This window comes from Triticum dicoccoides, chromosome 3A, assembly GCF_002162155.2.
Source record: "Triticum dicoccoides isolate Atlit2015 ecotype Zavitan chromosome 3A, WEW_v2.0, whole genome shotgun sequence".
Lineage (NCBI taxonomy): Eukaryota > Viridiplantae > Streptophyta > Magnoliopsida > Poales > Poaceae > Triticum > Triticum dicoccoides.
The window spans coordinates 68,558,322-68,610,497 of record NC_041384.1 but is presented as its reverse complement, the minus strand read 5'-3'; the positions used below and the strand labels follow the sequence as shown (position 1 = coordinate 68,610,497).

Genomic DNA, 52,176 nt, shown 5'->3' with positions numbered 1-52,176 from the left:
CTCCACGGGCACCCCTCCACCGTCTACTGTTCATCCTGCCCTCCACACCACGGGGTCCTGTTCATCCACCCCTCCGCGGGCACCCCTCCACCGTCTACTGTTCATCCAGCCCTCCACCACACCACGGGGTCCTGTTCATCCATAGGCAACGCCACCGCTCACTGTTCATCCAAACCCCCCCGCAACGCTCACTATTCATCCCATCGATCGGCTTCAGTTAGCAGCAGTAGCCAAGGAATCGCTTGATCGGGTTCAGTTAACAGCCATCGATCGATCCCTCGGGTTCAGTAACGCGTAGCCTGCAGTGCAATCGCTCGGGTTCAGTTAGAGCCCAACGCCTCACTCAGGTTCAGTTAGAGCCAACGCCTCACACACACGCGCGTACGTGTACGAGAGAAACGCGCATCGCTCGGCCCCCGACCTCCCACTGTAACCGGGAACTCCCCGAAATTTTCCTCCCCCTCGCTTCTACCATGGTTTTTTCCGTCATGGACGGCCCAAAGAATGTCATGCAGCTGCGTCTCCGGCCCGCCCAGGACGAAAAGCCCATTTTCTGTCATGATTTTTTGTCATAAAAGTAGGAGCCCACCACATCTATGATGATACCGGGTTTTGTCACAATTATCGTCATAGAAGTGCCATACGTATGACAGAATTTTTTTTCGTTCGGCCCAAAATGTCACGGATGTGTCTTTTTTTGTAGTGACAGTAGCATTCAGATTCCACAATAAATTTCAATTTTGACAATTAAGTTCAGAGTCAGCAGTTTTTACCTCATCTGTTGTAGTCAGGTGGTTTTTGGTGATGTTAATTTTACATCCATTTTACATCATCTATTGGAGATGCTATTAGAATCCCAGTTGAGATTGACGATGTCTGTCTTGTGCTGCTTCAGCCTTGACGTCTTACGGCTCACCGGAGCTGCTCCAATGACAGAACGATCCATCACAACAGAGCAGTGCCCTGGACGCCGTCTACAGATTCCTCAGATCTTCCTCCACACCTCCGACAGCCACCTCTGCCTCAACTGCTTCAGCGACCAACCCAATGATGCTGAGGTCAACACGGCTACGGCAAAGAGGTTGTACACTTGTTGCATCACTTATTACTATACATTCACGTCGATCCATTAGGGCTATTTTGGTTCAACGGAAAAACGTCGATCCACTGGTTGTTACCATCACTCTAAATTTTTGCATGCTCTCCTTACATAATCTCACCATATGTTTTCGTATGCATGTCAGATATTGTACACAGTCATGCTGAACATGTAGAGAAAAAGAGAAGAGTTTTGCGCGGCAATACAATGTCATGCAGACATCGCTCCATAGTGGGTTCAATGGCAAACCCTCCCCCACCCCTCTCCAGATTGTAATCCAGAGGAAGATATCTGTTCTGAGGCGGATTCAGATGCCGCTGACCACTCCTATTTACCCCCCAAGGTGTTTGCTCTACCTTGGCATGATAATGTTAGTCATATCATGCATATGTTGCCTTGCAGTGCCTACTTTTGACATCATATATGTCATCTTCTTAGTTTAGACATGTTCTGTAATGCCACATGTTTAGTTTATATATCATATATGGGAATTATGCAGTCTCATGTCTTTTAGCCAGCCATAATATATGTGAAATGTGCAATGTCATCCTGTTTAACCAGGCGTCATATATTTGAATGATATCTTGCCCATCCTTTTCTTCATTACATTTCCATTTGTCGACAATGTTTGTACATTAAACTACTCTTCCCGTGAATCAGCCATTTGGGTGGGAGATGGAAAAATCTGGAGTGAAAACAAGGCCTTCAGAGCAGACAGTGCTACCTATCGAAGCAGATCTCTTTGTTGGGTCCCGATAGCTCCTCAGAGATGGATTCAGAGATAGATGACCAGTCCTATTCACCCACTGAGGTGTATGCTCTAACTTGGCACGGTTATACTGCTCATTTCATGCATACGGTGTCTTGCATTGCATAGTTTAGACATCATATACACAATATTCAACACCATGTTCTTAGTTCAGACATCATATCAAATGCCCTCTGTTTAGCATATAAATCACATATGTGAATTAAATGATGCAATCCTGATTACTTAGATAACATGTAGGTGAATTATGTCATGTGATCCTGTTTAGTTATTCATCATATCTTTGAATTATGTTATGCTATGCTATCCAGTTTAGATAGACATCATATATGTGAAATTATGTCATGCTATCCGTTTTAGTTAAACAATATACATGTCAACTATTTCATGCCCTCTTTTTTCCACACTATCTATTGCATATGTCTCTCATACAATGTCTGTACATTCAACTATGTTTCCTGTTTATCAGTCATTTGAATTGGAGCGGGTGATGCCAGTATCTAGTGGACTAAAAACACGGTCTTCAAATAAAATAGTGCTACCTCTTGGTGGAGATAGCACCCCAGTTGTACATGCACAAGAACCAGCCCTACCACACATAACCCAAACTCTCGCAGATTGTACCCCTACTGTGATGGACAGAGAACCAACTTCACCCAATCTAACCCCAACCCCAGCCGATAGTAACCCAGTTCCTGTTGACACAACACCATCTCCACCATAGAGCTCCCAAACAAGAGCAGTTAGTAAGGCAGATCCAGTGCCCAAAGGGCCAGTACTATCACGGCGAACCCCAACTCCACCAGTTAGTACACCTATTCCTGTGGAGGAAGCACAACCAGCTAGTCGTAGTTTAGCATCTATCGCATTTGATGTTGTTAAATCGTATGTGCATATCTTCCCATCTTGGAAATATTATACTAAAGATGAAGGAAAATGCCAGTTGCAGGTGTTTGTCCAGGAGTTATGTGTAAGTAATGTTATTCATGGCAATTACTTTGCTTCGTCCCATACATCCTACCTCCATGATGGTTATAATACAACAAATTTTCCCATTTTTCTCTATAGAGAAGGACCAATTTGGAAACTCGGGATGAGGTAACCTGTGCTAATACCTCTGCTATCTTCAAGAATGCTTGGTGGCAGTATCGAAATTACCTGAAGAAAACATACTTCACCAGCAAAGAAACTCATCAAATTCCCATACGTTCTCCTGAGACACATTTACTGGACGATGACTGGGAATGCCTTGTTCTGTACTGGTCCCGAACCAAGAATGTGGTAAGGTCTATGAGCTCATTTTCTATTCTTAAGTATTATATTCTTGCGTCTTACTGTACTCTGTTCATGTAGAACAAGTGCCTAAACCTGAAGAACAACTGTTCTAATTTAAGATTCCATTGCTATCATAGTTCAAAAAAGCGCTAGGCGTTAATTGTGCGTTTTGCCACCGCCTTGCGCTTTACTGACCAAAGCGCGTGCTTATGCGCAGTTATGCACATATTATGCGTATAGTTATGCGCAAATCGTTTTGCCAACGCCTAGAGCCTAGGCGCGCTTAAGCGCTCGCTTAGGCGCGCCATTTTTAACTATGATTGCTTTGCTCTTGTATCACTGTATTTACTCATACAAACTTATTTTTAAATTGAAGGATCCAATCAAAACTCCAATGGCACAACATGTATGTTCACGCATGTTTCTTTAACATGTTTGCTCTTATCAATAGCTCTGTTGATTTCAATTTCAATTGTGTATACAGTTGACTTTCATATCATGCACATTACTAGCATCACAACAGAGCCAATAGTGTTGTTGTACATGTAGACCCGTGGTACCCATCTGAAATCTTGTTGTGCCGTGTAGTTTCCCATGCTTGGTATTCTTTCACTGCTGCTTTGTCTTGAACTGATATGATTTGAACCGTGTCTCTATTTTGATTTGGCAAGACAATGCAATGACCATAGGACATAGATATATGTTTGTTTGATGCTTATATCATGTACTAGTACTTGGCAATAGAAGACTTGGTAGTTTAATCCTGTCCACCTCACTAATGAACTGGTTCACTGAAATGAGTTTCATATACTAGTACATGCTAAACTTGTTACGTGTCTGCTTGTTTCTTCTTTTAGAATGCTGACAGAATATTGGTGAAGAGTGCCTTATTAAGCAATGGTAAAGGAAGTAATGCAAATAAGGTTCAGGATAGTGACACATCCTTGTTGGTCTCCAACAAAGCTGATAAAACAGCTAAGGAAGACTATCTTGAAGACAGCGAGACAACCCCAAAGTCATGTCTTCGTTTAGTGTTCGAGTTACTGGCCACTACCGCTTGCATAAGCTATTCAAACTCACTGTCTGAATCAGTTCGGTTTCTTGAGTCTCAACTACAAGCTGAAAGGCATTGATCAGTTGTGCTGCGACAAGAAGTGGAAGGACTGCGGAAGTCCCTAGAGCATTCAGATGCATACTTTCTGGTGCAACAGCAAGCGTTGGAGGATTTTAGCGCCAAACAGGACAAAGCTAATCAGCTTGCTAAGCTTATTGCCAGCATGGTGGATACCCAGGATAACGTTTCTTGAGCTCTTCTGAAGTTGTTTCAGTTATGCTCTTGTTTTGCTGCCGCGTTTATTTGCACTGGTGGCCAATTTTGATGGCCAGTGTATGTAATGTGCTGCTTTGTTCCCTATATTTGCACTGGTGGCGAACTTTGATGCCTAGTGGATGTAATATGTGTAATAGCGGTAATAGGCCAGCGTTAATTGCTTGCTTATTTATTTCCTTATTGTCTTGTTTAGTTGTTTGCTTGTAGTCACTGCAGTTCTTTTTCTGTTTTTTCTACTGGCCACAATAGCCTATTTTTGGTAACTAGGCCAAAATAATCATGGCAACACACGAACTGTTGTAACCATGGGCCTCCTGCAGACCATATGATCCATGGGCCTTCGTCCGGCCGTAGGATCCATCGGCCTTCTATACGGGCCTTAGGGTCCATGGGCCTTCTACGGGCCATAGGGTCCATGGGCCTTCTACGGGCCTTACGATCCATGGGCCTTCTACGGGCCGTACTATCCATGGGCCTCATACGGGCCGTAGGATCCATGGGCCTTCTACGGGGCGTATCATCATTTCGCCAATCATGGGTCATATTATTCGTGGACCATAACGGGCTGTTAATATGCCGTATTTGATAACTCTGTGAAAATAGCCCAACGGGTTTTTTTTTGACATGAAAACGGCCCAACGTATTAACGGTCCGCAAACGGGCCGACTGTAACGAAGGGCTGAATTTGGCCCACAAGCAGAAAATGACAGTAACGGGCCGTATGTAACCGAATGTTGCAAATGAGCCCAAGAATCAATGGGCCCTGAGAAGGCTGAAAGATAACTTGGGCTGGGGAAACGGCCCAATGGAATAACGGGCCATTAATGGGTATAAAGTGATACACTGTTCATTACGGGCCAGTTTCACCACGGGTCGTTAATGGGCCAAGAGTTACAAATGTCCTCATGTGGGCCGAAAGAAGTCATGGGCCACACATGGGTCGGAAGTTAAAACAGGCTGAATCATATTGGACGGCACAGGTGATGCTACTGGGCCTAATTCGGATAGGGCTTAATGGGCCCTGGATTAGCGGGCTATAAATGGGCTATATGCGAACATGCCGTTAACAGGCTTTCCGTGGGCCGGCCTGCCACCTATTGACCAAGTCAAACGGGCCGGCCTTTTCACAAGAATGGGCCTCTGTTGGGTCGTGCCACGTGTCGCCGTATCATAGGCGCCTTCGGTCCAATGAGCGGATGACATCTGTCCCAACGGTGAGCCGGCACGTGTTTCCTCCAGCCAATGATGATTTTACATGTGGAAAATCCCCATTGGTCGGGGCTGTTAACGGGTTATCAGATCCAAAACCCGACCCGATAGCTTAACGGCGTTCCGTTACGGTGGATGCCATGTGTCGGTCACCCTTGACGAAATCACTTCTGTGACGCGCGATTTATCGTCATGGAAGTGGACACTTCCGTGATGATAATTTTGTTAATGTCATGGAACACTTCTACGACAGCATAGGTATGACAATCTTGATTCTGTCATAAATTTGTCATGGATGTACATGCATGACAAAAAATGCGACCTACTGTGACAAACACGTATCATCACGGAAGTGTATTTTTTTGTAGTGTAAGGTACTTATATCACAATCTTCATCCATGCAGACTTGTTTTTGTGATTCTTGTACTACCACTGATCCAGATATGATTTCTAATACTCATCCTTTAATCCTTCTTAAATTATAGTACTAAGGTGGTCGTACTTTAAAAGGTGTCAAACTTGTGCAAGTAACCAGCAGAAATATATTGAAGCACATTGCTATCATCATCCACTCAGAGCCCGCCGGGCGACGCTCTGCAACAATGGTGCACGCTGCTGGCACCATATGATAGCTATGGTAATCGACAATGGGAAAGAAGCAGGCATGGTGGGATCATCACCAGTGGGGTCGTCGAGGATAAGATGGAGGCAGATAATAAAGGAACGGCTCGGCCGGGTGTGAAAAGGAGAACAAGAGAGATATAGATGATGTGGTGCCGCACCACTACTCTCCTATTGCTAGATGAATTTTGATATTGTTGCTGCTATCTGAATTTCACATATGCATGGCGAGGTGTTTGATGCTGGCCAACGTCACGACGGTTGTGAGGGGGATTTCATCGTTTAGGAATCTCCTAACAGAGGTGCTGCACTGCGAGGTAAGAGGCATCCCTCTCCATGCGCTCGACGGTCTGTGTCCGGAAAGAATTTCATTATGCAAATAATTATTATTTTTCTCCGAGAAAGTTAGAACAATCTTTGTCCAAAAAGAATTTCATTCTGCAAATAATTCACACAGTATAGCATATACATCATTAAGGAATTATCTTCCATATAAACCAACACTACATGTTTCAGGTCACTTCACACGTGAGTAAACTAGATCTTGGGCCTGCAGTAACATCTTATATTTGAGTGTGTATCCTAAATGCTGTCTAGGCCATATGATAGAAAGACAATAGTTGCATGATGCAAGGATTAAAATCCTAGAAAACTTTCATTCTGCTTTGCTAACTTTTTAGCACTTATGTGGATTTCTGAAATGTGGCATTATTTTCTTGCAGTGTAACCAACGTCTATGGACCCGTCACAGGGTCATGCTGCATGTGGTTATGGCTGCATTGCGTGGAAGGTGCGAATGGAGAGCTGAAAGCAGAAGCACACAAGATGATGTACAATATGAGGAATGATGGTAAAGGCAGGAAGTGTGATGAAGGTGATGCCCAATCTGACCATTAGTATATTCTCATCAAGGCTACCTGTAATTTCTACTCTGATATAGATTTTCTATGGTGAGGGGTGTTTGTCATGAAAAATGTGATCTATGCATGATACAATGTTGCTAGAGTAAAGATTCTATGCAAAGAATGACATTTAAGAAGGATGTAGTTAAAGGTAAACCTTGATCGAATATTTTAACTTTTCATGAGGATCTTTTCATTCAGCACATACATGTTGAGTTCTTCATGTGTTTAGAAGTAAGGGGTGCAGCATGCTGGCCGTCCTTGCAGGAGTAGTCTAGCAGAGGATCTCCCTAGCAATTTGGAGGTACCTTGTTTATGTTATACTGAGACCTATTCTTTTGTACTGACTATTGAATTTTCTCCTTTATATTTCTTCCTATGTTTATTGAGGATGTTCAACTTTCTAAACTTTTTTCTTCCTTTGTTTTTTCATTTTTTGGTGGATTTCTTGCATTGCAAGCACTTTGTGCTATGTGCAACACTGTCTACTTGTGGTCTATTTTCTGTCATATAGAAGTAATTATACTTTTGCATTTAGCATCGTCTTCATTCTCAACAGGATTCATTAATATCAGGGGTTGGAATTTGTATTGGCTTTGTGCCAAAGGAAAAGAAGTTTCCAATATCTCATACTTGCTTTCCATGTTATTATGTTGCTGGCTCAAATCGTTCACCAATTTAATGTAGCAGGCTGCCAGGTGCCAGCTACCTGATGGTTCTATAACTCAACACTCCCTGTGGATTCTAAACTAAACATTGATTGACAAAAAACAAATACTCTAGAAAGTTGCAGTTTGCTCAGGAAACATACACTTCCATTTGTAAGTAATAGTACTACTATAACAAGTTTTTCGTATTTTTTAAATTATATGCATTTGTATTGTTCACATCCTGACCGAGTAGTTGAGCTTTGTGACGTTAGATTATTAGTCTGTTATATGCTCACTTCTCAAAATAGAAAATTATTTAATCGTTAATGTAATACAGTTGTCACTGAAGTGCTTATGAATTGTACATTGTATGACCATTTTAAAAAAAATCCTCTTTTTTTGTTGAAAAATGTCATGTAACGTTATATCTAGAACAATTGCCGGTTTGGGCTATTTCTTTGCAGGGTTTTGTTATTATGTATCTGACACACTAATGAGCACTGACGCCGCCCATTATGCATTAGCATTTCTACTATGGTGGTACATTTTTTAAAAATGTGGTAGTTAAGTGATGTAGCGAATAATTTTGTAAGGAACTTAATAATCTAAGTAGTTGCCTCTTTCAGTTGCTTCCATTCAAATATTACGGGAGTTCAAGTTGTAGTACAATAACATTTTTCATAGCCTTTTCATGTGTAGATTATGTTGGGAGGGACAAAGCTCTTAGCAATTGATACATAAGTTCTCATATCTATCTCTTATCGTGGGTGAGTACTCAGTAGGAAAAGGAGGCTCTAAAGAGAACCTTGGAAGAATTGGCATTTATTGCTGCAATAGGAATAATGCTTTTCTTAGAGAACCTTGAAAAACAGGCATCGCGATGTAGAGAGACAGCTGTCGGCAGGGGCAAGGAGCCACAAACGTGGCTAAACGGGCACCATTTTACGTGGAGGTCGCCTCGGCATGAGAAATCGGCCTGGGATGGCCAGGTCAATGACGCGGCTCACCTGAGATAGAAATCGGCATGGAGGTCACCCTCAACACCAGAAATCGTCCTTGAATGGCCACAGTCGCATCCCGCTGCTCACCGGATTCTTCTGGAAAAGATAACCGTACCGGGGAGTGGAGGGGGCGGGCGACATAGCGGTGGAGGGAATGGGAGGCAGAGTTGAGCATCTAGGGGAGGTGACAAGGACATGCCATGGCGGGGAGATATTGCAGCCGCGACCCGTGCGGGGAGAATGAGATGTGTGAGTGAGAACTTGCCGTGGGGGAAGAGAGTAAGAGGGGTGAAATAGTTAAGGCTTTGTAGGAAAAGTGTAGTTTTTTATAGGTAAAAGTTTGGAGCCGACGCTGGCTCACGCGACACGGAAATAACCACCCCCGCGCAAGACGCGTGTATATGGTGGGTCCCGCGTGAATTTTCTTCCTTTTCTTCCACCTCCAGCCCATCGTGGCTCTGCTCCTCCACAGCGCCCCCCATGCTGCTCGCAACCTCCAGAAGCTCTCTCACCGGTACCGGCGTCGAGTGCTTGCGTGCGACGGCACCCAACGCCGCCTCTCCTTCATGGATGGTGAGCTCCTCTCCCACCCCTCCTCAATTGGTATCCCCGCTAGGTCCCCGCGGCCATGGTCGTCTGCAACCTCGGATCTCAGCCATGGCCTCTGCCCAACTACGGCTTCGAGTCACCGCCGGCAAAGCTACATGAACCGTCTATCAGGGTGCAACAACCAGAGCTGCAAGCCTGCAACCACGGGCACACACTTGACGGCAAGGACGGGGCTGCGCTGTCCTAGAAAAAAACTATGTCACGGTTTTTTGCTACATGCTTCAACCGGCATAACATTTTGCTACAACAGGCATATCATTTGCTACAACCGGCGTCACATTTTGCTAGAACACACAGTTGGCATCGTGGCTTTGCTACAACTAGTGTCGCTTTTCTCTACTCCTAATGTCTCAGTCCGTACGTTGTTTCGTTCGCTCGTTCCCTCCCCCTCCCATTGAACGAGAGGCCATCCCTCGATCCCATCCCACTTTCACAGATTTTTTTTATTTTTTTATTAACCGAGACAATCCCAAAATAAACCCCACATGAAGGCCAAACTCTATTAACCAATGGCATCCTTTCCAAACAATATTATCCTTCCAAATAATACTTTCCATACATAACAGGAATCAAATATTAAATGATGGCATCTTTTTCAAACACCCGAGCATGATTTTCCCATTCACGTCCTTGGAGAAGCCGCTTAGGAGCTCGCTCGACCACACCACGACGTCGCCTTCATGTGCCTGCTGCTCCACCTTCCGGACAAGCTCGACCACCTCCTCGCGCACGCCGCGGTAGGCGCGCACCCTGGCGGGGATCAGCAGGTGGGGCACGACGATCTTGCACACACCATGCCAGTAGGCGCCGTGGGGAGCGAAGGCGATGTCTGTGCAGCCGTAGAGGAGCCGCCGCGGGATGGCGAGCGCGGGCCGGTTGGCGAATGCGTGGTCCTGCAGCTGCAGCACCTCGCGCGCCACGTTTGCAGACGAGACGACCAGGGTGGGCAAGGGGCCAAGGCGGAGCAGCATGACGGGCCTGTGCGCCACAGCGAGCGCGTGCAGGGCATGGTGTGGGAGCACACTGGGCTGGTGGAGATTGCCGACGATCGGGAGACCCCGCGGAGATGGTGGGAGGCGGTGCGCGGGAGGTTTTCTGGTTCGTGTTATGCTACGCACTAGCAGCAGTAGAATGCATGCATGAGACGGCCAGGAGTACTAGCGTGGGCATGGTGAGTTCCGGTCAACCATTCATGGTATTTGTATTTTTGGCCTGGTTATACATGCATCTAAGTTTTGAGGGTTTATGCAAACCATGGATGATCTAACGTGTTGTGATTTTTTTAGGAGTGTTGTGATTTCTAAATAATGCACTTTTGGGAGTTCTACATTCTGATATGCATATTAGCTATCAGTCATGTGAGGCTGCCCAACGGAAAGATGTGTGTTGCTTCTCATGCTCCTATTTGTCTACATTTTTTGGGTCTTCTTGATAGATATATGTTTCAGAGACAATGTTACGGTCACAATAGCAAACGAGTTCATCTTGCCTGGGTTGCAGCTGATAAGTAAGAAGATAGATCTTCAGGTGAGGCATATTGTCCCTAGGATTTTTTTGGCCTTGAGGATTGTTCTAGGAAGCACTTCTGATGACAACATAATGTTGGGCCTCGGGAACATGGTAGTAAGGTACTTATATCACAATTTTCATCCATGCAGACTTGTTTTTGCGATTCTTTTATTACCACCGATCCAGATATGATTTCTTATACTCATCCTTTAATCCTTCTTAAATTATAGTACTAAGGTGATTGTACTTTAAAAGGTGTCAAACTTGTGCAGGTAACCAGTAGAAATATATTGAAGCACATTGCTATCATCATCCACTCAGAGCCCGCCAGGCGATGCTCTGTAGCAATGGTGCACACTGCTGGCACCATATGACAGCTATGGTAATCGACGATGGGAAAGAAGCAGGCGTGGCGGGATCATCACCGGTGGGCAGTGGCGATTCTACTCAACAGGCTTCATCAGGCTCTAGCCTACCCTCAAAATTTTCCACACAAAAAAACACCACCAATGATTAGCACAATAGTAGTTAGGTGCAGCACATAAAATAGCTTCTGACACCAAAAAATCAGTATCCTTGAAGTCGAGCCTGCCCTGCAATTATGTTCTAGATTCGCCACTGCCGGTGGGGTCGTCGGGGAGAAGATGGAGGCAGATAAGAAAGGAATGGCTGGGCCGGCTGTGAAAAGGAGAACGAGAGAGATAGCGATGATTTGGTGCCACACCACTGCTCTCCTACTGCTAGCTGAATTTTGATATTTTTGCTGCTATCTGAATTTCGCATATGCACGGTGAGGTGTTTGATGCTGGCCAACGTCACACCGGTTGCGAGGGGGATTTCATCGTTTGGGAATCTCCTGGGAGAGCTGCTGCCCTGCGAGGTAAGCGGCATCCCTCTCCATGCGCTCGACGGTCTATGTCTGGAAAGAATTTCATTATGCAAATTATTATTATTTTTCTCCGAGAAAGTTACAACAATCTTTGTCCACAAAGAATTTCATTCTGCAAATAATTCACACACTGTAGCATATACATCATTAAGGAATTATCTTCCATATAAACCAACACTACTTGTTTCATGTCACTTCACAAGTGAGTAAACTAGATCTTGGGCCTGCAGTAACATCTTATATCTGAGTGTGTATCCTAAATGCTGTCTAGGCCATATGATAGAAAGACAATAGTTACATGATGCAAGGATTAAAAGCCTAGGAAACTTTCATTCTTCTTTGCTAAATTTTTAGCACTTATGTGGAATTCTGAAATGTAGCATTATTTTCTTGCAGTGTAACCAACGTCTATGGACCCGTCACAGGGTCATGCTGGGTGTGTTTATGGCTGCATTGCATGGAAGGTGCGAATGGAGAGCTGAAAGCAGAAGCACACTAGATGATGTACAATATGAGGAATGAAGGTAAAGGCTGGAAGTGTCATGAAGGTGAAGCCTGATCTGACCATTAGTATATTCTCATCAAGGCTACCTGTAATTTCTACTCCGATATAGATTTTCTATTGTGAGGGGTGTCTATCATGAAAAATGTGATCTATGCATGATACAATGTTGCTAGAGTGAAGATTCTATGCAAAGAATGACATTTAAGAAGGATGTAGTTAAAGGTAAACCTTGATCGAATATTTTAACTTTTCATGAGGATCTTTTCATTCAGCACATACATGTTGAGTTCTTCATGTGTTTAGAAGTAAGGGGTGCAGCATGCTGGCCATCCTTGCAGGAGTAGTCTTGCAGATGATCTCCCTAGCAATTTGGATGTACCTTGTTTATGTTATACTCAAACCTATTCTTTTGTACTGACTATTGAATTTTCTCCTTTATAATTCTTCCTATGTTTATTGAGATGGTTCAACTTTCTAAACTTTTTTCTTCCTTTGTTTTTTCATTTTTTTGGTGGATTTCTTGCATTGCAAGCACTTTGTGCTATGTGCAACACTGTCTACTTGCGGTTTATTTTCTATCATATAAAAGTAATTATACTTTTGCATTTAGCATCTTATTCATTCTCAATAGGATTCACTAATATCAGGGGTTGGAATTGTATTGGCTTTGTGCCAAATGAAAAGAAGTTTCCGATATCTCATACTTGCTTTCCATGTTATTATGTTGCTGGCTCAAATCGTTCACCAATTTACGGTAGCAGGCTGCCAGGTGCCAGCTACCTGATGGTTCTATAATTCAACACTCCCTGTGGATTATAAACTGAACATTGATTGACAAAAAACAAATATTCTAGAAAGTTGCAGTTTGCTCAGGAAACATACACTTCCATTTGTAAGTAATAGTACTACTGTAACAAGTTTTTCATATTTTTTAAATTATATTCCTTTGTATTGTTCACAACCTGACCGAGTAGTTGAGCTTTGTGACGTTAGATTATTAGCCTGTTATATGCTCACTTCTCAAAATAGAAAATTATTTAATCATTAATGTAATAGAGTTGTCACTGAACTGCTTATGAATTGTACATTGTATGACCATTTTAAAAAATCCTCTTTTTTATTGAAAAACGTCATGTAATGTTATATCTAGAACAATTGCCGGTTTTGGCTATTTCTTGGCAGGGTTTTGTTATTATGTATCTGACACACTAATGAGCACTGACGCGCCCATTATGCATTAACATTTGTACTATCTTGGTACATTTTTTAAAAATGTGGTAGTTAAGTGATGTAGCAAATAATTTTGTAAGGAACTTAATAATCTAAGTAGTTGCCTCTTTCAGTTGCTTCCATTCAAATATTACGGGAGTTCAAGTTGTAGTACAATAACATTTTTCATAGCCTTTTTCATGTGTAGATTATGTTGGGAGGGACAAAGCTCTTAGCAATTGATACATAAGTTCTCATATCTATCTCTTATCTTGGGTGAGTACTCAGCAGGAAAAGGAGGCTCTAAAGAGAACCTCTGAAGATTTGGCATTTATTGCTGCAATAGGAATAATGCTTTTCTTAGAGAACCTTGGAAAACAGGCATCGCAATGTAGAGAGACAGCTGCCGGCAGGGGCAAGGAGCTACAAACATGCTAAACGGGGCACCATTTTATGCGAAGGTCGCCTGGGATGGCCAGGTCAACGACGCGGCTCACCTAAGATAGAAATCGGCATGGAGGTCACCCTCAACACCGGAAAACGTCCTTGAAAGGTCACAGTTGGATCCCGCTGCTCACCGAATTCTTCTGGAAAAGATAACTGTACCGGGGAGTGGAGGGGTGGGCGACATAGTGGTGGAGGGAATGGGAGGCGGAGGTGAGCATCGAGGGGAGGTGACAAGGACATGCCATGGCAGGGAGATATTGCGGCTGCGACCTGTGCGGGGAGAATGAGATGTGTGAGTGAGGACTTGCCGTGGGGTGAGAGAGTAAGAGGGGTGAAACAGTTAAGGCTTTGTAGGAAAATTGTAGTTTTTTTATAGGTAAAAGTTTGGAGCCGGTGCGCAGGCCGAACTTTCCGTTGGCTCGCGCGCCACACTGGCTCACGCAACATGGAAACAACCACCCCCGCGCGAGACACATGTATATGGTGGGTCCCGCACGGCTTTTCCTCCTTTTCTTCCACCTCCAGCCCATTGAGGCTCTGCTCCTCCACAGCCCCCCCCCATGCTGCTCGCAACCTCCAGAAGCTCTCTCACCGGCGTCGAGTGCTCGCGTGCGACGGCGCCCAACGCCGCCTCTCCTTCATGGATGGTGAGCTCCTCTCCCACCCCACTCCTCAATTGGTATCCTCGCTAGTTCCCCACGGCCATGGCCGTCTGCAACCCTCGGATCTCAGCCATGGCATCTGCCCAACTACAACTTCGAGTCACCACTGGCAAAGCTACGTAAGCCGTCTATCAGGGCGCAACAACCAGAGCTGCAAGCCTGCAACCACGGGCACACACTGGACGGCAAGGACGGGGTGGCACTGGTCCTAGAAAAAAACTATGTCACCGTTTTTTGCTACATGCTTCAACCGGCATAACATTTTGCTACAACCGGCGTCACGTTTTGCTAGAACACACAGCTGGCATCGCGGCTTTGCTACAACTAGTGTCGCCTTTTGTTATAGCCAGCATCACGTTTTGCTACATCCATCACAACCGAGCTGCGACCAGCGACGACGGCGACGAATCTTTTGCTACAGGCGTCGTAGGTTTTTGCTACATCCGGTAATGACTTTTGGTAAATCCATTCTATTCTAGATGCAATGGCTGCTGCGTGCAACCGCGAGCTGCAACCGACGATGACGGTGACTGACTTTTTTGTTGCAACCGTTGTCTCCATTCGCTACGGCCGTGCAATAGAAAGCGGCAACGGGCGGCCATGGGAGCTCCATGTCAGTAGCGATGACTGACGTCGAGCTGCAACCGGTGGCAACAAGAGTTGCATCCAATGGAGCTGCAACCGGCGACTGGTGTTGCCAGAGCCGCGACCATCACCAGCGAGGGGGGTCTGCAACCCATGGACGATGTTTTGCTGCATGCGTGGATCCGGCGAGAAACATGAGAGAAGACGGCGATGACTGGCGGCGAAGGTCTACAAACAGGAAGTATTTACAAGGTGAAAATGGAGTGGGAGGGGGAGGAACGAAGCTAAAGAACAATAAAAAAGTAAATAAGAGAGCACCAGGAGGATCTAAACTGAAGCAACCAAATTAAGAGTGAAGGGCTCAAGCTCCTTATTGGTTCTATATCTTAATAACTCGAAGTCACTCTTAAACCTCCTCCTCCAGGAGTCAATCATGGGCACAACCCCTCTTAAGTGTTTATTATTCCGCTCCTTCCACAATCCCCAAGCTGCCACCACGAACACCTCCATGAACATGGGCCCCGTCCAACTCAGTTTCGCAACATGCAGCAGATGCAGTCTGTTGTTCACAGGAGGCCACACGATGCCCAGCTTCTGCCAACAAGCAGCACTGAAACGACATGTAAAGAAAAGATGCTCAACAATTTCTTCAGGCGGGTGTGGGCATAGCAGGCACCCATAGTTGTTATTCTGGAGCTTCATCCCTCTCCTCCGAAGCATGTTATGTGTGTTGATCCGATCAGCTAGGATTAACCAAGAAAAAACTTTCCACTTGTTGTTGCATTTTGATTTCCAGATCCACCCAAATGCATCGTCTACTTGCATCTCGCGAAAGCAAAATTTATAGTACTTGCTTGAGATGAAGCCCTCACCTCCCCAAATACATCTCCAACTATCTGGCACGTTAACAGAAGGCTCGGTCATGGCTGTGATGTTCTGTAGGTCAGCCAATTCAGCACAAGCTTGGATCGAGAGTGGCAAATGGAAGTTTACGCCCAATGTCGGGGCCGTTAGCAGTTTTTGAACCGAAATGTCTTCATTTCTAGAAAACGAGAACAACCTAGGATGTGAGTCTGATAAGATTTCATTCTTCCACATATCTTTCCAAAAGAGTACCGAGGAGCCCTCACCAATACAGACAACTGTAACGCCTCGGTAAATATGAGACAGGCTCAAGACATCTCGCCACCAGAACGACCCACACGCCTCGGCAACGTGCGGCACCCTGTCAGTGTAAAGGAATTATATGTGATAAATGATTACATACCCTGTTCAAGAATTCATCCGATTAACCAGTTAACTTGCCGATTAATCCCTACTCATAGGGTCACCGAGTAGCCGATAAACTGATAAATTGTCCGATTAATTGATTAAATGGCCGATTAACTTGCCGATTAGCCTATTAATCCCCTACTCGCCAGCCAACCGAGCAGTTACCAGTTACGATTTCCTCAACAATGCTTACATATATTATATACATGCTCGAGATTATTTACGAGACAAAGCAGGTGAAAAGGTACATATTGTTAGCGTCAAATATTAAAACTCTAAGGCATTTAGTGAAATTACTGATTTGCTAAGGAATTCAACAATGCGCTCAAAACAGCGCAACCCGGTAGAATTTCGATATATCTAGATGGCAACATATATTTCCAATTGGTATTCCAATGAGCACGGACTGGTTTTCCAATATATATTTAGGAGGCAGGCAAGGAGAATGAAGATGATGTCATGTCTTTTTGTGGTAGTGACTAATGAGTAAATAGAAAGGAAAAGAGATAAGCAAGATTATCCTGTCTTCCCACAATTTTGGTATATATAGAAAAGCCAAGGGACTGCCTTTTGTTGGAGAAGATAAAAAATGACCACAACTTATGCTCTTGTGTTCATCTATGTTTCTCTCGCTTCCACGCCCGTAGCAACGCACGGGCATTCTACTAGTCATATTCAATGATCTACAAGTTTTTATGTAAGATTTTATGACTAACCATCTGAATAACCAATTCCTGTCATCTCTCTAAATAGATATAAGTGAAGCAAAAGAGTTTAATTCTTTCTACAAAAGATATGTCCACGCTCTAACAAATATAAGTGAAGCAAAAGAACATTCTACAAATGGCGGTTTTCTATGTGAAGAGAAACAGGCAATCCAAACTTCAAATGATATAAGTGAAGCACATGAAGCATTCTATAAAGCCATACTCAACAAAATATAAGTGAAGTGCGATGAGCATTCTATAAATCAACCAAGGACTATCTCATACTGATAACCCACAAGTATAGGGGATCACAATAGTTTTCGAGGGTAGAGTATTCAACCCAAATTTATTAATTCAACACAAGGGGAGCCAAAGAATATTCGCAAGTATTAGCAGCTGAGTTGTCAATTCAACCACACCTGGAAACTTAATATCTGCAGCAAATTATTTAGTAGCAAAGTAATATGATAGTAGTGGTAACGGTGGCAAAAGTAATAGTTTTGGTTTTATAGTGATTGTAACAGTAGGAACAAAAAAGTAAATAAGCGAAGAACAATATATGAAAAGCTCGTAGGCAATGGATCAGTGATGGATAATTATGTCGGATGCGATTCCTCATGCAACAGTTATAACATAGGGTGACACCGAACTAGCTCCAGTTCATCAATGTAATGTAGGCATGTATTCCGAATATAGTCATACATGCTTATGGAAAAGAACTTGCATGACATCTTTTGTCCTACCCCCCCCCCCCACCCGTGGCAGCGGGGTCCTATAGGAAACTAAGGGACATTAAGGCCTCCTTTTAATAGAGTACCAGACCAAAGCATTAAGACATAGTGAATACATGAACTCCTCAAACTACGATCATCACCGGTATGTATCCCAATTATTGTCACTTCGGGGTTAACGGGTCATAACACATAATAGGTGACTATAGACTTGCAAGATAGGATCAAGAACTCACATATATTCATGAAAACATAATAGGTTCAGATCTGAAATCATGGCACTCGGGCCCTAGTGACAAGAATTAAGCAGAGCAAAGTCATAGCAACATCAATCTCAGAACATAATGGATACTAGGGATCAAACCCTCACAAAACTAACTCGATTACATGATAAATCTCATCCAACCCATCACCGTCCAACAAGCCTATGATGGAATTACTCACGCACGGCGGTGAGCATCATAAAATTGGTGATGGAGGAAGGTTGATGATGACGACGGCGACGGATTCCCCTCTCTGGAGCCCCGAACGGACTCCAGATCAGCCCTCCCGAGAGAGATTAGGGCTTGGCGGAGGCTCCGTATCGTAAAACGCGATGAATCCTTCTCTCTGATTTTTTTCTCCCCAAACATGAATATATGGAGTTCGAGTTGAGGTTGGTGGAGCGTCAGGGGGCCCACGAGGCAGGGGCGCGCCCAGGGGGTAGGTGCGCCCCCACCCTCGTGGATAGGGTGTGGGTCCCCTGACATGGATTCTTTCGCCGGTATTTTTTATATATTCCAAAAATATTCTCCGTTGATTTTCAGGTCATTCCGAGAAATTCTATTTCTGCAGAAAAATAACACCATCGCAATTCTGCTGAAAACAACGTCAGTCTGGGTTAGTTCCATTCAAACCATTCAAGTTAGAGTCCAAAACAAGGGCAAAAGTGTTTGGAAAAGTAGATACGTTGGAGACGTATCAACTCCCCCAAGCTTAAACCTTTGCTTGTCCTCAAGCAATTTAGTTGATAAACTGAAAGTGATAAAGAAAAACTTTTACAAACTCTGTTTGCTCTTGTTGTTGTAAATATTTAATGCCAGCATTCAAGTTTTCATCAAAGATTATGAACTAACCATAGTCACAATAACATTTAGGTCTCATGTTTACTCATATCAATGGCATAATCAACTAGCGAGCAATAATAATAAATCTCGGATGAAAATACTTTCTCAAAACAATCATAATATGATATAACAAGATGGTATCTCGCTAGCCCTTTCTGAGACCGCAAAACATAAATGCAGAGCACCCCTGAAGATCAAGGGCTGACTGGAAATTGTAGTTCATGGTAAAAGAGATCCAAGTCATACTCAATGTAAACTAACAATAATACATGCAAATGACAGCGGTGCTCTCCAACTGGTGCTTTTAATAAGAGGATGATGACTCAACATAAAAGTAAATGGATAGGCCCTTCACAGAGGGAAGCAGGGATTTGTAGAGGTGCCAGAGCTCAGTTTTGAAATAGAGATGAATAATATTTTGAGCGGTATACTTTCATTGTCAACATAACAACCGAGAGATCTCGATATCTTCCATGCTACACACATTATAGGCGGTTCCCAAGCAGAATGGTAAATTTTATAACCCCCCTCCACCAACAAGCATCAATCCATGGCTTGCCCGAAACAACGGGTGCCTCCAACTAACAACAATCCTGGGGGAGTTTTGTTTGCAATTATTTTGATTTGATTTCAGCATGGGACCGGGCATCCCGGTGACCAGCCATTTTCTCATGAGTGAGGAGCGGAGTCCACTCCTCTTGAGAATAACCCCCCTAGCATGGAAGATACAGATAGCCATAGTTGATACATGAGCTATTCGAGCATACAAAACAGAATTTTTATTTGAAGGTTTAGAGTTTGGCACATACATATTTTACTTGGAACGGCAGGTAGATACCGCATATAGGAAGGTATGGTGGACTCATATGGAATAAGTTTTGGGGTTTATGGAGTTGGATGCACAAGCAGTGTTCCCGCTTAGTACAAGTGAAGGCTAGAAAGAGACTGGGAAGCGACTAGCTAGAGAGCGACAACAGTCATGAACATGCATTAAAATTAATCAACACTGAATGCAAGCATGAGTAGGATATAATTCACCATGAACATAAATATCATGGAGGCTATGTTGATTTTGTTTCAACTACATGCGTGAACATGTGCCAAGTCAAGCCACTCGAATTGTTCAAAGGAGGATACCACCCTATCATACCACATCACAACCATTTTAATAGCATGTTGGCACGCAAGGTAAACCATTATAAACTCCTAGCAAATTAAGCATGGCATGAGCAACTATAATCTCTAATTGTCATTGCAAACATGTTTCATTCATAATAGGATGAATCAGGAACGATTAACTAATCATATTTACAAAAACAAGAGAGGTCGAGTTCATACCAGCTTTTTTCATCTCAATCAGTTCATCATATGTCGTCATTATTGCCTTTCACTTGCACAACCGAATAGTGTGGATAATAATAATAGTGCGCGTGCATTGAACTAAGGTGGAATCTGCAAGCATTCGGTTCAAGGGAGAAGACAAGGTAATATGGACTCTTTGTTAGATCAACAATAATGCATATGAGAGCCACTCAACATTTTCATCGTGGTCTTCTCCTCTCGACCCCCCAAAGAAAAGAAAGGAACAAAACTATTTACACGGGAAAGCTCCCAACAAGCAAAAGAAGAACGAGAAATCTTTTTGGGTTTTCTTTTTAATTACTACTACAGGCATGGAAAGTAAACTAGCTAAAAGCCACAACTAATTTTTTTGGTTTTTCTTAAGGTTTTTCAAACACACAAGAAGAAAGCTTAAAAAGAAAATAAACTTACATGGATTATACAATGAAAAAGTATGAGCACCGACAACTGGCATGAGTGTGTGAACATGAATGTAATGTCGGTGATAAATACGTACTCCCCCAAGCTTAGGTTTTTTGCCTAAGTTGGTCTATGCCCATGGATCAAAGTTGTAGCTAGGGTCGTACTGAGATGCAGCGGCAATTGCCTCATGAGCTGCAGCTTGGAGGCGAGCTGGCTCCGTCCTCCTCTCACACTCGTTCACCTCCTCCCTGGTTATAACATATCTCCCTTTTGTCTAAAAATCAAAGAAAGCAGGAGCAGGGAGAGCAACTGGACGGTGCGCCATCTGTCAAAGATTAGTCGGTACTGGAGGAACTGATCGTTCCTCTCAACAAACTGATGACGGACCATGGCATTATAATCTAGATAAGTAGGAGGCAACTCAATATCATCCCCATGTATGGGTATACCAAGAAAGTTAGCTACACGAGTTGCATAAATTCCCCCAAACAAATCTCCAGTTAAACGATTAAGATGCAACCTACGTGCAACAATAGCCCCCAAGTTGTATTGTTTATCTCCTAATACAACACTCCTGAGAACACTAAGATCGGGAACACACATGTGACATGGCTCATCCTTACCGTTAATGCATCTACCCACGAAGAGAGAAAAATAATGTATGGCAGGAAAATGAATGCTCCCTATGGTAGCTTTTGTTATTTCTCTAGATTCCCCCACAGTGATACTAGCAAGAAATTCTTTAACTTCAGATTTGCGAGGTTCACTAGCACTACCCCACTGCGGGAGTTTACAAGCAGTATTAAAATCTTCTAAGTCCATGGTATAAGATTTATCATAAAGATCAAATAGGACATTGTGAGAATTGCGCGAGGATGTAAATTTAAACCTCCTCACAAATGAATCAGTTAAATAGAGGTATTGCCAGCACTTATCTGACTCGAAGCTCTCAAGATCAGCGTTACGCACATATGCGTCAAATTCTTCCTTGATGCCTGATAACCCACAAGTATAAGGGATCGCAACAGTTTTCGAGGGTAGAGTATTCAACCCAAATTTATTGATTCGACACAAGGGGAGCCAAAGAATATTCTCAAGTACTAGCAGCTGAGTTGTCAATTCAACCACACCTGGAAACTTAATATCTGCAGCAAGGTATTTAGTAGCAAAGTAATATGATAATAGTGGTAAGGTGGCAAAAGTAATATTTTTGGTTTTATAGTGATTGTAACAGTAGCAACGTAAAAGTAAATAAGCAAAGAAAAATATATGAAAATCTCGTAGGCAATGGATCAGTGATGGATAATTATGTCAGATCTGATCAATCATGTAACAGTTATAACACAGGGTGACGTAGAACTAGCTCCAGTTCATCAATGTAATGTAGGCATGTATTCCAAATATAGTCATACGTGCTTATGGAAAAGAACTTGCATGACATCTTTTGTCCTACCCTCCCATGGCAGCGGGGTCCTGATGGAAACTAAGGGATATTAAGGCCTCCTTTTAATAGAGTACCATACCAAAGCGTTAACACATAGTGAATACCTGAACTCCTCAAACTACGGTCATCACCGGTAAGTATCCTGATTACTGTCACTTCGGGGTTAACGGATCATAATACATAATAGGTGACTATAGACTTGCAAGATAGGATCACGAACTCACATATATTCATGAAAACATAATAGGTTCAGATCTGATATCATGGCACTTGGGCCCTAGTGACAAGCATTAAGCATAGCAAAGTCATAGCAACATCAATCTCAAAACATAGTGGATACTAGGGATCAAACCCTAACAAAACTAACTCGATTACATGATAAATCTCATCCAACCCATCACCGTCCAGCAAGCCTATGATGGAATACCTCACGCACAGCGGTGAGCATCATGAAATTGGTGATGGAGGAAGGTTGATGATGACGATGGCGACGGATTCCCCTCTCCGGAGCCCCAAACGGACTCTAGATCAGCCCTTCCGAGAGAGTTTAGGGCTTGGCGGTGGCTCCGTATCGTAAGACGTGATGAATCATTCTCTCTAATTTTGTTCTCCCCGAAAGTGAATATATGGAGTCACGATGGACGCCGGTGGAGCATTAGGGGGCCCACGAGGCAGGGGGCATGCCCAGGGGGGTAGGCGCGCCCCGACCCTCGTGGACAGGGTGTAGGCCCCCTGACGTGGATCTTTTTGCCAGTATTTTTTATATATTCCAAAAATAATCTCCATTGATTTTCAGGTCATTCTGAGAACTTTTATTTCTGCACAAAAATAACAGCATGGCAATTCTACTGAAAACAACGTCAGTCCGGGTTAGTTCCATTCAAATCATGCAAGTTAGAGTCCAAAACAAGGGCAGAAGTGTTTGGAAAAGTAGATACAACGGAGACGTATCAACTCCTCCAAGCTTAAACCTTTGCTTGTCCTCAAGCAATTCAGTTGATAAACTGAAAGTGATAAAAAAACGTTTACCAACTATGTTTGCTCTTGTTGTTGTAAATATGTAAAGCCAGCATTCAAGTTTTCAGTAAAGATTATGAACTAACCATATTCACAATAACATTTAGGTCTCATGTTTACTCATATCAATGGCACAATCAACTAGCGACTAATAATAATAAATCTCGGATGACAACACTTTCTTAAAACAATCATAATATGATATAACAAGAAGGTATCTCGCTAGCCCTTTTTGAAACCGCAAAACATAAATGCAGAGCACCTTTAAAGATCAAGGACTGACTAGACATTGTAATTCATGGTAAAAGAGATCCAGTCAAGTCATACTCAATGTAAACTAACAATAATACATGCAAATGACAGTGGTGCTCTCCAACTAGTGCTTTTTAATAAGAGGATAATGACTCAGCAAAAAAGTAAATAGATAGGACCTTCGCAGAGGGAAGCAGGGATTTGTAGAGGTGCCAGAGCTCGGTTTGAAATAGAGATGAATAATATTTTGAGAGGTATACTTTCATTGTCAACATAACAACCGATAGATCTCGATATCTTCCATGCTAGACACATTATAGGCGGTTCCCAAGAAGATTGGTAAAGTTTATACTCCCCCACCACCAACAAGCATCAATCCATGGCTTGCCCGAAACAACGGGTGCCTCCAACTAACAACAATCATGGGGGAGTTTTGTTTGCAATTATTTTGATTTGATTTGAGCATGGGACTGGGCATCCCGATGACCAGCCATTTTCTCGTGAATGAGGAGTGGAGTCCACTCCTTTTGAGAATAACCCGCCTATCATGGAGGATATAGATAGCCCTAGTTGATAAATGAGCTATTTGATCATACAAAACAGAATGTTTATTTGAAGGTTTAGAGTTTGGCACACACAAATTTACTTGGAACGGCAGGTAGATACCGCATATAGGTAGGTATGGTGGACTCATATGGAATAACTTTGGGGTTTATGGAGTTGGGTGCACAAGTAGTATTCCCGCTTAGTACAAGTGAAGGCTAGAAAGAGACTGGGAAGCGACCTGCTAGAGAGCGACAACAGTCATGAACATGCATTGAAATTAATCAACACCGAATGCAAGCATGAGTAGGATATAGTTCACCATGAACATAAATATCTTGGAGGCTATGTTGATTTTGTTTCAACTACATGCGTGAACATGTGGCAAGTCAAGCCACTCGAATCGTTCAAAGGAGGATACCACCCTATCTACCACATCACAACCATTTTAATAGCATGTTGGCATGCAAGGTAAACTATTATAAACTCCTAGCAAATTAAGCATGGCATGAGCAACTATAATCTCTAATTGTCATTGCAAACATGTTTCATTCATAATAGGCTGAATCAGGAATGATGAACTAATCATATTTACAAAAACAAGAGAGGTCGAGTTCATACCAGCTTTTCTTATCTCTATCAGTTCATCATATATCGTCTTTATTGCCTTTCACTTGCACGACCGAATAGTGTGGATAATAATAATGATGCACGTGCATTGGACTAAGCTGGAATCTACAAGCATTCAATACATGGGAGAAGACAAGGTAATATGGGCTCTTTGTTAGATCGACAATAATGCATCTGAGAGCCACTCAACATTTTCATCGTGGTCTTCTCCTCTTGACCCCCAAAGAAAAGAAAAGAAACTATTTACACAGGAAAGCTCCCAACAAGCAAAAGAAGAACGAGAAATCTTTTTGGGTTTTGTTTTTAATTACTACTAGTATAAGCATGGAAAGTAAAATAGCTAAAAGCTACAACTAATTTTTTTGGTTTTTCTTAAGGTTTTTCAAACACACAAGAAGAAAGCTTAAAAACAAAATAAACTAGCATGGATGATACAGTGAAAAAGTATGATCACCGACAACTAGAATGAGTGTGTGAACATGAATGTAATGTCAGTGAGGAATATGTACTCCCCAAGCTTAGGCTTTTGGCCTAAGTTGGTCTATGCCCATGGATGGCCTGGTGGATATCCGAAGTTGAAGCTAGGGTCGAACTGAGATGCATCAGCTACTGCCTGAAGGGCTTCAGCTTGGAGGCGGGCTGCCTCCGCCCTCCTCTCGTACTCGTTTGCCTCCTCCCTGGTTATAACATATCTCCTTTTTGCCTGAAAGTCGAAGAAAGTAGGAGCAGGGAGAGCGACGTGATAGGTGCATCGTCTGTCAAAGATTAGTCGATACTGGTGGGACTGATCTTTCCTCTCAACAAACTGATGACGAACCATAGCATTATAATCTAAATAAGCAGGAGGCAACTCAATATCATCTCCACGTATGGGTATCTCAAGAAAATCAGCTAAACGGGTTGCGTAAATTCCACCAAAGAAATTTCCATTAATGCTATTATTATGCAACCTACGTGCAATAATGGCCCCCCAAGTTATATTGTCTATCTCCTAATACATCACTCTTGAGAACACTTAGGTCGGGAACACACATCTGACATGCTTCATCCTTACCATTAAAGCGTCTACATATGAAGAGAGCAAAATAATGTATGGCTGGAAAATGAATGCTCCCTATGGTAGCTTGCGTGATTTCCCTAGATTCCCCCATAGTTATACTAGCAAGAAAGTCTTTATATTCAGATTTGCGAGGTTCACTAACACTACCCCACCGAGGGAGTTTACAAGCAGTATTAAAATCCTCTAAGTCCATGGTGTAAGATTTATCATAAAGATCAAACAGGACAATTTGAGAATTGCGTGATGATGTAAATTTAAACCTTCTCACAAATGAATCAGTTAAATAGAGGTATTGTCGGCACTTATCTGCCTCGAAGCTCTCCAGATCAGCATTACGCACATATGCGTCAAATTCTTCCTTGATTCCTGCCCGAATCATGAAGTCCTCTGACGGCCATTCACAAGGCCGCACTAGAGCATCCCTTGGTAGTTCATTGTCCGGCTCACGTATTGCAAGCCTGGGTCCTTGCTTCCTTGAGGAACCACCTTGGTACATTTTCCTAAACATATTTATTCCTCTGAAAAATTTCTGAAATTTTTAGTGACTCAAAATAAAAGTGAACCAAACTCAACAAAATTGATAGCAACCACTCCTACAAGTGCCTAGAGGCTATATCATGCATTAAAACTACTTTTAACCACATAAATTTGACATGCAAGCTCAAGAACAGGGTCACCTAAGCAGCAAAAATTTGCAATAAATAAAGCACCAGAGCAAAAACTAATTGGACCACTGGAGGAGTCACATACCAAAGAACAATCCCCCAAAGCAGTTTTGTGAATGGAGCTTTGAGCAAGGAGATCGAAAATGACAGCAAGATGAGCTAGAACTCGGGTTTGAGCTGGTGGGTGATTTTTTCTGGAGCAAGACGAAGTGTGTGGGTGTAAGGATAAGTGGAGGGGACCCACATGGGGTCCACAAGGCAGGGGGCGCGCCCACCACCCTCGTGGGCACGTGGCTGCTCCCCTACTGTGTTCTCAGAGCCTAAAATCCTTAAATATTCTGGAAAATCATATTTAATTTTGAGGGCATTTGGAGAACTTTTATTTTCGGGGTATTTTTTTATTGCAAGGATAATTCAGAAAACAGACGGAAAATTCTATTTTTTTCTTTATTTAATATGAATAACAGAAAGTAAAAAGAGGGTACAGAAGGTTGTGCTTTCTAACTTCACCCATCTCATGCTCATCAAAAAGAATCCACTAACAAGGTTGATCAAGTCTTGTTAACAAACCCTTTTCGAATAACATGAAACCGGAGAATTTTCGAATAACACTAGGTTACCTCAATGGGGATATGCATGTCCCCAACAATAAGAATACCATATTTCTTCTTGACAGTAGGAAGAGGAAATTCAAAACCTCCAATAGTGATTGTTGAAAATTTTCCGATAGAATTGATACTGTGGACTTGAGGTTGTTTCCTCGGAAAGTGTGCCGTATGATCATTACCATTAACATGAAAAGTGACATTGCCTTTGTTGCAATCAATAACAGCCCCTGCAGTATTCAAAAAGGGTCTACCAAGGATAATCGACATACTATCGTCCTTGGGAATATCAAGAATAACAAAGTTCGTTAAAATAGTAGCATTTGCAACCACAACAGGCACATCCTCACAAATACCGACAGGTATAGCAGTTGATTTATCAACCATTTGCAAAGATATTTTAGTAGGTGTCAACTTATTCAAATCAAGTATACGATATAAAGAGAGAGGCATAAAACTAACACCGGCTCCAAGATCACATAAAGCAGTTTTAACATAGTTTCTTTTAATAGAGCATGGTAGAGTTGGTACTCCGGGATCTCCAAGTTTCTTTGGTATTCCACCCTTAAAAGTATAATTTGCAAGCATGGTGGAAATTTCAGCTTCTGGTATCTTTCTTTTATTTGTAACAATATCTTTCATATACTTAGCATAAGGATTCATTTTAAGCATATCAGTCAAACGCATATGCAAAAAGATAGGTCTAATCATTTCAGCAAATCGCTCAAAATCCTCATCATCATTTTTCTTGGATGGTTTAGGAGGAAAAGGCATGGGTTTCTGAACCCATGGTTCTCTTTCCTTACCGTGCTTCCTAGCAACAAAGTCTCTCTTATCATAACGTTGATTCTTTGATTGTGGGTTATCAAGATCAACAGCAGGTTCAATCTCTACAGCATTATCATTAGTAGGTTGAGCATCAACATGAACATCATCATTAACATTATCACTACGTTCATGTTCATTACCAGATTATGTTTCAGCATCAGAAATAAAAATATCATTGGGATTCTTAGGTGTGTCAACAACAGGTTCACTAGAAGCATGCAAAGTCCCATCATTTTTCTTTTTCTTCCTCTTAGAAGAACTAGGTGCATCAACATTAGTTCTCTGAGAATCTTGCTCAATTCTCTTTGGGTGGCCCTCAGGATACAAAGGTTCCGAAGTCATTTTACCCCCTCTAGTCATGACTCTAACAACATTATCATTTTTCTTATTATTTAATTCATTGAGCAAATCATTCTGAGCCTTAAGTACTTGTTCTACTTGAGTGCTAACCATAGAAGCATGTTTACTAATGAGTTTAAGTTCTCCTTTAATTCTAGACATATAATCACTCAAGTGTTCAAGCATATCAGCATTACATTTCAATTGTCTACCAACATAAGCATTGAAGTCTTCTTGTTTAACCATAAAGTCATCAAACTCATCCAAGCATTGGCTAGCGAACTTAGTAAATGGGATTTCACATTTATCAAATCTATAGAGAGAATTGATACGTCTCCAACGTATCTATAATTTTTGATTGTTCCATGCTATTATATTATCAACCTTGGAAATTTTATATGCATTTATATGCTATTTTATATGATTTTTGGGACTAAGCTATTAACCTAGAGCACAATAGATCAGGAGTTCCGCCCGCCAGAAGCCTCCGTAGTCACCGAAAACCAATCTAGACCCATTCCGGCACCCTGCTGGAGGGGGGAATCCCTCTCCGGTGGCCATCTTCATCATCCCGGCACTCTCCATGACGAGGAAGGAGTAGTTCACCCTCGGGGCTGAGGGTATGTACCAGTAGCTATGTGTTTGATCTCTCTCTCTCGTGTTCTTGAGTCGGCACGATCTTGATGTATCATGAGCTTTGCTATTATAGTTGGATCTTATGATGTTTCTCCCCCTCTACTCTCTTGTGATGAATTGAGTTTTCCCTTTGAAGTTATCTTATCGGATTGAGTCTTTAAGGATTTGAGAACACTTGATGTATGTCTTGCATGTGCTTATCTGTGGTGACAATGGGATATCATGTGATCCACTTGATGTATGTTTTGGTGATCAACTTACGAGTTCCGTGACCTTGTGAACTTATGCATAGGGGTTGGCACACGTTTTCATATTGACTCTCCGGTAGAAACTTTGGGGCACTCTTTGAAGTTCTTTGTGTTGGTTGAATAGATGAATATGAGATTGTGTGATGCATATCGTATAATCATACCCACAGATACTTGAGGTGACATTGGAGTATCTAGGTGACATTAGGGTTTTGGTTGATTTGTGTCTTAAGGTGTTATTCTTGTACGAACTCTAGGATAGATTGAATGGAAAGAATAGCTTCGTGTTATTTTACTACGGACTCTTGAATAGATCGATCAGAAAGGATAACTTTGAGGTGGTTTCGTACCCTACAATAATCTCTTCATTTGTTCTCCGCTATTAGTGCCTTTGGAGTGACTCTTTGTTGCATGTTGAGGGATAGTTATATGATCCAATTATGTTATTATTGTTGAGAGAACTTGCACTAGTGAAAAGTATGAACCCTAGGCCTTGTTTCATAGCATTGCAATACCGTTTACGCTCACTTTTATCATTAGTTACCTTGCTGTTTTTATATTTTCAGATTACAAAAACCTATATATATACCATCCATATTGCACTTGTATCACCATCTCTTCGGTGAACTAGTGCACCCTATACAATTTACCATTGTATTGGGTGTGTTGGGGACACAAGAGACTCTTTGTTATTTGGTTGCAGGGTTGTTTGAGAGAGACCATCTTCAACCTACGCCTCCCATGGATTGATAAACATTAGGTCATCCACTTGAGGGAAATTTGCTACTGTCCTACAAACCTCTGCACTTGGAGGCCCAACAACGTCTACAAGAAGAAGGTTGCGTAGTAGACATCAAGCTCTTTTCTAGCGTCGTTGTCGGGGAGGTTAGCGCTTGAAGGTATATCTTTAGATCTTGCAATCGAATCTTTTTGTTTCTTGTTTTATCACTAGTTTAGTTTATAAAATAAAACTACAAAATATGGAATTAAGGGTACCTCATATGCTTCATCTTTTTAATATCTTTCGTGAAAATAAGGATTCCGATAATTAATTGTGCCAAAGTGTTAGAAGAAGAATGCATTAGAATGTATGGCACTAAATCTTTGAATGATGAGCATGATTGCAATGTTATTATTATGAACTCTTTGAATATCCATGGTACTAATGATTATTGCACTATTCATGATGAAAATGTCTCTTATAAGCATGTAAACTTTTGTGGAATACATAGATCTTGCAAGCACACACCAAATAGGGAAGATAGATTTTGCAAGAGGCATAAGTATTTGGAAACTAAATGGTTGCAAGAAACGCTAGATTATTGTGCTGAAAGATTCAATATTTATCGCCATCCTTGTGAACTTTGCAATGAACATGGTCATTTAAAGCTCCAATGCTATTTGTTTCATGATCAAATCGTGTCCAAAAATTGTGATAACTTGATTACCTTTGAGCATCATAAAGAGCTTAGTCTTCTTTTGGGGTATGAAGAAATGAAACGTATAACTTAGGGTCTTCCAAAATTTAATCTTGATAGATTTCTTGATTTTGATCTAGAAGAAATTTTTATGTGTTGTGCGGTGAATTGCATTGAAAATCCTTATATTTCCAATTACAAAAAGACAAGAAAACATATTATTCAATAGCAATTCAACTTGATCAACAGTTCTTTCCCTGAAAACACAACCAGCACAACTATCCAGGTAGTCTCTGGAAGCATCGGTTAGTCCATTATAAAAGATATCAAGTATTTCATTTTTCTTGAGAGGATGATCAGGCAAAGCATTAAGTAATCGGAGAAGCCTCCCCCACGCTTGTGGGAGACTCTCTTCTTCAATTTGCACAAAATTATATATTTCCCTTAAGGCAGCTTGTTTCTTATAAGCGAGGAAATATTTAGCAGAGAAGTAATAAATCATATCATGGGGACTACGCACACAACCACGATCAAGAGAATTAAACCATGTTGTAGAATCACCCTTTAATGAGAACGGAAACAACTTGAGGATAAAGTAATAGCGAGTTTTCTCATCATGAGTAAACAGGGTGGTTATATCATTTAATTTAGTAAGATGTGCCACAACAATTTCAGATTCATAGCCATAGAAAGGATCAGATTCAACCAAAGTAATTAACTCAGGATCGGCAGAGAAATCATAATCCTTATCAGTAATAAAGATAGGCAAAGTAGCAAAAGCAGGGTCATATTTCATTCTAGCATTCAAAGACTTTTCTTTATGCTTAGCTAATAATATCTTAAGATCAGATCAATCATTGCAAGCTAAGAAGTCTCTAGCAGTTTCTTCATCCATAACATAACCCTCAAGCACAACAGGCAATTCATATCTAGGGAGAGAATCTTCATCATCACTTTCATCAATATTATCAGTTTCAATAATTTCATTCTCTCTAACCCTAGCAAGTTGTTCATTAATAAATTCACCTAGTGGCACAGTATTATCAAGCATAGAAGTAGCTTCATCATAAATATCACGCATAGTAGAAGTGGCATCATCAATAACATGCGACCTATCAGAATGAATAGCAGCAGTAGGTGTCGCAAGTTTACACAAAACAGAAGGTGAATCAAGTACAGAGCTAGATGATAGTTCCTTACCTCCCCTCGTAGTTGAGGGAAAAATCTTGGTTCTTTGATCTTTCAAGTTCTTCATAGTGACCAGCAGATATAAATCCCAAGTGACTCAAAGAATAGAGCTATGCTCCCCGGCAACAGCGCCAGAAAATAGTCTTGATAACCCATAAGTATAGGGGATCGCAACAGTTTTCAAGGGTGGAGTATTCAACCCAAATTTATTGATTCGACACAAGGGGAGCCAAAGAATATTCTCAAGTATTAGCAGCTGAGTTGCCAATTCAACCACACCTGGAAACTTAATATCTGCAGCAAGGTATTTAGTAGCAAAGTAATATGATAGTAGTGGTAACGGTGGCAAAAGTAATAGTTTTGGTTTTATAGTGATTGTAACAGTAGCAACGGAAAAGTAAATAAGCAAAGAACAATATATGAAGAGCTCGTAGGCAATGGATCAGTGATGTATAATTATGTCAGATGTGATTCCTCATGCAACAGTTATAACATAGGGTGACACAGAACTAGCTCCAGTTCATCAATGTAATGTAGGCATGTATTCCGAATATAGTCATACGTGCTTATGGAAAAGAATTTGCATGACATCTTTTGTCCTACCCTCCAGTGGCGGCGGGGTCCTGATGGAAACTAAGGGATATTAAGGCCTCCTTTTAGAGTACTGGACCAAATCATTAACACATAGTGAATACATGAACTCCTCAAACTATGGTCATCACCGGTAAGCATCCCGATTATTGTAACTTCGGGGTTAAAGGATCATAACACATAATAGGTGACTCTAGACTTGCAAGATAGGATCACGAACTCACATATATTCATGAAAACATAATAGATTCAGATCTGAAATCATGGCACTCAGGCCCTAGTGACAAGCATTAAGCATAGCAAAGTCATAGCAACATCAATCTCAGAACATAGTGGATACTAGGGATCAAACCCTAACAAAACTAACTCGACTACATGATAAATCTCATCCAACCCATCACCGTCCAGCAAGCCTACGATGGAATTACTCACGCACGGCGGTGAGCATCATGAAATTGGTGATGGAGGAAGGTTGATGATGATGATGGCGACGGATTCCCCTCTCCGGGGCCCTGAACGGACTCCAGATCAGCCCTCCCGAGAGAGTTTAGGGCTTGGCGGCGGCTCTGTATCGTAAAACGTGATGAATCCTTCTCTTTGATTTTTTCCCCGAAAGTGAATATATGGAGTCAAGATGGACGTTAGTGGAGCATCAGGGGGGCCACGAGGCAGGGGGCGCGCCCAGGGGGGTAGCCGTGCCCCCCCACCCTCTTGGACAGGGTGTGGGCCGCCTGACGTGGATCTTTTCACCAATATTTTTTATATATTCCAAAAATAATCTCCGTTGATTTTCAAGTAATTCCATGAACTTCTATTTCTGCACAAAAATAACACCATGGCAATTCTGCTGAAAACAACGGCAGTCCGGGTTAGTTCCATTCAAATCATGCAAGTTAGAGTTAATACAAGGACAAAAGTGTTTGGAAAAGTAGATACGACGGAGACGTATCAATGCTTGCCTGGACCATGAAATCCTCTGACGGCCATTCACAAGGCCGCACTTGAGCCTCCCTTGGTAGTTCATTGTCCGGCTCACGTATTGCGGGCCTTGGGCCTTGCTTCCTTGAGGACCACCTTGGTACATTTTTCTAAGCATATTTCTTCCTCTGAAAAATTTCTGAAATTTTTAGTAACTTAAAATAAAAGTAAACCAAACTCAAAAAAACTGATAGCAAGTACTCCTACAAGTGCCTAGAGGCCATATCATGCATCAAAACTACTTTTGACCACATAAATTTGACATGCTGCTACCTCTTGAGCACCCCGTTGGTTTTCCCCGAAGAGGAAGGGATGATGCAACAAAGTAGCATAAGTATCTCCCTCAGTTTTTGAGAACCAAGGTATCAATCCAGTAGGAGGCTACGCACGAGTCCCGCGCACCTGCACAAAACAAATAAATCCTCGCAACCAACTCAAATAGGGGTTGTCAATCCCTATAAGGCCACTTACGAGAGTGAGATCTGATAGATATGATAAGATAATATTTTTGGTATTTTTATGATAAAAGATGCAAAGTAAAATAAAGGCAAAGTAAATAGCAAAGGAAATAACTAAGTAGTAGGAGATCAATATGATAAACATAGACCCGGGGGCCATAGGTCACTAGTGGCTTCTCTCAAGAGCATAAGTATTCTATGGTGGGTTAACAAATTACTGTTGAGCAATTGACAGAATTGGGCATAGTTTTGAGAATATCTAGGTATGATCATGTATATAGGCATCACGTCCGAGACAAGTAGACCGACTCCTGCCTGCATCTACTACTATTACTCCACTCATCGACCGCTATCCAGCATGCATCTAGAGTATTAAGTTAAAAACAGAGTAATGCCTTAAGCAAGATGACATGATGTAGAGGGATAGACTCAAGCAATATGAAGAAAACCCCATCTTGTTATCCTCGATGGCAACAATACAATACGTGCCTTGCTGCCCTTACTGTCATCGGGAAAGGACACCGCAAGATTGAACCCAAAGCTAAGCACTTCTCCCATTGCAAGAAAGATCAATCTAGTAGGCCAAACCAAACTCATAATTCGAAGAGACTTGCAAAGATAACCAATCATACATAAAAGAATTCAGAGAAGATTCAAATATTATTCATAGATAGACTTGATCATAAACCCACAATTCATCGGTCTCAACAAACACACCGCAAAAAGAAGATTACATCGAATATTTCTCCACAAGAGAGGGGGAGAACATTGTATTGAGATCCAAAAAGAGAGAAGAAGCCATCTAGCTACTAACTATGGACCCGTAGGTCTGAGGTAAACTACTCACACTTCATCGGAGGGGCTATGGTGTTGATGTAGAAGCCCTCCGTGATCGATGCCCCCGCCGGCGGAGCTTCGGAACAGGCCCCAAGAAGGGATCTCATGGATACAGAAAGTTGCGGCGGTGGAATTAGGCTTTTGGCTCCGTATCTGATCGTTTGGGGTACATGGATATATATAGGAGGAAGGAGTACGTCGGTGGAGCAACAGGGGGGCCACGAGGGTGGAGGGCACGCCTAGGGTAGGCAGGCGCGCCCCCCTACCTCGTGGCCTCCTGTTTTATTTTCTTGACGTAGGGTCCAAGTCTCCCGGATCATAATCTTCCTAAAAATCACGTTCCCGAAGGTTTCATTCCGTTTGGACTCCGTTTGATATTCCTTTTCTTCGAAACCCTAAAACAGGCAAAAAACTGTAATTCTGGGTTGGGCCTCCGGTTAATAGGTTAGTCCCAAAAATAATATAAAAGTGAATAATAAGGCCCAATAATGTCCAAAACAGTAGATAATATAGCATGGAGCAATCAAAAATTATAGATACATTGGAGACGTATCAAGCATCCCCAAGCTTAATTCCTGCTCGTCCTTGAGTAGGTAAATGATAAAAACAAAATTTTTGATGTGGAGTGCTACTTGGCATAATTTTAATGTAATTCTTCTTAATTGTGTTATGAATATTCAGATCCAAAAGATTCAAGACAAAAGTTCATATTGACATAAAAATAATAATACTTCAAGCATACTAACAAAGCAATTATGTCTTCTCAAAATAACATGGCTAAAGAAAGTTATCCCTACAAAATCATATAGTCTAGCTATGCTCTATCTTCACCACACAAAATATTTAAATCATGCACAACCCCGATGACAAGCCAAGCAATTGTTTCATACTTTTGACATTCTCAAAACTTTTTCAATCTTCACGCAATACATGAGCGTGAGCCATGGATATAGCACTATAGGTGGAATAGAGTGGTGGTTGTGGAGAAGACAAAAAGGGAGAAGATAATCTCACATCAACTAGGCGTATCAACGGGCTATGGAGATGCCCATCAATAGATATCAATGTGAGTGAGTAGGGATTGCCATGCAACGGATGCACTAGAGCTATAAGTATATGATAGCTCAAAAAGAAACTAAGTGGGTGTGCATCCAACTTGCTTGCTTATGAAGACCTAGGGCATTTTGAGGAAGCCCATCATTGGAATATATAAGCCAAGTTCTACAATGAAAGATTCCCACTAGTATATGAAAGTGATAACATGAGAGACTCTCTACTATGAAGATCATGGTGCTACTTTGAAGCACAAATGTGGTAAAAGGATAGTAACATTGTCCCTTCTCTCTTTTTCTCTCATTATATTTTTTTTATTTGGGCCTTTTCTCTTTTTTTATGTCCTCTTTTATTTCTCTATTTTTTTATTTTTCATCCGGAGTCTCATCCCGACTTGTGGGGGAATCATAGTCTCCATCATCCTTTCCTCACTGGGACAATGCTCTAATAATGATGATCATCACACTTTTATTTTTCTTACAACTCAACAATTACAACTCGATACTTAGAACAAAATATGACTCTATATTAATGCCTCCGGCGGTGTACCGGGATATGCAATGACTCATGAGTGACATGTATGAAGGAATTATGAATGGTGGCTTTGCCACAAATACGATGTCGACTACATGATCATGCTAAACAATATGACAATGATGGAGTGTGTCATAATAAACGGAACGGTGGAAAGTTGCATGGCAATATATCTCGGAATGGATATGGAAATTCCATAATAGGTAGGTATGGTGGCTGTTTTGAGGAAGGTATATGGTGTGTGTATGATACCGGCGAAAGGTGCGCGGTATTAGAGAGGCTAGCAAAGGTGGAAGGGTGAGAGTGCGTATAATCCATGGACTCAACATTAGTCATAAAGAACTCATATACTTATTGCAAAAATCTACAAGTCATCAAAGCAAAGTATTACGCACATGCTCCTAGGGGGATAGATTGGTAGGAAAAGACCATCGCTCGTCCCCGACCGCCACTCATAAGGAAGACATCAATAAATAAATCATGCTCCGACTTCATCACTTAACGGTTCACCATACGTGCATGCTACGGGAATCGCAAGCTTCAACACAAGTATTTCTCAAATTCACAACTACTCAACTAGCATGACTCTAATATCACCATCTCCATATCTCAAAACAATTATCAAGTATCAAACTTATCATAGTATTCAACACACTCATAAGAAAGTTTTATTATTAATCTTGTATACCAAGCATATTAGGATTTTAAGCAAATTACCATGCTATTTAAGACTCTCAAAATAATCTAAGTGAAGCATGAGAGATCAATAGTTTCTATAAAACAAATCCACCACCGTGCTCTAAAAGATATAAGTGAAGTACTAGAGCAAAATTATATAACTCAAAAGATATAAGCAAAGCACATAGAGTATTCTAAGAAATTCCAAATTATGTATGGCTCTCTCAAAAGGTGTGTAAAGCAAGGATGATTTTGGTAAACTAACAAGCAAATACTCAAATAATACAAGACGCTCCAAGCAAAACACATATCATGTGGCGAGTAAAAATATAGCTCCAAGTAAAGTTGCCGATAGAAGTAGACGAAAGAGGGTATGCCTTCCGGGGCATCCCCAAGCTTTGGCTTTTAGTTCTCATTAGATTATCTTGGGGGTGACATGGGAATCCCCAAGCTTAGGCTCTTTCCACTCCTTGTTCCATAATCCATCAAATCTTTACCCAAAACTTGAAAACTTCACAACACAAAACTTAAAGTAGAAAATCCCGTGAGCTCCGTTAGCGAAAGAAAACAAAATATCACTTCAAGGTACTGTAATGAACTCATTATTTATTTATATTTGTGTTATACCTACTGTACTCCAACTTATCTATGGTTTATAAACTATTTTACTAGCCATAGATTCATCAAAATAAGCAAACAACACACGAAAAACAGAATCTGTCAAAAACAGAACAGTCTGTAGTAATATGTAGCTAGCGCAAGCTCTGGAACCCCAAAAATTATAAAATAAATTGCTGGATGTGAGGAATTTATCTATTAATCATCTGCAAAAATAATTAAATAAATATCACTTTCCAAATAAAAATGACAGCAGTTCTCGTGAGCGCTAAAGTTTCTGTTTTTTACAGCAAGTTCAACAAGACTTTCCCCAAGTCTTCCCAACGGTTCTACTTGGCACAAACACTAATTAAACACAAAGAACACAACCAAAACAGAGGCTAGATAAATTATTTATTACTAAAGAGGAGAAAAAATCAAGGAATAAAAATAAAATTGGGTTGCATCCCAACAAGCGCTATCGCTTAACGCCCCTAGCTAGGCATAACAAGCAAGAATAGATCTAGGTATTGCCATCTTTGGTAGGCAATCCATAAGTGGCTCTCATAATAGATTCATAAGGTAATTTAATTTTATTTCTAGGAAAGTGTTACATGCCTTTCCTTAATGGAAATTGGAATCTAATATTTCCTTCCTTCATATCAATAATTGCACCAATCGTTCTAAGGAAAGGTCTACCAAGAATAATAGGACACGAAGGATTGCAATCTATGTCAAGAACAATAAAATCTATGGGCACATAATTCCTATTTGAAACAATAAGAACATCATTAATTCTTACCATAGGTTTCTTAATAGTGGAATCTGCAAGGTGCAAGTTTAGAGAGCAATCATCAAAATCACGGAAACCTAACAAATCACACAAAGTCTTTGGAATCATGGAAACACTAGCACCCAAATCACATAAAGCATAGCATTCATGATCTTTAATTTTAATTTTAATAGTTGGTTCCCACTCATCATAAAGTTTTCAAGGGATAGAAACTTCCAATTCAAGTTTTTCTTCATAAGATTACATCAAGGCATCAACGATATGTTTAGTAAACGCTTTATTTTGACTATAAGCGTGAGGAGAATTTAGCACGGATTGCAACAAGGAAATAAAATCAATCAAAGAGCAATTTTCATAGTTAAGTTGCTTGAAATCCATAATAGTGGGTTTAGCAACATCTAGGGTTTTAATTTCTTCAATCCCACTTTTATCATTTTAGCATCAAGATCAACAAATTCCAAATTCTTGGAACGCCTTCTAGGTAAAGGTCGATCATATTAAGTCCCATCATTATCAAGATTCATATTGCAAAACAAAGATTTAATAGGGGACACATCAATAACTTTTAGATCTTGATCTTTATTTTCATATGAACTAGAAGAACACGCTCTTATAAAGGCATCTTTCTTAGCACGCATCCTAGCGGTTCTTTCTTTGCACTCATCAATGGAAATTCTCATGGCTTTGAGAGACTCATTGATATCATCCTTAGGTGGAATAGATCTAAGTTTCAAAGAATCAACATCAAGAGCAATTCTATCAACGTTCCTAGCCAAATCATCAGTCTTAAGCATTTTTTCTTCAATCATAGCATTAAAATTCTTTTGCAAAGTAATAAATTCGTTAATATTAGATTCAAAATCAGAGGGCATCATATTATAATTTCCATAAGAATTGTTCTAGGAATTACCATAATTATTAGAGGGATTACTAGGATAAGGCCTAGGGTTGAAATTTCCTCTATACGCGTTGTTACCAAAATTGTTCCTACCAACAAAATTCACATCCATAGATTCATTATTATTCTCAATCAAAGTATACAAGGGCATACCATTAGGATCAGAAGAAACACTCTTATTAGAAAATAATTTCATAAGTTCATCCATCTTTTCACTCAAAACATTAATTTCTTCTATTGCATGCACCTTTTATTAGTAGATCTTTCAGTATGCCATTGAGAATAGTTAACCATAATATTATCTAGGAGTTTAGTAGCTTCTCCTAAAGTGATTTCCATAAAAGTGCCTCCCGCGGCCGAATCTAAAAGATTTCTAGAAGCAAAATTCAATCCGGCATAAAATTTTTGAACAATCATCCACAAATTTAAACCATGAGTAGGGCAATTACGTATCATTAATTTCATTCTCTCCCAAGCTTGTGCAACATGTTCATGATCAAGTTGCTTAAAATTCATAATATCGTTTCTAAGAGAGATGATCTTAGCGGGAGGAAAATACTTAGAGATAAAAGCATCTTTGCACTTGTTCCATGAATCAATACTATTTTTAGGCAAAGACGAAAACCAAGCTTTAGCACGATCTCTAAGCGAAAAAGGAAATAGCTTCAATTTAACAATATCATTATCCACATCTTTCTTCTTTTGCATGTCACACAAATCAACGAAGCTATTTAGATGAGTAGCGGCATCTTCACTAGGAAGGCCGGAGAACGGATCTTTCATGACAAGATTCAGCAAGGCAGTATTAATTTCACAAGATTCAGCATCGGTAAGAGGAGTAATTGGACTGCTAATAAAATCATTGTTGTTGGTATTGGTGAAGTCACACAATTTAGTATTATCTTGAGCCATCGTGACAAGCAAGCAAACTAACACACAAGCAAACAAAAAGCAAGCGAACAAAAAGAGGCAAATAGAGAGGGAGGATAGAGAGAGAGGGCGAATAAAACGGCAAGGGTGAAGTGGGGGAGAGGAAAATGAGAGGCAAATGGCAAATAATGTAATGCGGGAGATAAGGGTATGTGATGGGTACTTGGTATGATCATGTATATAGGCATCACGTCCAAGACAAGTAGACTCAATCCTGCCTACATCTACTACTATTACTCCACTCATCGACCGCTATCCAGCATGCATCTAGAGTATTAAGTTAAAAACAGAGTAACGCCTTAAGCAAGATGACATGATGTAGAGGGATAGACTCAAGCAATATGAAGAAAACCCCATCTTGTTATCCTTGATGGCAACAATACAATACGTGCCTTGCTGCCCTTACTCTCACCGGGAAAGGACACCGCAAGATTGAACCCAAAGCTAAGCACTTCTCCCATTGCAAGAAAGATCAATCTAGTAGGCCAAACCAAACTGATAATTCAAAGAGACTTGCAAAGATAACCAATCATACATAAAAGAATTCAGAGAAGATTCAAATATTGTTCATAGATAGACTTGATCATAAACCCACAATTCATCGGTCTCAACAAACACACTGTAAAAAGAAGATAACATCGAATAGTTCTCCACAAGAGAGGGGGAGAACATTGTATTGAGATCCAAAAAGAGAGAAGAAGCCATCTAGCTACAAACTATGGACCCGTAGGTCTGATGTAAACTACTCATACTTCATCGGAGGGGCTATGGTGTTGATGTAGAAGCCCTCCGTGATCGATGCCCCCTCCGGCGGAGCTCCGGAACAGTCCCCAAGATGGGATCTCGTGGATACAGAAAGTTCTGGCGGTGGAATTAGGGTTTTGGCTCCATATCTGATCGTTTGGGGGTACGTGGTATACATAGGAGGAAGGAGTATGTCGGTGGAGCAACATGGGGCCCACGAGGGTGGAGGGCGCGCTTAGGGTAGGCAGGCGCGCCCCCCTACCTCGTGGCCTCCTGTTTTATTTCTTGATGTAGGGTCCAAGTCTCCCGGATCATAATCTTCCTAAAAATCACGTTCCCGAAGGTTTCATTCTGTTTGGACTCCGTTTGATATTCCTTTTCTTCGAAACCCTAAAACAGGCAAAAAAACAACAATTCTGGGCTGGTCCTCCGGTTAATAGGTTAGTCCCAAAAATAATATAAAAGTGAATAATAAGGCCCAATAATGTCCAAAACAGTAGATAATATAGCATGGACAATCAAAAATTATAGATACTTTGGAGACGTATCACATGCAAGCTCAAGAACAGGGTCACCTAAGTAGCAAAAATTTGCAATAAATAAAGCACTAGAACAAAAACTAATTGGACCATTGGAGGAGTCACATACCGAAGAACAGTCCCCCAAAGCTGTTTTGTGAATGGAGCTTTGAGCAAGGTGATCAAAAATGGCAGCAAGATGAGCTAGAACTCGGGTTTGAGCTGGTGGATGAAATTTTCTGGAGGAAGACGAAGTGTGTGGGTGCAAGAATAAGTGGAGGGGACCCACGTGGGGTCCACGAGGCAGGGGGCACGCCCATGGGGGGTCAGCGCGCCCTCCACCCTCATGTGCACATGGTGTGTCCCCCTAGTGTGTTCTCAGTGCCAATAATTCTTAAATATTCTGGAAAAATTCATATTTCATTTTCAGGGTATTTGGAGAACTTTTATTTTCGGGGTATTTTTTATTGCAAGGATAATTCACAAAACAGACAGAAAATACTATTTTTACTTTATTTAACATAAATAATAGAAAGTAAAAAGAGGGTACAGAAGGTTGTGCTTTCTAACTTCATCCATATCATGCTCATTAAAAGGAATCCACTAACAAGGTTGATCAAGTCTTGTTAACAAACTCATTCCGAATTGCATGAAACCGGAGAAATTTCGAATAACACTAGGTTACCTCAACGGGGATATGCATGTCCCCAACAATAAGAATATCTTATTTCTTCTTGACAGTAGGAAGAGGAAATTCAAAACATCTAATAGTAATTGTTGAAAATTTTCCAATAGAATTGATACTGTGGACTTGAGGTTGTTTCCTCGGAAAGTGTACCGTATGCTCATTACCGTTAACATGAAAAGTGACATTGCCTTTGTTGCAATCAATAACAGCCCCTGCAGTATTCAAAAAGGGTCTACCAAGGATAATCGACATAATATCGTCCTCGAGAATATCAAGAATAACAAAGTCCATTAAAATAGTAACGTTTGCAACCACAACAGGCACATCCTCACAAATACCGACAGGTATAGCAGTTGATCTATCAGCCATTTGCAAAGATATTGTAGTAGGTGTGAACTTATTCAAATCAAGTCTACGATATAAAGAGAGAGGCATAACACTAACACCGGCTCCAAGATCACATAAAGAAGTTTTAACATAGTTTCTTTTAATGGATCATGGTATAGTTGGTACTCCTAGATCTCCTAGTTTCTTTGGTATTCCACCCTTAAAAGTGTAATTAGGAAGCATGGTGGAAATTTCAGTTTCCGGTATCTTTATTTTATTAGTAACAATATATTTCATGTACTTAGCATAAGGATTCATTTTAAGCATATCAGTCAAACGCATACGCAAGAAGATAGGTCTAATCATTTCAGCAAAGCGCTCAAATTCCTCATCATCCTTTTTCTTGGATGGTTTAGGAGGAAAAGGCATGGGTTTCTGAACCCATGGTTCTCTTATTTTACCGTGCTTCCTAGCAACAAAGTCTCTCTTATCATAACATCGATTCTTTGATTGTGGGTTATCAAGATCAACAGCAGGTTCAATCTCTACATCATTGTTATTGCTAGGTTGAGCATCAATATGAACATCATCATTAACATTATCACTAGGTTCATGTTCATTGCCAGATTGTGTTTCAGCATTAGAAATAGAAATATCATTGGGATTCTCAGGTGTGTCAACAATAGGTTCAATAGAAGCATGCAAAGTCCTATCATTTTTCTTTTTCTTCTTAGAAAAACTAGGTGCATCAACATTAGTTTTGTGAGAATCTTGCTCAATTCTCTTAGGGTGGCCCTCAGGATACAAAGGTTCCTGAGTCATTTTACCCCCTCTAGTCATAACTCTAACAGCATTATCATTTTTCTTATTATGTAATTCATTGAGCAAAACATTGTGAGCCTTAAGTACTTGTTCTACTTGAGTGGTAACCATAGAAGCATGTTTAGTAACAAGTTTAAGTTCACCTTTAACTCTAGACACATAATCACTCAAGTGTTCAAGCATATCAGCATTGCGTTTCAATTATCTACCAACATAATCATTGAAGTTTTCTTGTTTAACAAAAAATTTATCAAACTCATCTAAGCATTGGCTAGCATACTTATAACGAGGAATATCACCTTCATCAAATCTATAAAGAGAATTTACCTTCACTACCTGTGTCGGGTTATCAAGACCATGTATTTCTTCAATAGGTGGTAAATTCTTAACATCTTCAGCTTTAATACCTTTTCTTTCATAGATTACTTTGCCTCTTGCATATCTTCAGGACTGAGAAATAGAATACCTCTTTTCTTTGGAGTTGGCTTAGGAGTTGGTTCAGGAAGTGTCCAATCATTTTCATTACTCAACATATTATTAAATAGCAATTTAGCTTGATCAACTGTTCTTTACCTGAAAACACAACCAGCACAACTATCCAAGTGGTCTCTGGAAGCATCGGTTAGTCCATTATAAAAGATATCAAGTATTTCATTTTTCTTGAGAGGATGATCAGGCAAAGCATTAAGTAATTGGAGAAGCCTCCCCCAAGCTTGTGGGAGACTCTCTTCTTCAATTTGCACAAAATTATATATTTCCCTTAAGGCAGCTTATTTCTTATGAGCGGGGAAATATTTAGCAGAGAAGTAATAAATCATATCCTGGGGACTATGCACACAACCAGGATCAAGAGAATTAAACCATGTTTTAGCATCACCCTTTAATGAAAACAGAAACAACTTAAGGATAAAGTAATAGCGAGTTTCTCATCATGAGTAAACATGGTGGCTATATCATTTAATTTAGTAAGATGTGCCACAACAGTTTCAGATTCATAGCCATAAAAAGGATCAGATTCAACCAAAGTAATTAACTCAGGATCGACAGAGAAATCATAATCCTTAACGGAAATAAAGATAGGTGAAGTAGCAAAAGCAGGGTCATATTTCATTCTAGCATTCAAAGATTTTTCTTTAAGCTTAGCTAATAATTTCTTAAGATCGGATCTATCATTGCAAGCTAAGAAGTCTCTAGCAGTTTCTTCATCCATAACATAATCCTCAGGCACAACAGGCAATTCATATCTAGGGGGAGAATCTTCATCATCACTTTCATCAATATTATCAGTTTCAATAATTTCATTCTCTCTAACCCTAGCAAGTTGTTCATCAAGAAATTCACCTAGTGGCACAGTATTATCAAGCATAGAAGTAGTTTCATCATAAGTATCATGCAAAGCAGAAGTAGCATCATCAATAACTTGCGACATATCAGAATGAATAGCAGGTGTAGGTGTCGCAAGTTTACTCAAAACAGAAGGTGAATCAAGTGCAGAGCTAGATGGCAGTTCCTTACCTCCCCTCGTAGTTGAGGGAGAAATCTTGGTTCTTTTATCTTTCAAGTTCTTCATAGTGATCAGCAGATATAAATCCCAAGTGACTCAAAGGATAGAGCTATGCTCCCCGGCAACGGCGCTAGAAAATAGTCTTGATAACCCACAAGTATAGGGGATCGCAACAGTTTTCGAGGGTAGAGTATTCAACCCAAATTTATTGATTCGACACAAGGGGAGCCAAAGAATATTCTCAAGTATTAGCAGCTGAGTTGCCAATTCAACCACACTTGGAAACTTAATATCTGCAGCAAAGTATTTAGTAGCAAAGTAATATGATAGTGGTGGTAACGGTGGCAAAAGTAATAGTTTTGGTTTTATAGTGATTGTAACAGTAGCAACGGAAGAGTAAATAAGCGAAGAACAATATATGAAAAGCTCGTAGGCAATGGATCAGTGATGGATAATTATGTCGGATGTGATTCCTCATGCAACAGTTATAACATAAGGTGACACAGAACTAGCTCCAGTTCATCAATGCAATGTAGGCATGTATTCCGAATATAGTCATACGTGCTTATGGAAAAGAACTTGCATGACATCTTTTGTCCTACCCTCCCGTGGCAGTGGGGTCCTATTGGAAACTAAGGGATATTAAGGCCTCCTTTTAATAGATTACCGGACCAAAGCATTAACACATAGTGAATACATGAACTCCTCAAACTACGGTCATCACCGGTAAGTATCCCGATTATTGTCACTTCGGGGTTAACGGATCATAACACATAATAGGTGACTACAGACTTGCAAGATAGGATCAGGAAGTCACATATTGTAGCGACCCGACCCGAATGGATCAAGTCTCTGTGCTTCCGTGTCATCCCTGGATCGGTATGCTGACACACACAGTACTCGAAGGATTTATAACAGAGGTAAATCACATGTATAAAGTAACGTAAAACTATTACCTCAATCCAAAATATAGCGGAAGCAACAAGGTTGTGGATTCCCATCAACACCAACGGCAAAGTTGAGTATAGGAAATCGTAACCCTAACGTACCACTTACTCGTCGTCTGAAAAGTCTGCAACATTAACGTTGCAGCCCGAAAACGGGTCAGCACATGGAATATGCTGGCAATGTAACACATAGAGAGTAATGAAACAATAAGCCTATACTACATGCATTATGGCTGGTGGTAAGGCTCTATGATTACAGTTTTTGCGAAAAGCCAATTTTTCCCTACTTCAAAGGAATAAAATTTATTTAACTATCATGGTGGTTGTTAAACATTGAGAATGGTTGACAGCATCCTCAATCCCAATTAAAAGTACTCATTAAACCCAAACAAATTATAATAAGTAACGTGTTGAGATCAACAGGATAATCCAAGAACTAGATACTCAAAATGTCCATAACCGGGGACACGGCTAATCATGATTAGTTTGTTACTCTGCAGAGGTTTGCGCACTTTTCCCACAAGACTCGATCGCCTCCATTTGGTTTCTCGCACTACATGGTGTTTGAGAAGACGGATGACCGAGACATAGTCTTTCAGAAGCGCTAGCACCTTACATGTGGGGTAAACCGGTACACCTACATCCCCTACATCTGCTAGTCTACCCCGTAAGAGTTCGCACAACTTAGTCAACTATGCTAGAGCCCATAGTAGCATGTGGCTGCACACGGAAGTTTCTAGCATGAAAAATCTTATGATCCCTTTGAGCCTGGGTGGCGGTCCAAAATAAAAACAGGCAAGTCCTGATAGACATCAGGTGCCTCAATCCACCCAGATGTGTGTTTAAGTTGCCACCTTAGATAAACCATTAAAATTATCAATCTCACATCTGTCATGGATATCACTCACCCAATCCACGTCTACTAGCATAGCATAGCATAATAAGCAAACGTAGAAGTAACTCCCAAGGTTTCATAAGTAACAGGTAATAGGTACTACCTCATCTACTTCCCATCCCACAATTTAATTAGATCCTAACAATGCAAGTGTTTGAGGGTTTGATCTAATGCAATAAAACTGGGTAGTAGGAAAGATATGATCAAGTGTTACTTGCCTGCAATGTTGATGAAGATGATTCGCACTCAAAACTCTTGATAGATCTAATCGTCATACTCCGGTCAATCTATCGTAGGCAAGCAATAGTAACCACACAATAAGTACTCATCTAATGCACAGGGAAAAATTGAACAAGAGAACGAACCAGAAAGTTCAACTTAAGAACTCCGGTTGCAAAGAAAGAACGAGCCGAACAAACGACGAAAAACAAACGGCGGAAGAAAACAACTCGGTTCTAGCAAGTTGAATCTAGGTCAAAATTTTACTGTAGCAAAAGCTTGTTCAAGTTGATTAGACGAAACGGCGGTTTCGAGATGAAACTCCAGGCGCTTGAATCACCTGATTCCGATAAACGAGCGAGAAGATAAACTAGAACGAAGATCAGATCTGAGATCGCGATCGCGGAATAAATCCGACGAGAAGAAAAAGAAGAACGGTTATACGAACAGACGTCGTTAACCGGGAAATAATCGGTGATCACGTTCGTTGAGACGAACGGTCCGAAAGAAGAACGAAAACCAATCTAGGGTTTTCGGGAAAAGAGATCGAAACGAAAAACCGATCTAGAACACCGGAACGGTTTAGCGAAAAATCGGAAAGAAAACGAATCGGTAGAGAAGAAAAGAATCGGAACGGTTTATAAGAAAAACCGAACCGAGGGAAAGAAGAGACGCGGCGCGGTACCTCCGGCGAACGGCGGCGACGGCGGCGTTGACGCAGGGCGGCGGCGGCGCGGTGACGCATGGTGGCGGTGGCGGCACTAGGGCGCGGGGTTGGGCGGCGTTGGGCGCGGCGGCGATGCACAAGGGCGGCGGCGCGGGTGAGAGGCGCGGGGTGAGGCGCGGCTTGGGTGGTGCGGCGGCGCGGCGTGGGTGTGGCGGCGCGGCGTGGGGCGGCGGAGAGGAGAGGAGAGGTGTTGGTTTGATGTGTTTAGAGGGGGGGTGCTTGGGTATTTATATTGGGGAGGGGAGGGTTTTGCTTGGGGTAGGGGACAAGAAATAGACTAGGATTAGGAAACAAAAGGAAAAGATCTAGAAATAGATACGGAATAAACGAACATAGGACAAGAGTCCTACTAAGACTAGGAAAGCAAGAAGCGGCGGCTCCCTGGTGCACGCGCGCTATGGCCTCTTGGCCGGCCGGCGGCTAGTGGCTTGGGCCTTTGGCCCAAGGCGCTGCGGATTTTTTTTTTTTAAACGGTCTCGCGCGCAGAAAAATAAATAAAAGAAAATCTAAACGAACTCCAAAATTTAATAAAGTAAATTTTCCCCGACTCCTAAAAATGAGCCGAACAAAATGAACTTTTCTCCCGACCTAAAATAAAATTTTCAAAAACGCGCATTTTCCCTATCCGAATAAAATGCAAATAAAACTCCGGCAAACAAAATTTGATCTATTTATTAAATCTTCATTTTCCTAAATTTGGGAAAGTCATATTATTCCCTCTCTTATATTTTTGATAACGGAAAATAATTGAAGATGAAATAAATAAATCAAATGATTCTCTTTTCAATTCGAGAAAACTCTCAAATATGAAAATAACGAAATTTCCAACTCTCTCCAAGGGTCCTTGAGTTGCGTGAAATTTCTAGGATCGACCAAAATGCAAGAAAATAAAATATGCATGATGATCTATTCCAAATTGAAAATAAATTCAAAGGGGCTTTGAATTTAATTCTTTGAAACTCCCAACTCATATTTCATATAATTTGAAGAAGTCATTTTATCTTCTCTCGTGAAAATCATTGAGTCGCATAAAGTTTCAGAATTGGAATATTTCCAAATGAAATTCAATTATTTTTCAAACACCCTTTTCATTTTAAATGGAAGAAGTCATGTCATCTTCTCTCTAGGGTTTTGTGTTTGAAAAGCATTTGAATTCACGGAGAGCATAAAATGCAAAAATGAAAGTTTGGGAAAGTCCTTTTATTCCCTCTCATTTAACTTCCAAAAGTTTCGAATTCACTCACTTTCAGTCAATCAATCAAGCAATCAATCAAATCTATCTATTTGTTTATAACATTCCAAAATTTAGAATTTTGGGATGTTACAAACTACCACCCTTAAAATGAATCTCGTCCTCGAGATTCGGAGAGGCTAGAAAGAATAGGTTAGGGTTTGGGGTCTTCTCAAAGTCCATCGATCATCTCCGAGGTCTCGGGTGCTACCACCCTTAGAAACATTGTTACGGTTCCATCAAAACTCATATACTCCATCCTTATCGTTGACAGTGTCAGTCTTCTCAGATATTAAGGATAATCCCTTCTCTGGCTCTTCCGGTAGTGGCATAACCTTTTCCTCAATTCCTTTGTCCTTTCATCTTGGTAAGGTTATCCCGAAACTGGGTCTTCATAGCTGACGGGTCTGACGCCAATGCTAAACAACTATCGATATCTCGTGGTGGTCAACAATTTACGGTTTCTCCTGCAGGAAATGAATCTGGGTTGATCCTCACCGTATAACCTACGGTTGGCACAGCTGCCGTGTACAAGGGAAAAATACCTATACTATTCTAAGGTTTAACAAGGTTTTGATCGTCGTCTCTCCACTATAGGTAAGTCACTCAGATTTACCATCCCATATAGCAAAGCGAATAATAAGAGTAAGTCGGTATGGTGATCAATCCATCCCGCACCCAAATCATTTCCTTGTACATGGTTTAGCGAATCTCGCATTCTAACACTCGGTCATCCTCACAAGCATTGCAGAATTCTTCTTGTCGACGAACCAAGTTCGGAAAATCCATTGATTCTGCAAGCCAAACAAACATCTATCGTTACTTAACAACTCTCAGGTTTTGCGTAAACTCCTATAGAATCGTCGGTTGATACAAGTCGTAACTTCTTCCAGGGTTTTTCCTTCAGCAAGAATGTGCTTGCTTCTTCGCAGGTCCGGGGCCTGTGGGTTATGGCCCATCTCATCACTTGTAGTCCTTGAACTTATCATCGGGCAACTGTTCATTATTCCAACTTCCAACTTCCTAGTATTCTTAAATCCATCCAATTGTACTGTCTTCCTTCCTTCTATTGGCACCAAACTAGGACATGATTACTCAGACTCATCATGGAGTTTCCATTGCTCCATATTACCAACATCATACCTCCGTTATATCCAATAGTAATTTATCTCTTCATCCTCGTGGGATTTTCCCACATACCAAGATAAAAACTTATACTTATGAAGTCCATATTCACTTCGTGGAACATCATTATCCTTTCTGCGGTCAAGCGTCCTTTCAAGGGAATATTGGCCATCTCTGCATGGCACTTCTTCAACTGGGAATCGTGAAACACATCATGAACTCCTGACAGTCCTTCGGGTGACTCCAACTTGTTGGTAACTTCTCCCATACGCTCCAATACGTGGTATGGTCCTACAAATCTCGGGGCTAACTTTCCCTTAACTCCAAATCGTTTCACTCCTCGCAGAGCTGGCACACAAAGATATGCTCTGTCTCCGATTTCATAGACTACCTCCTTGCGTTTTTTAGTCTGCATAACTCTTCTGCCTGGACTGAGCTACCTTCAGTCTATCTCGAATCAACTTAACATTCTCTTCTGACTCCTTGATCACATTTGGTCCAAACAACTGACGGTCTCCAACTTCATCCCACATACTCTTGGGGCATCACACATATCGAGACAAAACTCGTATTTCATTTTGCCCAAAATCCATGCAGTGGAGTATCTTTATCCTTTCTGGGGTCAAAGGTTCTTACAGGGTACTACCACCCTTAAAATACACAAATCTTCCATAGACCATATTTCTCTTATCCTCAAAAATGGTCAAAATCCTCCTTCATAGAGTAGCAACTCATAAAATCCATATCAGTACCAACGAGGCTAACTTTATTCACTCTCAATTAATTACAATCTCTCGCTTTTCCATTACATGTCTCAACTCAACACCTCAATATAAAAGAAAATGTTTTCACTTCTACTACTCCAGTACTTTTGTTGCAAACTCAACTATCTAGCACAAGTTTCCTTCTCCTTGGGGCATTCTCTGGCAAAGTGCCCTGCTCCATTACAATGAAAACATATTACTTCTAACAAGTCTCGAGGTTTCCTTTTTTTGGACAACTGTTGAGGTAGTGCCCTGACTCCTTGCACCTATAACAGGTGATATGACTCAGGTCCTTCCTGGAATCCAATCTGCTTCTCTTCCTGGACCTTTCCATGCCAATCATGGCTTCTATTTCCTGTGGGTCATATTCTACTTCCTCTGTCGGGAATTCTACTAGATCCCCATTCATGCAATTCTGGGAGATGTGACCTTCTTCTCCACATGAATAGCTTGACTTGGTGTAGGGTTTAATTGGTTCTTCTTTGGGCGTGTCCTCCACCTCTTCCTTCATCACAGTTTCTTCTAAACCTTCCATGAGAGCTCCTTTCATTGCTTCTTCCTTCAGCTGGATGGTTCGCTGTACCATGGGGTAAATGTGACACTGAGCAGGGTAGTGGGTAGTCCCTTCACACAAGAAACAAGTAATCTGTCTAGTTGGGCATTCTTCAGTTGGGTGACTTCCTTCACAATTAGGGCATTCATCCTTGTGTTCCTTATGGGTGTGCCCGATTTCTCCACAAATCTTGTATGCACAAGGTTTCTTCATATCCTTTCCATAAGGCTTCAACTTCTGGGACACAAACTGAGACTTTAGCAAAGTCAACTTAAATTCTTTCCAAGTGGTTACTCCTTGCCATCCATTGATGGTTTGGTACATCCTCCACCAAGTAGCAGCACCTCTTTCAAAGCATTGAAGAGCATGCTGGGCCATATCCTTTCCGACTATAGGGTTGTTCTCCATATGATCCTCCATGTTCTGAATCCATCGGTCTGTCTCCAATTGACTCATCGGTCCAGAAAATACAAGCTCATCTCCATTCATCCTCTATTGGGTTCAAGGGTTTGGGGTGAGATAAGAGAGATCAAGAGAGAGGAATGCACACAATACAATCAAAAGTTTTGAAAAGACAGATTTTGTTGTGGCTGTCGAAAAAACATCAAACAAATGACAGCTCACAAACGTCGCATCTAACGTAGGTATATAATAGGGGTTTGGTCTTCTAAAGGTCAATGAATCTTCAACGTCTCCAAACTCTTCAAGTCTTTGTTCATGCCTCCAATGGCTTCTTCCAATCGTGCTTGTCCTGCTCAAGTTCTTTTGCCAGATCATCTCTGTTGACGCGAAGTCTCTCGCGACGTCCTTCAATATTTCTGGAGTTACGTTCCAACTGCCGGTTTCAACATCCTTGACATGATCCATGATCCTACTGTCCTTCAGTTATTGTCAAATCTCCGGTATCTCGATGTTTTGCTCCTTCATCTTGTCTACTTTCAGCTTCTGGGTCCTGAGTTCTTCACCAATTGCCTTATTGTCAAATATTGCTTCTTGTAGGTCCATCTTAACTTCCTGATGTAACACTCCAGATCCTGGTGA

General features: G+C 41.2%; 1 protein-coding gene across 1 annotated transcript; it reads right to left on the bottom strand.

Annotated features, from left to right (window-relative positions):
* Positions 1-10,034: 10,034 nt before the first annotated feature.
* On the bottom strand, positions 10,035-10,436 carry LOC119271965 (cytochrome P450 71A1-like). The gene has a single exon (XM_037553590.1). The coding sequence runs from the start codon at positions 10,434-10,436 to the stop codon at positions 10,035-10,037; it is 402 nt and encodes a 133-aa protein (XP_037409487.1).
* Positions 10,437-52,176: the final 41,740 nt, after the last annotated feature.

Coding starts and splice junctions, on each gene's coding strand:
- LOC119271965 (XM_037553590.1), bottom strand. CDS start 10,436: ATGCTGCTCCGCCTTGGCCCCTTGCCCACCCTGGTCGTCTCGTCTGCA.